This window comes from Beta vulgaris, chromosome 3 (genome assembly GCF_026745355.1).
Source record: "Beta vulgaris subsp. vulgaris cultivar EL10 chromosome 3, EL10.2, whole genome shotgun sequence".
In the NCBI taxonomy this organism is placed as follows: domain Eukaryota; kingdom Viridiplantae; phylum Streptophyta; class Magnoliopsida; order Caryophyllales; family Amaranthaceae; genus Beta; species Beta vulgaris.
This window is the reverse complement of record NC_079204.1, coordinates 37322121-37394209: the sequence shown is the minus strand read 5'-3', so window position 1 is coordinate 37394209 and position 72089 is coordinate 37322121. Positions and strand designations below refer to the sequence as shown.

The following is a 72089-nucleotide window of genomic DNA, read 5'->3' as shown; positions in this document are numbered from 1 at the left end:
TACTTTTTGACAAATATCTTTAATTACATAGTAAGGAGTTACCATCTTCCTCCTCCTTCACTTATATAATGGAGATAATTTTATCAACAATATACCACTTGAAGATGATCGTAGCTAAAATCACTAATTGACAATGTTGCAGATGAATAACTCTCAATCATATAGTATAACTTTTGCTTTTCCATTTAACTGTAAACTTGAGACTCTTCAAGTATATCGACTTATGTGAGCAATTATTTCAGTTGCTTAAAAAACATGGCTCTTATTTTTTCTAATATTATAATTAGTTGTTTCACTATTGAGTAGATCTTACAGTCCTATAACTGATTTGCAAAATCTAAACCTATCCAAATCTCCAATTTTGAGATAAGAGATTGAACTTGACTAAGCTCGATATATTTCTAAATCCGTGCATTAAGCTATACTCGTAACTTGATTCAAACTCGCCAGCTCGTATTAGCCTAATCATAGTTCTATATATGCTAGTTTAGGTGAGTTATATCCATTGTTGTTAAAATTTCGATCTGGACCTTACGATTCTACAATCCGGAAGAATCTCACCAATCTGATCCTACATAAGATCTTAAATTGTAGGATATTTCGATCTTAATACGATTCTATGATCTTGCGACTCTACGTTTCGATCTTGTTGTAAAAATCACAAATTAATTTCACATATTGTGTACATGACCGTTCGATACTTGACAACTTACTATTGGTTCAAGAAATTCTTAACAACTTTCAAAAATCGAAAAGCAAAACAGGATGGTGTGCCTTAAAGCTTGACATGGAAAAAGTTTAGGATTGAATAGAATGGGATTCTTTATGGCAATGTTTATCCGCCATGGGTTTCCCACCGCAATGGATTAATTGGATAAAGGAATGTGTATCAAATGTCTCATACTCAATTAAAATAAACGGTCACACCATATAATGGTTCAAACCTTATCGGGACCTCAGACAAGGGGATCCACTTTCCCCCTATCATTTCATCATCTGTATGGAAGCTTTCATTATGAAACTATCATTGGCCGCCTCCACTTCCCAATCTGGAATTGGTTTCAAAATCCAACCCCAGACACCGAATATTCCTTGGCTCCTCTTTGCAGATGATAGTCTTCTTTTCTATAAAGCCACTTCAACAACATGCAATAATCTCAAAAAAACAATTGACGATTTTTGTACCCTCTTTGGACAATTAGTGAATTTTCATAAATCTGCCATCTTTTTTTTCAAAACAGATAAACTCAACAAGAAAATTCTCTCTAGCCAGTCACTTTAACATGCTTCCAAAATCGTCCCTGGGACGTTATTTAGGTGTCTACCTTAGTTCTTTTACCCCAACTAAAGCTGATTAAAATAATCTTTTGCAAAAAACTAAATAATGCATCCAACACTAGGAAGCAGGTTTCCTTTCAAAAGCAGGCAAATGCACTCTTATTCAAAGCAATCTCAAAGCTCTCCCTTCATACGTATGTTCTTCTTCGCTCTTACCTAGTTCTACTACTCACACTATTGACAACCTTCATAGAAAATTCTTATTGCATCACTAGAAGGATAAGAATACTACACCCCTTATTGCTTGAGATACCATTTGTCAACCTAAAAGTCAAGGTGGCCTTGGCATTAGGAAAATCCTTCCACTTAATAAAGCCTTTATTGCTAAACTTGGATGGAAAATTTTAACAGATACTCAAAGTTTTTGGGCTAACCTTGTTAGGAAACGATACCTCACTACTACAATAAAGCCTAAAGAGACCCCCTAAAATCTTATTTAGAGACCACATGAGAGGTGGTCTTCAGCTCACAGGTCTCTCAGGATAAATAACCACTTATTGCAGGTGGTTTCTCAATTTGATAAAAGAGATCACTTCTTTAAAATAAGTGGTTATTTAGGAATTTAAATAGGAAGAAAAAAAAAAGGATAAGACGCCACATTTTACAGATAGGTGGTCTTTTTTATCTTACAAAGAAATCATTTTTAATATGTAGGTGGTCTTTTTAATCATTCATTAAAACACCACCTGAAAGAAAAAAGTGGTCTCTTTAACCTGTTTTTTTTTTATTAAAAAAATAACAATATATTTTATTATTATTATACGCGCGCTTCTCCAATCTGTTTCACTTGCTCCTAATATATATATATATATATATATATATATATATAGAACATTTAGGCACTTGTATTGAAATAATTCAAATGACTTTAAAATTGGAATACTTTTTCATTCATTTAATATCTTTCACTACAAAATCACATATAATGTTTAAAAGATTCCAAAAATTCAACTAAGTTATGAAAAATAATAGAACACCTAGGCTTGTTTCTTCCAATTCATGTACACAAAAATAGAAGCACATCCCTAATCCCGCTCAAAAAGAAAATACACACATCCTAAATTATCTTCCAATTCTTCTTCATCCACTTGTTTATATTCATCCACATATTTGATCCACAAGTCTCTAGCTCATCAAGCTTATTTTGAGAAAATTCAGTTGTAACTCCGCCAAAGTACTGCAAAATATAAAACATTAAAAAGATAAACATACAATCTGAATATGCTATAACAAAACAATTAATCGACACATAACAAATACATTCATAAATATAATATCAGTGTTCTTAAGAATGATACCTTATCAGGAATTGCTTGTCGCCTTTTCTCTACAGTCTCGAGCATATATCCGCACACATAATATCCACAGTCATGAGATTCTTGGTGTCGACGAGGACACTTGTTCATAGATATAATGATACAATTAGTCATATATATATGGCTTAATGAGGTTCAATATGATGGATCATACTAATATAAAAAAGGGAAATTTTACATGGTGACCTCCTACTTTCAATTTTTCTATTTGGTGGCAAGCAAATAAAAGATTTATACCAAGTAACATCCTACTTTAATCAATTATACTTAGTAATCCTAATCCACTTAAAACCTAATTAATCATCCAATTAAAGGTGAATTACTAACTTGTTCCTAAGTTAATTGTCCTAACATAAAAACCCTCCCACACATGATTAAAAATCACACTTTTCTAGTTTATTTCCTTCTCAAAAACACTCTTTCTTTCCCTCTTCTCCTAGCCCCACGCAAGATTTCTAGGGCTTCTTAAAGTCTAAACCAAAGCACCCCAATATCAGCCACAAATACTTGCAATAGCCTACAGTTCTGTCACACACTTCATGCTCTAACAATTCAACTTACTTCTGTGAAGTTGAGAACAGAGTTCTTGCCTCTTAAACACTTGAAACTTGATCAATAAGCATGTTCTTATTCAACGTTTTTACATTCAATTGGAGCAAAAGAAAACTATATGAATCAATCGCACTTTAAAAAATAGCAAAATTAACCAATTTCAATCACTATATGAATCAATGTTTTTCGATGAAGTTGGAATATCTGAGTTAATTGGAACTCATCTCTTTTTTAAAAAAAAATAATACTTGAAAACAGAAACCCTTTATTATAGAAAGATCATTCATTGTATTTGTATTTTGTGCTGCTAGTTGTATAAAAAGTTTAGGCACAGCAAGGAAATTTTTATTGATAATCTCTAAAAAAAAGAAGCATCAATCTCCCAAAACTTTTTATACAACTAGCAGCACAAAATACAAATACAGTTTCCAGTATCTCAAAGTTGAATGGAGTACTTCAAAGCAAACTAAGTGAGTTTATACTAGAATAATGGAGTAGATACATGACACAAAGAAGAAACCTGGCATTAGTGAAGATGTTATAATACTATTAGCATAGTTAAGAGTATAATAATGACTACTCAATAGAAAATTGAAATCAAAATGGCAACGAAGCAGCTTATTATTCAGCAGTGCACAAACTTACTGCTTATGAGAAAAACAAACTGAGTATCATCTAATCCTTGAAAGTTCTGGTCAGACTATTATTCAGGAAACTTAACTCCTTAACAGAGCATACACATGACGTAATAGTCTAATTACACGACGAGAAGAATGCATCAGATTAAGGCTTCACGGAAATCCCTTTTGCGCATGAGTTCATGACTAGGAGCTTACACAAATGCGTAACCATTATATAAACAAGTGCCAGTGAAATTAAGGCTACATCTCACTATTAGTGTTGACAGGTAAAACTGGAAGGAGGAAGATTAAGTGTCACAGATCATTTTCGTTTGCCTAATAGTTTCTAAGGGTCTATTCAACTTATTTTTCCGAACTTAACTTCTCTTAATTTCTGTCAACAACTCTAAAAAAAGTTAAAAAAAAATAAGTTGACACAACAGACCCTAGGTGAACTTTAAGGCTAAAATATGTAATATATTAGCAGCAAGATAAGACTTCTAAATAAATTCAACATTGAGTTAAACTCAACATATACAGGATACTCCTGTTTGGAAATAATGTAATTGTATTAACCCTTCATAATGATATATTCAATATGATAAACTATAAATTTGACAAATAAAAAAATTCATATCACCTCCTCAAATCTTCCTCGGCAAAAGGCTTGATTTTCGCTCTGCACAAACTCGAAAACTTGTTGAAATCTCTCGTACGAAATCGACGATTCTCCCTCATTCGCCTACAAATTAAAACCAAAATCACTTAAAATTACTGCAAGAGAAGAGCAAAAAAACACTCGAAATTGAAGAAATTAAAAACAGTATTATCATCAATTGAAAACTAACACAGACGAAATCTTCAACATCGTCAATGCCGTCGGAAAAGTTCGCAATCGCCGATGAGATTTGATTGTTCGTCATCCCGTCGGAAAAGTTCGCAATCGCCGATGAGATTTGATTGTTCGTCATCGCGTCGGAATTATTCTCTCTTTAGACTCTTCATTCACTCGCTCTCTCTCTCTTAAGTATTTTTCTCCGCTTCATCAATTGAAAACTACTTTCGGTTTTGGTTTTTTTAAAAAAATTAAGTAAAGAGTAGTATATTTAGGGTTTTAATGGGTCATAAACGTGTGAGTTATTTTTTTTAAGTTAATAATTAGTAATACAGTTATTATTGATTACCTGAAAACACGTACATAATATATAAATTTTTTTTTAAAAAAAAAAGATATAAAATTAAAATCACCACTTAATAGGAATAAGTGGTTTCTTAAATATTAGAAAATTTTAATAAGGTTTAAAAAAACCACCTTTTTAAAGAAGAGGTCTCCTTTATCATGTCATAATAGACCACCTTTCTACCAAATTAGGTTTTTTTTGCTGAATAATCACTTATTTCATTAAGGAGGTCTCTCATAGGTGATACTTTTGCACATATTTGTAGTAGTGCCTAAAAACCTAGAGCTTCTTCACTTACAAACCTAAACCAAACAACTCTCATATTTGGCGCAAAATCATGGCACAACGAGAAATCATTCGAAAAGGGATAAGATGGAAAATAGGTAATGGACAGTATATTTACTTGTGGTTGGATAACTGGCTTTCTCATGAAAACCTTATAGAACTCACCAAACAATCACCCAACCAACTTGATTTTAACGTCAAACTCAGCGAATTCATCTTACCTCATGGCAGTTGGGATTGGCCCAAACTAGATACCCTGCTACCGGCTAATATTATGGCAACAATTAAAGAAATCCCGCTACTATCCACTGAAACCTCCGACACCCTCGTTTGGGATCCAACTTCTAATATGGAATTCATTGTCAAATCGGCCACATGGTTATCTCATAACATCAACACCAAAGAACATAAATGGCCTTTTAAATGGATTTGAAAACTCGACCTCCCTCCTAAATTGTTAATTTTTCTCTAGCAAATATGTCATTCTAGTATTGGAGTTCAAAGTGTGCTCCACAATCGCAACATTCTACCAATTAACACATGTGCCCTTTGCACCAATCATGAAGAAACCATCGATCACCTTTTCGGATCGTGTCCTAACCTCAATCGGCTATGGAATCTTCATGAACTTCACACATAGCTTGGTTATTCATAATCAACAAATCATTGCTACCATCTCTTCAAACCCTTAAAAGGGATAAAAACAAAATTCCAAAGCTAGTATATCTTTTATGGACCATCTGGAAGGAAAGAAATGATATTATTTTTAACAATCAAACTCTAAATCATTCCAAAATCTTCCACAAAGCAAAATTTATACAGAATGGTCTGTCATGACCACCATTGACCATAATGATTCCACAGGTACTTCGTTTTCCTCAACTCACTCAAGCTTCACTCAATCAACTCCAACTACTCCATGTGTCATCCAAGTACGGTGGTCCCCTCCACCACCTACGGCACACAAACTTAATTTCGACGGCTCAGTTCGTGATGGCTCTGCTTCCGCTGGGGTCATCATCCGCGACTCACAAGGCAACCTCCTCAAAGCATGCGCATACAACCTCGGCACAGCTCAAGTCTTCATTGCTGAAGCAACGACACTTCAAAAGGGTATATTCCTCGCTATTTAAACCGGAATAACAAATCTTTACATAGAAGGAGACAATCTACTTGTTATCTAGAAGGAGACACCACCATGGCAAATTGCCAACATCATAAAAGACATCCAAGAGCCTCTAACATTATTCTCCCACTGGAGCATTCAGCACATCTATAGAGAGGCAAACAAAGCGGCGGACTAGATTGCAAATGTTGGTCATTTGATTGATGCACCTTTTATATATTATTGAAGATTGTACAAATTCGGCTTTACACTCAATCATTGTAAACGATATATTAGGACCACCCCTCGTGCGGAGGGTCTCCTAATATTCTTTTTCCTTACCTTATAAAAAGAAAAAATTCACATATTGTATTTTTCAGATTAAATTTTGGTTGCAATTTTATTTCAATCTTATAATATTGAAAAATTATCACCGTTTGGTAATGAAATAAGTCATTACTAATATGTGCAAATTTAAACATGAAATTCTCACCATATTCTAGCATAATTATCTTTATTTTTCCAAATTGCAGGATCTTATGATCCTACGACCCCATCCCTGCGATTCGATCCTATCATTCCCTATGATACAAAGTAGGATTTTGATCCTGGTAATATTGGTTCTATCATCTTATCACTTACTAACTTGATTAGTAATATAAAAATCAACTTAAAATTTTTTAAATTAAGATAGTTTTCTTATTAATAATAATATTAAAAGTTTGAGAATCATGTTGGAGCCCAATGGTTGGAGCTCCCACCTCCCAACCTCATGGTCGGGAGTTCGACTCTCATCAACCTCATATTTGGGGTGTTTGTATGGATTTATGCTTATGGGTATAAATCTCTAGTTTTCTCTGGAAGTTTCCTTATAGATTGAGATCTCCTTCTTATCCCTTAACTTATAAGGATTGAGCCTGTTTGGACCAGTTAATTACCAAAAAAAAATATATATATATAAAATTTATCGAGTTGTTCCTGACTTTATCAAGTCAAGTGGGGATATACTCAACTTGACTCACTATTTCGCGAGTCATTGGCGAGTAGCTGAACTCAATTACTCTAATCCACAGCTAAGTTTGTTATTAGGCAGCTCATAAGTCATAAGTTGGACAACCGAAATTATACCTCAAAGCAGATCTGAATTAGCTAACTGTTTATAGCATATTTAGTGAGACGTATAGAGTGTTAGCATGCAATATAATCCACCGACAAAGACACACGTATCGAGCAGCAAGGGGTTAATCCACTGAGAGCACCTCCAATGGTATTTTTTACCCTCCCCATATACACTCTCTCTCCTCAAATGGGGCTCCCCATGAGTGGGGTTGGTTCCCCATTTAATGAGGATGCTCAAGTTTTAGGGGAGGTGCCCAAGTGAAGAACAAATGGGGAGCTTACACATGGCGGGTGAGAGAGAAAAAATATTGATGGGGTATGGAAAAGTAGGAGAGAGAAAAGGTGGTGGGGTATAGGAAATAAGAGAGAGAAGATAAATGGGAGGTAGATGATGGAGGTATGTGTTTCAAATTTGAGTAAGGTAAAATGGGGAGGTAGTGGAAAATGAGGTGGACAAATAAGGTGAGGAGAGAGAAAAAATGGGGTGCCCCATGAATGGAGGTGCTCTGACGTATAGCAATATGAGGACGACGTAATGACGTAGGTAGTAATGTACGTGTCTGAGAGTGGTGGACGTGTCGTGAATCGCGGAGCAATATACTAGTACTACTGTACAAGTATTATTACTACTCAATTACTGTACTATAAAAAGACTGAGTACGAGGTTAGATGTACTGTTCTGATACTCTTCCTTTTAGCTTTCAGAGTTCTAACGGTGGAAACAAAATCTAAGAAGATTATGCGATGACATGAACATGATGCTCGAGATCAGATTCATTGGATTTATTTTTACTTTTTTATGGTGAAATTTGCTTAAAATCTTAAAATTCGTTTTACCAAATTATACTACTCCATTTTTTTTTTACTTCTCCCGACTTGATATTTTTATAGTACACTAAGTCAGTAACCTTACCTATATTCTTCTAATAATTTACTCACATCGTTGTTTTTCATTCTTCCTGTTTTTTACTTTAATGATCAAGGTAAAAAAAGTACCAAATATTGTGGAACTATTATTGAGCAAGTTGTTAGTAAAAATTAGTAAATTACTAATGTTTGGGCCCATTAAACCTCTCCAACAGTCCTATGCCATTTGGCACCGCCACATCAGCTCCGTGGGTCCCACCTATTACAGCATGGCTAGCAAACATTGGGGGATTCAAGGGTCCCACAGAGATCATTCTTGGAAAGGTGTCACCACCAATCCCTAGGTGAGCTGTCCCATCCAGCAGGTCTTTTCCTAGGGGTTCTCACCACTATAAATACCTCTTGTCCCATCAATGCAAAGGTATTGAATTCTCACCTAATTAACTAATCTGAGTTTCTCACTCTAGACTCTCTCTCTACCTCAATCATCAACTGACTTGAGCGTCGGAGAGGCGATCCCGGAACAACCCTCGGGGTAGTTTAGCAACTAAGGAACCCGCGCGGTCCCAAAGGGAACCATCAAGACAGGATGACCGGCAACCTAGAGAGAGGTCGTCCCTTCGTAAATCTGCCCTCAGGCAGGAGGAAACTCACGTTTCCAAGTCACCGAGAGGCAACCCTCGTCGCAAGTCAGAGGATGCCCGACACTTCCTCAATGAAAAGCGCCGCAGCCAGGGGTATGACGCCCGCCAGCTCCTAGATCGAAAAGCAGCTCATCGAGAATGACAAGGCGACTCGGCGCAATCCAAGCCTCCGATCCAAAACTGGGCAATGTAAGCTTGAAGTTCATGACCCCGTTCCGTCGAGAGATCATTGACACCCCTACCCAAGGAAAAGTTAAAACACCCCTTATCGAGCAATTCGCGGGTCTGACCGACCCGGAAGATCATATGGCCACTTACAAGGCCCAAATGAGCGTGCAGACTAGCTGCGATGCTACATGGTGTCGATTCTTCCCCACCACGCTGAAGGGGCTCGCGCTGAACTGGTTTCAAGAGTTACCGGCCGGAATCATCACTGACTTCGCGGTACTCGAAGACATGTTTACCGATCAGTTCGTGGCTGGAAAGTGGCAAAAGAAGACAAGCCTTCATCTTATAGGGGTCAAACAAGAAAAGAACGAGAATCACTACAAAAAAAATTACATATAGAGGTAATCTAAAATTGCATCTAAATATACATTTGTAGCCTCTAATGGTGATTAGAAGCAATTTTCTCGCTGCCTCTAATTAGTCCGTCGCTAATTATAGGTTGCCCCTAATGCCACCTTTTAGAGGCAGACAAGTTATGGTGCCGCTAAAGACACTTCTGTTTAGAGGCAACCATATGCCTGTCGCTAATTGTTGGTTGCCCCTAATGCCACCTTTTTTGGCCACAGAACTTATAGTGCTGCTAAAGCCACTTACATTTAGAGGCGACCATAAGCCAGTCGGTAATTATAGGTTGCCCCTAATGCCACCTTTTTGGGGCACACATGTTACATTGGTGGTAAGGCCATTTATATTTAGAGGCAACCATAAGTTCGTCTCTAATTTTAAGTTGCATCTAATAGTCTGTCGCTAAAGGATGTTTTTAGATGCAACAACAACTAGAATTTCTACATTTTCGACATTTTTTTTGGGATTTTTTGACGTTTATAAGCATCGAAATAAAAAATTATTGACTCCCTAAAGGAGCAGCGAACATTTAGCCACCGATAATTAACGACACTCATAGGCTTCGAAAATGTTGAGGCTTTTTAGCATCATTGCAATTGAAGATGTCGCAATTTGAAGCTACTATATAGACACTTGTAAGCGTCAACATTGTGTTATTAGTACAGTAACAGTTACAAGCACATTCTTACATCAACAAGAAAAAATAACATTATAAATTAATAAAGGAAGTTAGAAGTATAATCTTATTACTAACTTTTTTGACGAATTGATACAAACATTCAGAAGAGGAAATAAAAAAAATAAAAAATATGTAGAAATTCCATCTTCAACCGACATTCAACCTTCAGTGAATCTTCAACATAAAACTTCAACTTGAACGCAATTCAATCTGCAAATTCAACCCAAAAAAAAGATCAATATGAACGCAATCCTAGGTATTATGGTATAGAAAGAAGGTTACTTCCCTATATGAAAGCAAACACCACGCTAAAAAAACAGATAACTTAGACTCGCTAAAAGAAAAAAAGAAATAATGAACAGCAAAGTATAGTTACCTACTATCGGGACCTTCCTAACAAAAGTAACTCAATTCACTGCATTGAGTAGTAAAACAGAGAACCCCTCAACAATAATGAAAAGACAGGGTGTTCGAGCTCGACTACATAACTAAGCTATAGCAACGCTTCAATAGCGTTGTATAAGGTATAAAAACGTTGCAAAAGATCAAATACTTAAAAGTTACCTTGTACAAAACCATAGAGTTGAAATGCATCATTGAGCAACATATATTCACCTTCTAAAAGGGTACCATCAAAGCCCTAATCACTTGTAGAAACACCTGCAAAACAACAACAAAGACCAAGAGACAATAGACTCACATACAATCAGCTAAGCCAGAGTACAATTGAACCAGTCCTTATCTCTCAACTGGATTTTTAGGCATTACAGAGCTAATTCTAGTATATACATCGTGTTTAACATTCTAAACTAATATATCAGGGCTGCAGACAGCAGTCTGGTTCCACTTCGCTTAATTTCTTTAGCTCTAAATATGATATAGCATGGTTGTACTACAACATCGAATAACACTCTTCTTGAAACTATCTTTAGTAGGTTTACACAACTATCTAGAACAAGAATTAAGTGATTGGAAAACATAGTCAATCCACAACATATTAGCAGATAATACTCCCTCAGTTCCATAATTTTCAGGGCATTTACTGTTGGGGAAAAACTAGGAATGATGTATTATATTGATAAAAGCATAAAGCAGAAAAATTAAGCAGGAAAGAGAAAATATATTAACAAAATTAAGTAAGGTAATTAGCACAACTACTAACACCCATCCCATTGACCAACCACCAGCAGCACCACCTCACTGCCACGACCACCACCACCGTCTAAACACCACTGACGCCGCCGCCACCAACGTCTGAACACCATCGCCACCATTGAATAGTTAGAAACAGTTAAATAATCAGAAAAACAGAAAATCAAACAATCACAACCAAAACTCTCATACAAATCCCAAGAAATCAAAAATCAAACAATCACCACCAAAACTTACAAAGATAAAATCGAAAACAAAGAAAAACGAAATTTGTTAAAAACGAAAATGATTCCAGATCTTAAAAAATTAAAAATGAAAATTTAGAAACAGAAACTCAGAAACTGAAAATGTTAGTTCTTAAAAACTGAAAATTAAGAAAATGTTGTTAAAAATTTGAAAATGTTGTTAAAAACGAAAATGATCCCAGATCTTAAAAAATGTTAGTTCTTAAAAACTGAAAATTAAGAAAGAGAAACTCAGAAAAAAATCGAAAAACAAAAAAAAACATGAATCAGATATGGAAATGAAATTAGAAACAAAAAAGCGAGAAAAATTCAACAAAAAAATTAGAAACAAACGAACAGATAAGAAGAAAAACTCGAACAATCAAAGCAAAATATCGAAAAAAATCGCAGCAAAAATTTTGAAGAAAAAGATAAGAACAAAAATTTGAACAACAAATCAGAATAAAAGATTGAGAAAAAATTCTGAACAAAATCAGCCCGAAAATTCAAAACAACGAAAATCATAATAACATACCTTACATCGAAATTTATTCAAGATCCACAGACATAATCCAACGGTTCATCATAGATAGATAGTGAAGAAGAAATGAGAAGGAAGTGAGGGGGAGAGAGAAAACCTAGGAGAGAGAGATGAAGAAATGAGAGTTAAATGAAAACCAGAATGAAAAATCAGAATGATATGAGGGGGGGCTTTAAACTTTTGATGATAATTTTCAAAATATTGAAGGGCGGGGCTTTAAACATTTTTGTGAAAATTTTAAACTTCAAAAAAATCAAATAGATCTCATTAAATCCTTTAAAAATAATAAGTTTTAAAATTATTATACTTTGACCAAAGAAGTCAACTTAAATATGTAATAGGGCACAAAGGAAGTACTACTATAATTTGTTTGACTCAAAAATTGTTTTAATTTAATTTTTAGCTTTGATGTCTTTGTTTTCCTTGTTGATAGTACAAGAGTTTCCAATGAACTAGGGGCTGGATGACCACATTTAGCTCGATTAGCGGTATGCGTATCGACAATCATGGTGGGAATCAGAGCTATAATTAATTATTTTATTCAAAAATCAAATTATCTATATTTTATTATGAAATTACTCGATAATTTAGATGTTATTAGATTATGGGAAAAAACAACACAAATTTATCTTTTTTTTTAACGCCCAACATACAACTATCATCAGGGAGTCAGGGGCAAGAGATTCTGCCAAAATATATAATTCTTCTGTATCTAAATCACTACAACAGATTGACTTTCATGTTTGCCAATACACAATTTTGACCATTAATATATCTAATTAGGTAATTTGTAAAAGTTATACAAAATTGATATTATGAATATATTTATTAAAATAAACTGAGCAACTTTATATCATATTTTTGTTCCTAGCTAGTAAACATGCACACCCTCGTATATAAGAGCCTAAGAGGAAATGCAATAGCCAACAAGTACTTGCTTTAATGGTTGAAAAGGCATATCTATCTCTGTACCAAGTACTCCATTAATCAACGTGTAACGTAAAGATCTCTTTTATATTGATGTAGATATGGCCATATGGGTACAAGTCTAACTCTAATAAGAAAAAGAAAAATTGAAAGAGGAAAACAATTGTTGTATTGCTTAAGCTTTTTTTAATCATCGACCACCTTTAAATTAAATCTAAGTTGAGGTCATTAAGCTTTATGCATTTGAAAACTGAAAATATATAATCGACGTAAAATAAGTTAATAGTGGATTAGTTCAAGGTATATATCTATGTGAATCGATAAGTTAAATCAAGACAACAATACTCCATTTAAGTTAATCGTTAACAAGTTATATTCAATTTGAAACTCATGAGAGGTTTTTTATGTTCTTTTAGTTTTCTCAGTTCCAGATTTTTAAAAAAAATTGAAACTCTATATGTTATTTTTCATTCTGGCTGAAGTGAAGCTATCCTTTTGTTTTGTATCTGGGTTAAGGATGAAGAGAACCTTTGATAAAAATTCAGTCTTCTAATAAGATTCTGAAACTTTGTATGTTCAGTAGTATATTTTTAGGATACATTCACTTGATCTCCTGTATTCAGTAGTTTTTTCCCCTTCCTTTTCAAGGACTTAAATTTTTGAACTTTGGTAGTGTGACGAGAGTTTTATATTGACAACAGTAATTTCAACTATGGTTGGTATCATTAAGGTATCCTCTACCTTTGTGCTAGTTAGTAATCTCTCCTGTATGTTCCTTTTGTTTTTTTAGGAGTTCTTTCATAATTTTTTGTTTTGGTTTTCAGATTCTTTTGTTTTTGGTTTTCAGATTTGTGAGGAGTTGTTTCATATTGCTATTTGTCATTTCTTTTAAGTTTGTTGTATTTTTTGGTAATTATTGTAAGACTATGATGTTTATTGAATATATGAATTTAATGCATAGTTTATTGGAGTTATTTTTGTGTTGTAATTTTTTTTGAGAATTACTATAATATTTAAATTTCAAAAAAAAAAAAACTTAAGTAGTTCATCAAATGTCTGAAAATTATATTCGAACTCAAATTAAAGTATGTGTAAGATACAAAATTGAAATTTATAAACTTATAGTAGTGAAATTAGTCATTACCGAACCTTGAATTTTTATGGAATATTCAACTTTCTTCAATTTCTTTTCTCTGACTTTTGTAGTAGTGAAATTGTGAAAATTGTCTTTTGAAAATTCAGTTTATCAGTTCTCAATTTTCTGTTCTCATAAATATTTATTTTCAACTCAATTTAGTTCAGTTCAATTTAATTGATCAGTTCAGATATTTTAATCTGAAACCAATCTGATTCAACTTGATATAATTCGAATAGTACCTACACCCGACATCTGATATAATCCGAATCCGCCACAATCCGATATTGAAAGATCCGAAATCCGAGTTGCCAGAAAAAAGACTATCCGAAATCAAAATAATATCAACCCGTAACAATCTCTATACAATAAGACCCGTCAATGTAAATGGGTGAATTTAACATATTTTTTTTAACCTTACATTATTAAATTTTTAATAAAAAAACAGTAGATTATTATTGGAATTTTAATATCTAGAATAAACTATTGTTTATTTGTGGAACTTGTGAGTGTGTCGCTATGAAATATTATATGACACTAAATACATGGCTTTAGAGACAACTAACTAAATTTGATGCTAAAAAAATTGGCTTTAGAGACAACTAAATTCATGTGACGTTAAATACATCGCTTTAGAGACAACTAACTACAGTTGATGCTGAAAAAATAGCTTTAGAGACAACTAAATTCATGTGACCTAAATACATGGCTTTAAACAACTAACTACAGTTGATGCTGAAAAAAATGGCTTTAGAGACAACTAAAGTCATGTGACGCTAAATACATAGCCTTTAGAGAAACTAACTACAGTTGATGCAAAAAAAATGGCTTTAGAGACAACTAAATTCATGTGATGCTAAAAATATGGATTTAGAGACAACCAATATTCATGTGATGCTAAAAACATGATTTTAGAGGCAACCAACATTCATCTGATGCTGAAATGTATCTTTAGAGGCACCAGAATATACTTGACACTAAAAACCATATACTTTAGAGGCAACCATGTTTATGTGATGGTAAAAGGGGGTTTTAGAGGCAAGTCGGCCAAATGATGTGCCTCTATAGCCAATTTTTTTTGTAGTGAATCTAGCCGACTACATAAAAAGATTCAATGAAGAATCTCTGAAGGTGTCCGACCTGCAGGACGCAGTAGCGTTCGCCGCTCTCATGTCCGGATTGCAGCCTGGCCGGCTCAGATGGACATTAGCTGAAAGTGAAGTCAAGACCTCTTCTGAGGCCATGGCGAAGGCCCAAAGATTTATCCAAGCAGCGGACATCTGTCGTCATTCAGAAGAGGGGGGTAAGAAGAGAAAAGAAGAGGGCAACCATAGGGATCAGCCCAAGCAGCAGAAAACGGGCGGTAGGTCGGACCGATTTACAGACCATGGAAACGACCCTCGCTTCAACAAGAATCAGAGAGAAATCTACTTGGACATCAAGAACAAGTCTATGCTACCTCATCCTCTACCTATCCGGACCTCCGCCTATCGGCGAGATAAGAGCCAGTGGTGCGAATACCACCGAGAGTGTGGTCATACCACGAAAGATTGCAGAGAGCTGAAGAAAGGACTGGATAACCTGGCCGACCAGGGAAAGCTGAACCGCTACCTCAAGCACACCAACGAAGAGAAGGGGAAGCCAAAAGTCGGTCAGTCTAACAGTGGAAATACAGAGGGATTCATCGGAGTCATAGCAGGTGGCTTCACCTCGGGAGCGGCCGAGCCAGAAAAGCCCACCTCCTAAATCTTAATCATCAGGTATTGGAAGTCAAGCCAAGCCGGTCGGACAGCCCCGTTATGACTTTTGGGGAGTCCATCCGGACGGTGGTCATACCCCACGATGACCCTCTGGTTATCGAACTCAAGGTGGCCAACTCCAGGGTGAAACGTGTGTTGGTCGATAGCGGCTCATCGGCTGACATTATCACACTGGAGTGCCTGTAAAAGCTGAAGTACAGTGAGAAGGATGTCACACCCCTCGATCAGCCACTCATAGGCTTCGGGGGAAACTCTGTGCATCCGGTCGGATCGATAAAGCTCGCTACTCGGATGGGCGAGAAAGGCAAAGGAAAAAGCCTACCAATCGACTTCCTAGTGGTCGACATCCCCTTACCATACAACATAATAATGGGGCGACCTACTCTGAACAAAACAAAGGCTGCTATCTCCACCTACCAACTCCTCATGCAGTTCGAAACAGACGAAGGGAAGGTTGGAAAAATACAAGGTGATCAGCAGGCCGGAAGAGAATGCTATCTTAACAGTTTGAAGAACAGAGCTGAAATCGACGTCCAAAAGGACTCAAAGAAGAGGAAAAGAGAAGAAGGTTCACCAAAAAACCTCGGGGTATACATCACGAAAAACCCCAAACAGTACGAACGACCTCAGCCAGCTGAGGAAGATGAAGAAGTAGAGATCGGAGGAGAACCCGGTCGGACTGTTAGGGTGGGCAAGGCCCTAAATCCTGAAACAAGAGCACAAGTGATAGAGGTGCTCAGAGAGTACCAAGACGTGTTCGCCTATGAAGCTTCAGAAATGCCCGGCCTTGATTCTAGTATTATGTGCCATGAGCTCAACATTAAGGAAGGATACAAGCCGGTCAAGCAAAAGCTAAGGCATCAGGGCCCGAAAAGATGCAAGGCCGCGGCGGTCGAGGTTAAAAAGCTACTTGAGGCAGGTTTCATAGAAGAATGCCAGTACTCAGAATGGCTGGCCAACGTAGTACTAGTCAAGAAGCCGAGCGGCGCTTGGCGCATGTGTGTGGATTTCACAGATCTGAACAAGGCCTTTCCAAAAGATGACCACCCTCTGCCCAAAATTGACAGGCTGGTCGATTCTATGGCTGGCCATGCCCTCTTAAGTTTCATGGATGCCAATGCAGGCTATCATCAGATTCCGATGGCAGAGCACGACCGAGTACATACCGTCTTCACCACCCCTCAAGGGGTTTATTGTTACAAGATGATGCCATTCGGCGTGAAAAATGTTGGGGCCACCTATCATCGGACAGTTAACAAAATTTTCAGGGATCAGTTGGGTCGGAACATAGAGGTGTATGTTGACGACATGATAGTCAAAAGCAAAGCCCACTTTGATCATCCATCCGACCTAAGATAGACGCTGAGCACATTGAGGAAGTATCGCATGATGCTCAACCCTAAGAAATGCGTCTTCGGTGTAAAAGGGGGTAAGTGCTTCGGATTTTTAGTTGATGAGAGGGGCATTGAAGCTAACCCTCAAGGCAGTGCTTGAGATGAAATCCCCTCGGAATGTCAAGAAGTGCAGTGTCTCACTGGCTGTCTAGCTACACTCAGACGATTCTTATCCCGGTCGGCTGACAAGAGCTTGTTCTTTTTTAAGGCTCTCAAAAGAAAAGAATTCACATGGGACAAAGAGGCCGAACAGGCCTTCACCTCCCTCAAGCAACATCTCTCAATGCTTCCGAAGCTCATGTCCCCCTTGCCGGGGGAAACATTGTTCATTTACTTGGCAGTATCATAATACGCTCTCAGCGCTGTGGTGGTGGTCGAAAGGGGAGGGGCACAACACCCGGTCTACTTCATTAGCCACGCCTTTCGAGGGGCAAAAAGCAAAATACAGCAAGGTGGACAAGATGGTCTTCGCCCTCGTCATGGCTAGTCGAAAGCTGAAGCCTCACGTATAGGCCCACCAGATCAAAGTCCTCACCGGACAACCCCTTCGCAAGGTAATTGAAAGCAGAAACCATTCCAGTCGGATGACCGATTGGGCCGACCAACTGGCTGACTTCGGTTTAGAATACGAGCCCAGAAGGGCCATAAAAGCCCAAGCCTTGGCTGATTTCATAACATAATGCACAACTCGGCCCCCGGTCGGCCAAAAAGAGGAGTGGGAATTGTTCGTAGATTGTTCTTCCACCAAGTTGGGGTGCGGAGCATGGCTAGTTCTCAAACCCCCGGTCGGAGAAAAGATGGAGTATGCTATCAAGTTCGAGTTCCTGGGATCTAACAATGAAGCAGAGTATGACGCTATCATCCTGGGGCTTCAGCTCTGCATTTTGGCAGGAGCTACAGCAGTTGAGGCCCGATCGGATTCCCAACTCATAGTGGGTCAGGTCTCAGGAGAGTACGAGGCAAAGGAAGACAACATGAGGATGTACTTGGCCAAAACCCAGGAATTCGTTAAGAAGCTCTCTCATTTCCACATCAGCCATATACCGATGTCGGAAAATCAGCAAGCCGACACCCTAGCTCGTATGGCCAGCTCGGCGGAGGGGTCGGCCCCTCGGACTATCATGTGGGAGGTTGTAATAGCCCTGTTTTTAAGAACCTTTATTTAAAAGCTAAAAGTGGATAGGACCATCATTCTTAATGGTTAAGAAAGCCTGTGGATAAGCATTACCATTCTTAATGGTTAAGAAAGCTTGTGGATAAGCATTATCATTCTTAATGGTTAAGAAAGCTTGTGGATAAGCATTACCATTCTTAATGGTTAAGAAAGCTTGTGGATAAGCATTACATTCTTAATGGTTAAGAAAGCTTGTGGATAAGCATTACATTCTTAATGGTTAAGAAAGCTTGTGGATAAGCATTATCATTCTTAATGGTTAAGAAAGCTTGTGGATAAGTACTATCATTCTTAGTGGTTAAGAAAGGTTCTGATAAGTACTATCATTCTTAGTGGTTAAGAAAGGTTGTGGATAAGTATATCATTCTTAGTGGTTAAGAAAGGTTGTGGATAAATACATCTTTCTTAGTGGTTAAGAAAGGTAAAAAGGATAAGAACCATCATTCTTATTGGCTAAGAAGGCTTTGGAAACCAATAGATAAGTTAGAAAGTCCTTGAGAGCCTTAAACATTAAGATTATGAAAATCGTTTGGAGATTGTTTTATCGGGTACGATGAACTTCCAGTTAAAGAGCCTTTGGGTTGAATCCGAGCTCAGAACCTAACCAAACTTGATATATGACATGCTTGGGATGTCTTAAGGTTAAAATGGTCATTTATCCCCAAGAATTACGTGGCTCAATAAGGTAAATTGCTTACATAGTAAAACCTGGCCAGCTGAAATTACAGCTCAGACCTATCCTCAAAGAAAGCTGCTTACAAGCTACTTAAGTGTCGATCTCTCAAAGAACTTTTTATGCATGAAAGCCAACACCTTAGGCTAACACCTCAAGCAAAATCACCCAAAAACTCCAAGAAACCGACCTTGCCCAGAAGAGGTTTCCCTCCTCCTGGGTACCGCCAGAACAGCTATAAAAACTGTTCTGGTTTTCGTCTCTTTCTATTATTGCTTCCTCTTGGACACCCATTTTCTTTACATAGAACTCTTCTAGACATCCATACAAAGTAGTTCAAGCTTTGGTTCCAATCTTTAGACCTTAAACTCATATAGAAAACCTTGCTGAAAGATCACATAAGTTGCTGTAAGTTCAACAGTTTACACCCCTGATTTAAGCTTAGTTTTTCATATCTATAAGCTTGTTGAAACTAATCTTTAGCATTTTATACATTCAGGGGAAGCTGTAGGAGTAGTTAACCAAGTGGATTAAGGAATTTCGTGGCTTTAAGCATCCTTAGTTAAGGTACACACTTAGTTTGGTTTTACCCTAGAGATTTCCACTTCTATAGTTAGGTGATTGTTTCTTTCTAGTGTAAAGCATGTTTATGAAATGAATTTACTTATGATGTGTATTTTATTATGTGTATATTGAGTATATTACATGAGTATAACATGCTAAGGTTCATTAGAGATGTTTCATTTGACCTAAACAACACTTATACACTAAGTCATTACGATTATGTTCTTAATGGAATGTGTTTAGTACATGGACTTGTGGAGTAATTATGATGATTAAGGTGGAGTTGTTATGTTATTGTTGTTGTGGAGTTGTTGTGGTGGTGTGGTGAAGTTGTTGTGGAGTTGTATTGTTGTTGTTGCTCTGTTGTAGTAGTGTTGTTGGGTTATTGTTGTTCTGTCATTGTGGTTGTGGTGGAGTTGCTGTGAAGCTGTTGCCTATTGTTGTTGTTGTATCGTTCTTATTGGATAGTCGTTGTTGATGATGCGAGGGAAGTCCTAATCTTAGAATTGGGAAACTGTTATAATTATTGTAGTTGGAGTTGATATGTATGAAGTCGAGTTATGAGTTATGGGAATGACTTCATTAATTTTATTTGCGGGATTCAGTTTTATTAGCATAATGGTTGCGTTAGAAGAAGATAATTAGAATAGTTAAGATTGGTTGTTTTTATTGTTATTGTTATGAGGTGATTATTGGAGGATGATTTTGGAATGGAGTATCATTCGGAATTATGAAGGAGATTATAATGTTGGAATTGATATATTGGTTAAGGATTTGAGTGCAACATAGAAATCAGTTTATTGAGGTTTATTTACGAGTCGAGCTAGCTTTATATTCTCAATATAATTGTTGGTAGCACAATTAGGTGCTTGATTTAGGTACAGTTGTGATTAGTTTGTTTAGTTATATAATTTAAAATCATGATTATGAATTGGGATGCAAGTCGATGTAGCTAATATCATCAAGTTATAGATATTAATTAAGGATTAAGGAAATTAGAATGCTAAAGGTTGATAATTTGTGAATTGGGAATTAGTTTAAGTTTGGTTATTGATTATTGGTGTTATCGTGAGATGGTTGTTGGGGAATGGCTATGTAGACGTATATAATTCAAGATGATATGGGAAATCAAGTTATGATGCTTGGAGGTTTCGTATAATTGTTATAGAGTTGAGGTAACCTTTGGGTTAGCAAAATATATTTAAATGCTCCGTGGGCGTTATATTGAATTTTGGATATCATATATCGTTTGTGGTAATGGCCATGATTATAGATACATCTCTGTGAGTTAGTTGTGAATTGCTATTGGATTGTTATAAAAGTATCATTTTGTTCAATTATCGAAATCGTTCGAAAATACTATATTTCTCAAAATATGATTTGGTATGATAATGAGGAAATGATTCAAATATGAGTTAAGACCAGATAAGGTCGAATATGGTGTTATGTTATGAGTATTGAGGATTCAAGTATGAATCATTAAATATCTTATTTTATAAATATGAAAGTGAGGCATGAATAGGCACCCCGAGTTAGGGCGGGTAGAGTCCCTAGCTGTTGCCTTCCAGGAGGGCAATTCCTGGCGTTATAGGACATGTCCGGGTAAGTCTTGCAAGCATAACAATAAAAGGCTGGGTGACGACCCTCAATAGTTTGGAGACAGCTGGTACTGCGTGGTACCCCTCTCCACTCGCGTTCATGCCAAACGATCTGATTTTGTGAAAATATATCAACTAAGTTGAGTGTGATTATCTGTTACTATAACTATGTGTTAGTTTTCAAAATACACCTAAACTTGTATTTTCTATTACACAGTGTGTACTCAGCTTTGCTGATGGTGTTGTCATTTCTGTGGCCGTCACTTGGTGGGTGGCAGAGTCAAACATTGTTGCAGGTTTGGTGTTGTGAGCTCAGGATTCTGAAGTGAAGCAAGATAAAGATGCCGTCGTAGCTTATGGATTGAGTTTGTATTTTAGATAGTCAATTAAGGAATAGTTTCTGATATATTTCGTTGTATACAATATTTGGGAATATTAGTCGAAATGTCAGTGTAATTGAAGTCTTATAGAAAGGATTTTGTTTTGTGGGCCAATAACCCACAGGTCCAGGATCGTTTTCCAGGTTATGTTTCCGTTGCGAGTAAATGTTTAATTCGAGGCTTATTAAGCATTGATTGTGATTAGTGAATCTTAAGTGTATTTACCTAGCAGCTCGGGAAAACGGGCTGGTACAGAGGTGCTTCACCAGCCCAGCATAAATGCTAAGGAGCAGCTGGCCCTGGATCGGACATCCACCTGGATAGACGAAGTGGTCAGATATTTGAGAGATGGAACCCTCCCAGCAGAGGTTAAGGAAGCCGAGAGGATCAAACACCGAGCAGGTTGGTTCTTATGGCATGATGAACCGCTCTACAAAAAATCATACACGCACCCGCTGCTGAAATGCGTAACTCTCGAAGAAGGAAACTACATCCTAAGGGAGATACACCAAGGGGCGTACGGTAGCCATCAGGGTGGAAGGACAATAGCTGGAAAAGCTTTAAGGGCAGGGTACTACTGGCCTACTCTCAAGGCAGATGCACAAGAACTGGTGAAAAGGTGCCTTTATTGCCAAATCCACTCGGATATTCCTAGAGCTCCAGCCACCCCCCTCACCTCCATTAAAGTAATTCTACCATTTGACAAGTGGGGCATGTACCTTCTCGGTCCCTTCCCTCCGGCCTCGGGTCAGCGCAAGTTCTTGATAGTGGCGATAGACTATTTCACCAAGTGGACAGAAGCCGAGCCACTCGCCTCCATCACTGACAAACAAGTGCAAGCCTTCATCTGGAAAAACATAATCACAAGATTTGGGGTACCTAGAGCCCTGGTATCAGACAATGGTCGGCAATTCAACAGCGAACCAACTCGAGAATATTGTGCCCGTTTCAGCATACAGACCAGATTCTCAGCAGTGTCCCGACCGCAAACCAACGGTCAAGCTGAAGCTGCCAACAAGATAGTGCTCAAAGGGATAAAAAAGTCCTTGGATGCAGCAAAAGGGGCTTGGGTAGATGACCTGCCTGGAGTTCTCTGGTCTGCTCGGACAACTACTAAAGAAGCAATTGGGTGCTCCCCGTTCGGTCTGGTATATGGTAGTGAAGCAGTTCTGCCAGTAGAAGTTGGTATCCCATCACCTCGGATAACCTTCTATGACTTCGGGAAAAATGAAGAAGAAAAGCCTGTCAATCTCGACCTGCTACCAGAAACAAGGGGCAATGTCTTACTAAGGTCGATCCACTACAAACAGAGAGTGATTCGGCAATTTAACCGTCGAGTTAAAACGAGGCCCATCCAGCTCGGAGATTGGGTGGTAAGGCAGGTCGAAGCAACAAGGCTATCGCACCTCAAAGGCAAGTTGGGGGCTAACTGGGATTGTCCTTACAAAGTTACCAAGGTAATCAAGCCTGGCACATTCCAATTGGAGAACCCCGAAGGCGTCCCACTTGCTCGACCATGGAATTTGGACAACCTCAAGAAGTTCTATGTCTAATTTTCGTCAATTACAATTGGGGCATATATATAAGATGTAAACTGGCCAAGTGTGGCATATAATTTCTCGGACCATTTCAGGTCAGATATATGTAAAGACTTAACCAGTCAGTTTCAATTTATGTAAAGACTTAACCAGTTAGTTCCAATTTTGAATGTCGATTTTAACTAGTCAATTCTGATAAACTCTATCAAAAAATGACTTAACCAGTCCGGAAAATAACTGTACTTGAGCAGAAATGTTAGAAAAATAATTGCAATTGACAACCTTAGAGGTGCTCGGATAAAATGGAAGATCATCATATTCATACATATTAATGTTGAATTACAAGCTAAGGCCTGGTACTACTAGGGCCAACTAATACAACATAAGAAACTAAGCCTAAGCAGTTGGGGGGTCGTTCTGCTCGTTGGTGCTCCCGGTAAGCTCGTCAGACCTCGCCACCCCGGGCTGCTGATCCTCTCCAGTAACCTCCTCGACAACCTCCTCATCATCATCATCATCATCGGAGAGGGAAATGTTTAGCTCAGCGAGGATGGCCCGATCTTATGCCTTCAGCAGAGCTTTGTAGCTCGCCATCGCCTCGGCCCAGGAGAAGGATGGATGAGATTTGGCCAAGGCCGCCTTCATTCTCTTAAGGGCGTCGTCCACCTCCATCTTCTGGGCAGTCGAGCCGACCTGATTGACAGATGTCTCGCAGGCCTTGGACTCTTTCTAGGCCGCAAACCATTCGTCCTCCGAAGATGGACGTGCCTCTAGCTCCGCTAACTTGGCATTAAGCTCGGCAATTTTGTTTAGGGCATCAGTCGTTTGCTCATCAGCGGCCAATTTGGCCAGCTCAGCATCCTCCCTGGCCTTGGTCAGCTCGGCCTTGACCAGAGCCCATCCATCTCTCTCTTTCTGAAAGTCCTCTTGGTCCCGTTTAATACATCGTTCGGCATTGGCCAGCTTGGCCTCGGCGATTCTTTGACCTTCCATGGCAGCATGGACTTCATCGAAGTGTTTCTTACCCTTCGCTTCCAAGTTTGCCACCTCCTCGGCCAAATGGACCCGGTTCTTGGCCACGTTAGCCAACCGAGCAGAAAACTGAAACAAAAATACGCTTAGAGAAGGGTGTAAAAACTAAAATACAAGCACAACAAGTGGATGCATACCTCAACCCAACATCGAACCAGGTCATCGGTTTCCCGACCGCCGCTGGTGGCATTAATATGCTCTTGGTCGGCGGGACTGCACAAGCAGTCAATGGCATTGGTCCAACGAGTGTCCACCCCATGGATGTCTAGCTCGGCAAAAGATTTCGCCAAGGCCAAGCTCAGCTCCTCTGTGTCGTCGGTCGGCCATCGACGAGGAGTGGAGGGGGTGTTTTGGGGGATCTGGATAGGACAGAAGTCCTCAGAGTGGAGGGAGAGTCGGGTATCTTCAAGCTACTCAGCCTGCCCCTCAGGCCGAGGACAGTTAACCTCTATGGATTTCGACTTCTTCGCCCTTTCAGCTTGGGCCTTGGCCACCGCCTTTTCAGTTTGGGCAACCTTCTCGGGGGCCCTTTCCTTTTTCTTCTTCGAGGCCTTTGGCTTCAAAGGATCCTGCAAAAAGACAAAATCAGGTCGGAACAAAAAAGGACGGGAAATACTTGATGGAAGAAAAAATACCTACCTTGGGGGTCGGGGGAACACTAAGCTTCTTTGCCTTCAGCTCGGCTTTGAGCTGAGCCGCCCTCATTGCAGCATAGTTCAGTTTGTCAGCCATCTCGGGGTCGGATTCCAAAAGATAGGCTAAGGAAGAAGCTGCAGGGAAAACTAAGTTAAAACATAGAAAAGAAACATAATAGCAAGCAAAACAACCCCTCGGCCGATTACCCTTAGGGAATGTCCAGCTCAGCCCGACCGCCGACAGAAGATGCTCATTTTTGAAAAGACGGCAGCTCGGTAGCCAGTTGCTGGCCATATAAACCTCTCCCCCTTGGACTATCTGGGCCTCGGTTTGCATATAAATAGCGGCGACTGCCTCTTCCTCAGACATCTCCGGGACCCTAAAGTTCAGCTCATGATTCGGCTAAACATCCGGTCGGACAGTAGGGATCCCCCAGTCTCCTCCAAAGAACACAAATGCAAACTCCCTCCTGAACCCTTTCTGAGAGGTAGGCAGGTCTAGCACTGCCTTGTATCCCTGCCGGGATTGGAAGTACCACCAGCCCCGACCATTCTCCCCTGCCATCATCTCGACTAACTTAAACATATTGCGCCATAGAGTGATGGTAGGTCGGACGCTCAGCATGGCACAAATTGTCTGCACCGCTATGATCCCTCCCCATGAGTTCGGGGAAATCTGACATATAGTCAGGTTGTAGGCATTAAGAAGATCCTTCACGAACGGGGTCAGAGGGAATCGGAGCCCCATCTCCATGGACTTGTAATATACAGCAGTGCAACCAGGAGGGGGGGTCAGAACAGTATGGAAGGCCTCCGGTCGGACCAGCATATAAGGGTCCCTTATTTGAAATCTCGCTGCTTACCCCCTCGGATCATCGGGAAAGGCCTTCATCAACGAGGGCACAAGAAACTTAGACCCGGGACCCCCTCTCGGATCCAAATCTGGAAACTCCATATGTCTCTCCTTCGCCATCCGACATGGTCACCCTCACTACACCATCATCAAGGTATTTGTCTAAGTAACTAGCTTTGGAAGAAAAGGCCAGGGACACTTCCCAGGGGAAGGGAACAGCGCCCTCGGTCTCTTGCTCTACTGACGATGAGGGGCTCGGGAGCAGAACCGCGTCGGGAACGGCCGAGGGGTCGGAGCAACTTATTAAGGTTGACACCAGCATTATTCCCATCCCCCTCACCTCCTCGGACAGATTGTAGGGAGGTGAGGTCGGAGGTGTCACCGACTCGGACGATTATCCCATTATTGTATAGACAAGGGAGTCGGCCGAGGTTATTAAAAGAAAAAGCGAAAAAGCTAAAGAAACAAAAGCGTACCTGGTCGGACGATTGGAACCGGAGAAATCGCTGGAAAACTAGAGAGAAGTGAGAGCTTTTAGAGAGAGAAAGAAAATGCCAAAGTTTGAGAAATCACGCAAATGATTTCTCTCTCCTCTCCGTACATATATATAAGCGCGCTTCGGGACGCGTCTCTTCATGGGCCTATTAAATGCTCCCACATGGCATCACTTCCGCCTCGAAAAGGCGACCCTTGGAAGATGAAACGTCAAAATTTTTGGGAAGCTCCGTCCAGCTCAACTACCCAGCTGACAAATGCCATGTGGGAAACCCCACTGATATTCAGTTCAATGTCACCCGCTCGGTCGCAACGGCAGTCCCCTCAAGGATGCCGGTCGGACAAGAAGACACTCTCCAAGCCTCCTTCACTTAGTCAAATATGCTGAGTGCTAGGAGGTACCCGGTTAGTCGCTCAAGGGCTCGTTAGCTCCTGTCCGAGCTTCACCTCTCAATGTAGAACCTGATCGGTCAACATGGGGCTCCCTTATCCCATGTCCGACCAGGTCTCCTTCAACCTCCTTCACTAAGTTAAATGAGCTAAGTGCCAGGAGATGCCTGGTCGGCCTCTCCAGGGCTCGTTAGCCCCTGTCCGAGCTACGCCCGACAACTTAGAACCCGGTCGGTCAACATGGGGCTCCCTTATCCCATGTCCGACCAGGTCTCCTTCAAACTCCTTCACCTAAGTCAATGCAGGCTATCATCAGATTCCGATGGCAGAGCACGACCGAGTACATACCACCTTCACCACCCCTCAAGGGGTTTATTGTTACAAGATGATGCCATGCGGCCTGAAAAATGCTGGGGCCATCTATCAGCGGACAGTTAACAAAATTTTCAGTGATCAGTTGGGTCGGAACATAGAGGTGTATGTTGACGACATGCTAGTCAAAAGCAAAGCTGTAATAGCCCTGTTTTTAAGAACCTTTATTTAAAAGCTAAAAGTGGATAAGACCATCATTCTTAATGGTTAAGCAAGCTTGTGGATAAGCATCATCATTCTTAATGGTTAAGAAAGCTTGTGGATAAGCATCATCATTCTTAATGGTTAAGAAAGCTTGTGGATAAGCATCATCATTCTTAATGGTTAAGAAAGCTTGTGGATAAGCATCATCATTCTTAATGGTTAAGAAAACTTGTGGATAAGTATTATCATTCTTAGTGGTTAAGAAAGGTCAAAGAGGATAAGAACCATCATTCTTATTAGCTAAGAAGGCTTTGAAACTAATAGATAAGTTAGAAAGTCCTTGAGAGCCTTAAACATTAAGATTGTGAAAATCGTTTGGAGATTGTTTTATCGGGTAACGATGAACTTCCAGTTAAAGAGCCATTTGGGATTGAATCCGAGCTCGGAACCCAACCAAACTTGATATATGACATGCTTGGGATGTCTTAAGGTTAAAATGGTCATTTATCCCCAAGAATTACGTGGCTTAATAAGGTAAATTGCTTACATAGTAAAACCTGGTCAGCTGAAATTACAGCTCAGACCTATCCTCAAAGAAAGCTGCTTATCAGCTACTTAAGTGTCGATCTCTCAAAGAACTTTTTATGCATGAAAGCCAACACCTTAGGCTAACACCTCAAGCAAGAATCACCAAAAACTCCAAGAAACCGACCTTGCCCAGAAGAGGTTTCCCTCCTCTGGGGGTACCGCCAGAACAGCCTATAAAAGACTGTTCTGGATTTTCGTCTCTTTTCTCTTATTTCTTCCTCTTGGACACCCACTTTTCTTTACATAGAACTCTCCTAAACATCCATACAAAGTAGTTCAAGCTTTGGTTCCAATCTTTAGACCTTAAACTCATATAGAAAACCTTGCTGAAAGATCACATAAGTTGCTGTAAGTTCAACAGTTTACACCTCTTGTATTTGAGCTTAGTTTTTCATATCTATAAGCTTGTTGAAACTAATCTTTAGCATTTTATACATTCAGGGGGAGCTATAGGAGTAGTTAACCAAGTGGATTAAGGAATTTCGTGGCTTTAAGCATCCTTAGTTAAGGTACACACTTAGTTTGGTTTTACCCTAGAGATTTCCATACCTATAGTTTGGTGATTGTTTCTTTCTAGTGTAAAGCATGTCTATGAAATGAATTTACTTATGATGTGTATTTTATTATGTGTATATTGAGTATATTACATGAGTATAACATGCTAAGGTTCATTAGAGATGTTTCATTTGACCTAAACAACACTTATACACTAAGTATTACGATTATGCTTCTTAATGGAATGTGTTTAGTACATGGACTTGTGGAGTAATTATGATGATTAAGGTGGAGTTGTTATGTTATTGTTGTTGTGGTGGTTGTGGTGAAGTTGTTGTGGAGTTGCTATTGTTGTTGTTGCTCTGTTGTAGTAGTGTTGTTGGGTTATTGTTGTTCTGTCATTGTGGTTGTGGTGGAGTTACTGTGAAGCTGTTGCCTATTGTTGTTGTTGTATCGTTCTTATTGGATAGTCGTTGTTGATGATGCGAGGGAAGTCATAATCTTAGAATTGGGAGACTGTTATAATTATTGTAGTTGGAGTTGATATGTATGAAGTCGAGTTATGAGTTATGGGAATGACTTCATTAATTTCTATTTGCGGGATTCAGTTTTATTAGCATAATGGCTGCGTTAGAAGAAGATAATTAGAATAGTTAAGATTGGTTGTTGATTATTGTTATTGTTATGAGGTGATTATTGGAGGATGATCTTGGAATGGAGTATCATTCAGAATTATGAAGGAGATTATAATGTTGGAATTGATATATTGGTTAAGGATTTGAGTGCAGCATAGAAATCAGTTTATTGAGGTTTATTTACGAGTCCAGCTAGCTTTATATTCTCAATATAATTGTTGGTAGCACAATTAGGTGCTTGATTTAGGTACGGTTGTGAGTTATGTTTAGTTTGTTTAGTTATATAATTTGGAATTATGATTATGAATTGGGATGCAAGTCGATGTAGCTAAAATCGTCGAAGTTATAGATATTAATTAAGGATTAAGGAAATTAGAATGTTAAAGGTTGATAATTTGTGAATTGGGGATTAGTTGAAGTTTGGTTATTGATTATTGATGTTATCGTGAGATGGTTGTTGGAGAATGGCTATGTAGACGTATATAATTCAAGATGATATGGGAAATCAAGTTATGATGCTTGGAGGTTTCGTATAATTGTTATAGAGTTGAGGTAACCTTTGGGTTCAGCAAAATATATTAAATGCTTCCGTGGGCGTTATATTGAATTTTGGATATCATATATCGTTTGTGGTAATGGCCATGATTATAGATACATCTCTGTGAGTTAGTTGTGAATTGCTATTGGATTGTTATAAAAGTATCATTTTGTTCAATTATCGAAATCGTTCGAAAATACTATATTTCTCAAAATATGATTTGGTATGATAAAGGAAATGATTCAGATATGAGTTAAGACCAGATAAGGTCGAATATGGTGTTATGGTATGAGTATTGAGGATTCAAGTATGAATCATTAAATATCTTATTTTATAAATATGAAAGTGAGGCATGAATAGGCACCCCGAGTTAGGGCGGGTAGAGTCCCTAGCTGTTGCCTTCCAGGAGGGGCGAATTCCTGGCGTTATAGGACATGTCCGGGTAAGTCTTGCAAGCATAACAATAAAAGGCTGGGTGACGACCCTCACTAGTTTGGAGACAGCTGGTACTGGCGTGGTACCCCTCTCCACTCGCGTTCATGCCAAACGATCTGATTTTGTGAAAATATATCAACTAAGTTGAGTGTGATTATCTGTTACTATAACTATGTGTTAGTTTTCAAAATACACCTAAACTTGTATTTTCTATTACACAGTGTGTACTCAGCTTTGCTGATGGTGTTGTCATTTTGTGGCCTGTCACTTGGTGGGTGGCAGAGTCAAACATTGTTGCAGGTTTGGTGTTGTGAGCTCAGGATTCAGAAGTGAAGCAAGATAAAGATGTCGTCGTAGCTTATGAATTGAGTTTGTATTTTAGATAGTCAATTAAGGAATAGTTTCTGATATATTTTCGATGTATAATATTTGGGAATCTAGTTGAGATAATTGTGTTATTTTAAGGATTTTATTTTGTGGGCCAATAACCCACAGGTCCAGGATCGATTTCTAGGTTATATTCCCGCTACGAGTTAAGTGTTTAAGTTGAGGCTTATTAAGCATTGATTGTGATTAATGAATCTTAAGTGTGCTTACCTAGCAGCTCGGGAAAACGGGCTGTTACAAAAGCCCACTCTGATCATCCAGCCGACCTAAGGGAGACGCTGAGCACATTGAGGAAGTATCGCATGATGCTCAACCCTAAGAAATGCGTCTTCGGTGTAAAGGGGGGTAAGTGCCTCGGATTTTTAGTTTATGAGAGGGGCATTGAAGCCAACCCCGATAAAATCAAGGCAGTGCTCGAGATGAAATCCCCTCGGAATGTCAGAGAAGCGCAGTGCCTCACTGGCTGTCTAGCTGCACTCGGACGATTCTTATCCCGGTCGGCTGACAAGAGCTTGTTCTTTTTCAAGGCTCTCAAAAGAAAAGAATTCACATGGGACGAAGAGGCCGAACAGGCCTTCACCTCCCTCAAGCAACATCTCTCAACGCTTCTGAAGCTCATGTCCCCCTTGCCGGGGGAAACATTGTTCATTTACTTGGCAGTATCATAATACGCTCTCAGCGCTGTGGTGGTGGCCAAAAGGGGAGGGGCACAACACCCGGTCTACTTCATTAGCCACGCCTTTCGAGGGGCAGAAGCAAAATATAGCGAGGTGGAGAAGATGGTCTTCGCCCTCGTCATGGCTAGTCGAAAGCTGAAGCCTTACGTTCAGACCCACCATATCAAAGTCTTCACCGGACAACCTCTTCGCAAGGTAATTGAAAGCAGAAACCATTCCAGTCGGATGACCGATTGGGCCGACCAACTGGCTGACTTCGGTTTAGAATACGAGCCCAAAGGGCCATAAAAGCCCAAGCCTTGGCTGATTTCATAACCGAATGCACAACCCGGCCCCCGGTCGGCCAAAGAGAGGAGCGGGAATTGTTCGTAGATTGTTCTTCCACCAAGCTGGGGTGCTGAGCATGGCTAGTGATCAAACCCCCGGTCGGAGAAAAGATGGAGTATGCTATCAAGTTCGAGTTCCTGGGGTCTAACAATGAAGAAGAGTATGAGGCTATCATCCTGGGGCTTCAGCTCTGCATTTTGGCAGGAGCTACAGCAGTTGAGGCCCGATCGGATTCCCAACTCATAGTGGGTCAGGTCTCAGGAGAGTACGAGGCAAAGGAAGACAACATGAGGATGTACTTGGCCAAAATCCAGGAATTCGACAAGAAGCTCTCTCATTTCAACATCAGCCATATACCGAGGTCGGAAAATCAGCAAGCCGACGCCCTAGCTCGTATGGCCAACTCGGCAGAGGGGTCGGCCCCTCGGACTATCATGTGGGACGTGCTTCACCAGCCCAACATAAATGCTAAGGAGCAGCTGGCCCTGGATCGGACATCCACCTGGATGGACGAAGTGGTCAGATATTTGAGAGATGGAACCCTCCCAACAGAGGTTAAGGAAGCCGAGAGGATCAAACACCGAGCAGGTTGGTTCTTATGGCATGATGAACAGCTCTACAAAAAATCATACACGCACCCGCTGGAAATGCGTAACTCTCGAAGAAGGAAACTACATCCTAAGGGAGATACACCAAGGGGCGTGCGGTAGCCATCAGGGTGGAAGGATAGTAGCTGGAAAAGCTTTAAGGGTAGGGTACTACTGGCCTACTCTCAAGGCAGATGCACAAGAACTGGTGAAAAGGTGCCCTTCTTGCCAAATCCACTCGGATATTCCTTGAGCTCCAGCCACCCCCCTCACCTCCATTCGAGCAGTTCTACCATTTGACAAGTGGGGCATGTACCTCCTCGGTCCCTTCCCTCCGGCCTCGGGTCAGCGCAAGTTCTTGATAGTGGCGATAGACTATTTCACCAAGTGGACAGAAGCCGAGCCACTCGCCTCCATCACTGACAAACAATGCAAGCCTTCATCTGGAAAAACATAATCACAAGATTTGGGGTACCTAGAGCCTGGTATCAGACAATGGTCGGCAATTCAACAGCGAACCAACTCGAGAATATTGTGCCCGTTTCAGCATACAGACCAGATTCTCAGCAGTGTCCCGACCGCAAACCAACGGTCAAGCTGAAGCTGCCAACAAGATAGTGCTCAAAGGGATAAAAAAGTCCTTGGATGCAGCAAAAGGGGCTTGGGTAGACGACCTGCCTGGAGTTCTCTGGTCTGCTTGGACAACTACTAAAGAAGCAATTGGGTGCTCCCGTTCGGTCTGGTATATGGTAGTGAAGCAGTTCTGCTAGTAGAAGTTGGTATCCCATCACCTCGGATAACCTTCTATGACTTCGAGAAAAATGAAGAAGAAAAGCCTGTCAATCTCGACCTACTACCAGAAACAAGGGGCAATGCCTTACTAAGGTCGATCCGCTACAAATAGAGAGTGATTCGGCAATTTAACCGTCGAGTTAAAACGAGGCCCATCCAGCTCGGAGATTGGGTGGTAAGGAAGGTCGAAGCAACAGGGATATCGCACCTCAAAGGGAAGTTGGGGGCTAACTGGGATGGTCCTTACAAAGTTACCAAGGTAATCAAGCCTGGCACATTCCAACTGGAGAACCCCGAAGGCGTCCCACTTGCTCGACCATGGAATTTGGACAACCTCAAGAAGTTCTATGTCTAATGTTCGTCAATTACAATGGGGGCATATATATAAGATGTAAACTGACCAAGTGTGGCATGTAATTGCTCGGACCATTACAGGTCAGATATATGTAAAGACTTAACCAGTCAGTTTCAATTTATGTAAAGACTTAACCAGTCAGTTCCAATTTTGAATGTCGATTTTAACTAGTCAATTCTGATTAACACTATCAAAAAATGACTTAACCAGTCCCGAAAAAAACTGTATTTGAGCAGAAATGTTAGAAAAATAATTGCAATTGACAAACTTAGAGGTGCTCGGATAAAATGGAAGATCATCATATTCATACATATTAATGTTGAATTACATTACAAGCTAAGGCCTGGTACTACCAGGGCCAACTAATACAACATAAGAAACTAAGCCTAAACAGCTGGGGGTCGTTCTGCTCGTTGGTACTCCCGCTTAGCTCGTTAGACCTCGCCACCCCGGGCTGCTGATCCTCTCCAGCAACCTCCTCATCATCATCATTATCGGAGAGGGCAATGTTTAGCTCAGCGAGGATGGCCCGATCTTCTGCCTTCAGCAGAACTTTGTAGCTCGCCATCGCCTCGGCCCAGGAGAAGGATGGATGAGATTTGGCCAAGGCCGCCTTCATTCTCTTAAGGGCGTCGTCCACCTCCATCTTCTGGGCAGTCGAGCCGACCTGATTGACGGATGTCTCGCAGGCCTTGGACTCTTTCTAGGCCGCAAACCATTCGTCCTCCGAAGATGGACGTGCCTCTAGCTCCGCTAACTTGGCATTAAGCTCGGCAATTTTGTTTAGGGCATCAGTCGTTTGCTCATCAGCGGCCAATTTGGCCAGCTCAGCATCCTCCCTGGCCTTGGTCAGCTCGGCCTTGACCAGAGCCCATCCATCTCTCTCTTTCTGAAAGTCCTCTTGGTCCCGTTTAATACATCGTTCGGCATTGGCCAGCTTGGCCTCGGCGATTCTTTGTCCTTCCTTGGCAGCATGGACTTCATCGAAGTGTTTCTTACCCTTCGCTTCCAAGTTTGCCACCTCCTCGGCCAAATGGACCCGGTTCTTGGTCACGTTAGCCAACCGAGCAGAAAATTGAAACAAAATACGCTTAGAGAAGGGTGTAAAAACTAAAATACAAGCACAACAAGTGGATGCATACCTCAACCCAACATCGAACCAGGTCATCGGTTTCCCGACCGCCGCTGGTGGCATTAATATGCTCTTGGTCGGCGGGACTGCACAAGCAGTCAATGGCACTGGTCCAACGAGTGTCCACCCCATGGATGTCTAGCTCGGCAAAAAGATTTCGCCAAGGCCAAGCTCAGCTCCTCTGTGTCGTCGGTCGGCCATCGACGAGGAGTGGAGGGGGTGTTTTGGGGGATCTAGATAGGACAGAAGTCCTCAGAGTGGAGGGAGAGTCGGGTATCTTCAAGCTACTCAGCCTGCCCCTCAGGCCGAGGACTGTTAACCTCTATGGATTTCGACTTCTTCGCCCTTTCAGCTTGGGCCTTGGCCACCGCCTTTTCAGTTTGGGCAACCTTCTCGGGGGCCCTTTCCTTTCTCTTCTTCGAGGCCTTTGGCTTCGAGGATCCTGCAAAAAGACAAAATCAGGTCGGAACAAAAAAGACGGGCAATACTTGATGGAAGAAAAAATACCTACCTTGGGGGTCGGGGGAACGCTAAGCTTCTTTGCCTTCAGCTCGGCTTTGAGCTGAGCCGCCCTCATCGCAGAATAGTTCATTTTGTCAGCCATCTCAGGGTCGGATTCCAAAAGATAGGCTAAGAAAGAAGCTGCAGGTAAAACTAAGTTAAAACATAGAAAAGAAACATAATAGCAAGCAAAATAACCCCCTCGGCCGATTACTCTTGGGGAATGTCCAGCTCAGCCCGACCGCCGACAGCAGATGCTCATTTTTTAAAAGACGACAGCTCGGTAGCCAGTTGCTGGCCACATAAACCTCTCCCCCTTGGACTATCTGGGCCTCGGTTTACATATAAATAGCGGCGACCGCCTTTTCCTCAGACATCTCCGGGACCCTAAAGTTCAGCTCATGATTCGGCTAAACATCCGGTCGGACAGTAGGGATTCCCCAGTCTCCTCCAAAGAACACAAATGCAAACTCCCTCCTGAACCCTTTCTGAGAGGTAGGCACGTCTAGGACTGCCTTGTATCCCTGCCGGGATTGGAAGTACCACCAGCCCGGACCATTCTCCCCTGCCATCATCTCGACTAACTTAAACATATTGAGCCATAGAGTGATGGTAGGTCGGACGCTCAGCATGGCACAAATTGTTTGCACCGCTATGATCCCTCCCCAAGAGTTCGGGGAAATCTGACATATAGTCAGGTTGTAGGCATTGAGAAGATCCTTCACGAACGGGGTCAGAGGGAATCGGAGCCCCATCTCCATGGACTTGTAATATACAGCAGTGCAACCAGGAGGGGGGGTCAGAACAGTATGGAAGGCCTCCGGTCGGACCAGCATATAAGGGTCCCTTATTTGAAATCTCGTTGCTTTCTCCCTCGGATCATCGAGAAAGGCCTTCATCAACGAGGGCAGAAGAAACTTAGACCCGGGACCCCCTCTCGGATCCAAATCTGGAAACTCCAGATGTCTCTCCTTCGCCATCCAACATGGTCACCCTCACTACACCATCATCAAGGTATTTGTCTAAGTAACTAGCTTTGGAAGAAAAGGCCAGGGACACTTCCCAGGGGAAGGAACAGCCCCCTCGGTCTCTTCCTCTACTGACGATGAGGGGCTCGGGAGCAGAACCGCGTCAGGAACGGCCAAGGGGTCGGAGCAACTTATTAAGGTTGACACCAGCATTATTCCCATCCCCCTCACCTCCTCGGACAGATTGTAGGGAGTTGAGGTCGGAGGTGTCACCGACTCGGACGATTATCCATTATTGTATAGACAAGGGAGTCGGCCGAGGTTATTAAAAGAAAAAGCGAAAAAGCTAAAGAAACAAAAGCGTACCTGGTCGGACGATTGGAACTGGAGAAATCGCTGGAAAACTAGAGAGAAGTGAGAGCTTTTAGAGAGAGAAAGAAAATGCCAAAGTTTGAGAAATCACGCAAATGATTTCTCTCTCCTCTCCGTACATATATATAAGCGCGCTTCGGGACGCGTCTCTTCATGGGCCTATTAAATGCTCCCACATGGCATCACTTCCGCCTCGAAAAGGCGGCCCTTGGAAGATGAAACGTCGAAATTTTTGGGAAGCTCCGTCCAGCTCAACTACCCAGCTGACAAATGCCATGTGGCAAACCCACTGATATTCAGTTCAATGTCACCCGCTCAGTCGCAACGGCAGTCCCCTCAAGGATGCCGGTCGAACAAGAAGACACTCTCCAAGCCTCCTTCACTTAGTCAAATAAGCCGAGTGCTAGGAGGTACCCGGTCAGTCGCTCAATGGCTCGTTAGCTCCTGTCCGAGCTTCACCTCTCAATGTAGAACCTAGTCGGTCAACATGGGGCTCCCTTATCCCATGTCCGACCAGGTCTCCTTCAACCTCCTTCACTAAGTCAAATGAGCTAAGTGCCAGGAGATGCCTGGTCGGCCTCTCCAGGGCTCGTTAGCCCCTGTCCGAGCTGCGCCCGACAACTTAGAACCCGGTCGGTCAACATGGGGCTCCCTTATCCCATGTCCGACCAGGTCTCCTTCAACCTCCTTCACCTAAGTCAAATGAGCTAAGTGCCAGGAGATGCCTGGTCGGCCTCTCCAGGGATCATTATCCCCTGTCCGAGTTGCGCCCGACAACTTAGAACCCGGTCGATCAACATGGGGCTCCCTTATCCCATGTCCGACCAGGTCCCTTTCAATCTCCTTCACTTAGTCAAATAAGCTAAGTGCTAGGAAATACCTGGTCGGCTTCTCTAGGGCTCGTTGGCCCCTGTCCGAGCAGCGCCCGTCAATCCAGAGTGTGGTCGGTCAGCATGGGGCTCCCTCACCCCTTGTCCGACCAGGTCTCTGCAAGTTTCCTTCACTTAGTCAAATTAGCTAAGTGCTAGGAGATACCTGGTCGGCCTCTTCAAGGCTTGTTAGCCCCTGTCCGAGCTGCGCCCGATAACTTAGAACCCGGTCGGTCAACTTGGGGCTCCCTTATCTCATGTCCGACCAGGTCCCTTTCAATCTCCTTCACTTAGTCAAATAAGCTAAGTGCTATGAGATACCTGGTCGGCCTCTCCAGGGCTCGTTGGCTCCTGTCAGAGCAGTGCCCGTCAATCCAGAGTCTGGTCCGTCAGCATGGGGCTCCCTCACCCCTGGTCTGACCAGGTCTCTACAAGTTTCCTTCACTTAGTCAAATTAGCTAAGTGCTAGGAGATACCTGGTCGGCCTCTCCAGAGTTTGTTAGCCCCTGTCCATGCAGCGCCCGTCAATCCCGAACCTGATCGGTCAATTTAGGGGCTCTTTAGCTCCTTGTCCGAGAAGGTCTCCTTTTCTTCCTTCGCTCGGTCAGACTGAGTATTATGACCTGGTCGCCCGTCCGACCAGGTTCCTAGCCGAGGATCCTCGGTCGGCCCTCAAGGGATTCCCCTTCGTGGCCGACTAGCTATCCCTCCAAGGAGCCCTAGTCAGTTCTCAAGGAACTCCTTCATGCCGACCAGGTATCACGAGGGATCCTGGTCGACCCCTCTACCGCGAGCCAAAGTCCGGTCGGACACCATGGAGCAGGTCGGCGCTTGTCCGACCAGGTCCCCTGTCAGCTCCCTCATAAGGTGGTCGGTCCCGAGATCAAGAGCGGGGGGTATTTACGCCACGAACGGGTTTCACCCGGTCGGACGGCTCTTCTGCCCCTTCCTGGCGTGGGGCTAAATGTTTGGGCCCATTAAACCCCTCCAACTGTCCTATGCCATTTGGCACCACCACATCAGCTCTGTGGGTCCCACCTATTACAGCATGGCTAGCAAACATTGGGGGATTCAAGGGTCCCACAGAGATCATTCTTGGAAAGGTGTCACCACCAATCCCTAGGTGAGCTGTCCCATCCAGCAGGTCTTTTCCTAGGGGTTCTCACCACTATAAATTCCTCTTGTACCATTAATGCAAAGGTATTGAATTCTCACCTAACTAATCTGAGTTTCTCACTCTAGACTCTCTCTCTCTACCTCAATCATCAACTGACTTGAGCATCGGAGGGGCGATCCCGGAACAACCCCCGGGATAGTTTTACGTGTTTTGCAGGATTCCGGTGAACAGATTACCAGCTCTATTCGGACTAGAGGACTTGCTCAGCACAGACCATTAACCTTAATTTCTAGACAGGAACAACTAAAATATTTAATATTTTAAAACTACAATTGACAAGTTGTTAAGAAAATCCTTTAATAGGACTGATATTATGTAATTTATGCTAACAATAAATATGAGAAAGTAATATTAGTAAAAAAAAAAAAAAAAGTTGGCTTATAAACCTTCTTTCGTTCCACTAGCATTGTAATTTGCAAACATCACTCAATGTCACATTTTAAAGGTTGATAAACCCGTGTCATAACCCGGATTATTTGATAAGACTCTGATATAATGGTTTGAATTGACAATTAGCATTTTACCGCAAGTAAAAGTTGTAGCTTGATGGTTAATATAGGGATGTGCACATTAAAGAATCAAGAGTTTAAAACTTCATACAGACATTTTCGGAGACATAGGGGCAACAAGTGGTGGCGTCTTGGGTTCTCTTTTTCTAGTTCTATTAGCACAAAAGGAATAATTCATTTTTTTATATTATATATATGTATATAGGATATTTATAATTTGGTCTAACCTTGTTGTTGAGCTATTCTCTTTCTTTACTTTATTTGTAAGGTAAAACTTGTAATGAATAGTCTCTTTGTTTTTTCTTTTATCATTCTCACTTTGTTGTGTGCGTCTCTCAATGTACTTTTTTAAACTTACATATCTCTTATTATATATTAGTAAAAATTATAATGACTGAATATTAATAAAGTAGCAATTGAGACGAATCAAATAAGACTTCATGTGACTATATTTTTCTCATAAATTGAGAAAAATTTAGAAGATTCTCTCTAAGTATAGTGTCAAGATTCCAAGTGAAAAAGATAAAATAAACAGAGAGAGTGCTTTAATAAGTTTTCTTATGAGTAAATAAGCAGCATTGATATGTTAGTTCATTGGAAGGAGGAGCACCAAATTTTCTACATGAGGATGTGGGCTCAAATCCTATTACGATAAAATTTGTAAGGACTCGTGTGATAAGAGTGAAACAAAGGAAATATATTACCAAATAATATTGCAATTAATGTAAAACTTTCGAAAAATGAAAATATTGGGAATTAACATAGAAAAGAAAAGGTATAACTTAAGATAAATTTGATAACATCACACTTGACTATTCATTTTATATAATGATGAAAATTTGTAGTCAAATTGTATTTACGTTGAACTTGATATAGCAAGTAATGCAATACTCATGGAACGAATAAAATATTATTAAGTAGTTGTTTATAAACCAAGTTATTTATTAGGTAATTTTGCACCAAATATCCTAATTTTGTTTTAGAAAGAACCACATGACTTGATATCAACTTAAATCACACGTATTCCACATTTAACTCCCTGTTTCTAGTCACAGATGGATTGAAAACAAGCTTAGGAGACTTGCATTGCTCTGAGTATCCTTTGCACATATGTTGTTCAAACAGTTATGTGAATATGATTCCATACTTTGATAAAGTTACTTGAGTAAACCTCGAACAAAAGGATAGTACTATTTGATTGATCACTCCTGAACTCTCAAATAGGGTTTAATTCAATTAAGTCATTCCTAGCTTAATTAATCAAGCACTAAACTTAATTCACTCTAGAATTAAATTCAATGATTCTTAAACACACTCCAACCACTCCTGAAATTAAGTTGTTTAAATATTAATTATTAATAAAGACTCCTGAATATCAATTAATGGTTTGTAAGCAATTAACTCACAAAAATAAAATTTTCATAAACTCTCAACAAACTAAACATTAACTCCTAAATTACATAGAATTCTAACAGATTTAGAATACTACATAATTAACACTTCTCATACGCATCATACTCCCCTTCTTCAAGAAAAACTTGTCCTCAAGTTTTGATGTGATCCATGAAATCATCCAAATCAAACGTACAACAATATACACCATGAATATGTGGCGTCGTTCATCACCCTCTTTTGCTGCACAAAATTTTAGGCTTTTCAAATCTTGATTTGTCCCTAGTTGCAATTTACCCCTCCTAAAAAGAACATGTAAAACTTTGGGAAAACCACTATCATCAGCAACCCTAGACGCCAAAGTAAAAGAAATATTAACAAAAGGCTCATATTTCTGCAAATCAACATTAGGTACCACCGCTTCCTCATGAGAAACTTCAAAGATCAAATCTTTATCCTTAGAACAAGAAAAAGTTTCGATCTTTTCTTCATCCTCAACAATAGGAAGTTGTTATTTTTCTTCATGTCGTTTCTCTTTAAGTTGAACCAAATCTTTAAGCTTCGTACAACTCCTTTCAATTCGTGCTAATATTTCTTCCAGGGTTGGTGGACATCTAAAATCTTGTAATTCCTGTTTAGCCCTTTCCAATATTTCACAAGCCTCGTGCAAATTATGCCTCCATTTACTTGAACCCATAGATTTCAAACGGACATCAAACTGCCAGCAATTATCATCGAAAGTGCAGATATCAAACCCCAATCAAAACTACTCAAACAATTCTGAAATTTTTAAATCATGTAGCCATATGTGTCTGAAACACTCGACCAAAATTTCATCGAAAAATACCCAGCCAATAATTTGAGTTTTAATTTTCCCAACACAGTGCCAGATTTACCCGGTTTTAGACCAATTCGAAAGATCAGTCTCGAATATATATCAAATCAACTCCAAATCTTACAAAATTTAAGGAAACAAAAGTGCACAAAAAGTAGTAAAATTAGGATCAATAATCACCAAAAAAAATACGACCAGATGTGGGAGAACGAGTCGTTCAAAGTTACCTAAAAAAACAAGTTGTTACGGACGATTTTCTTCTTCTTTCTTTCGTTTTCTCCAAGAACATCTAAGCACCAAAAGGACTTAGATGCCTTTGCTCGTATACCACTTGATATGAATATGATTCCACACTTTGATAAAGTTACTCGAATAACACTCGAACAAAAAGATAGTACTATTTGATTGATCATTCCTGAACTCTCAAATAGAGTTTTGATTCAATTAAGTCACTCCTAGCTTAATTAATCAAGCACTAAACTTAATTCACTCTTGAATTAAATTCGATAATTCTTAAACACACTCAAACCACTCATGAAATTAAGTTATTTAAACACTAATTACTAAACACTCCTGAATATCAATTAATGGTTTGTAAGCAATTAACTCACGAGAATAAAATTTTCATACTCTTAACAAACTAAAAATTAAAACTCCTAAATTACATAGAATTCATTTAGAATACTTCATAATTAACACTTCTCATACGCATCAAACAGTCGTCATACATAGAAAATGAGAATACAAGAAAAACTACCCACAAAAAGAAAACAATAGAAATGACAGCGAAATCGATACCCATTAACAAAACTCAGCTCCTCGTCTTAGGAGTATTGACTGCAAAACTGATAACATATGCCCTCTGACAGAATGCGAGCATAGTATAGAGAAGTATGTTCCACAAATGCCAATAATCGGTTCATATCAAGCCTTCAGGTGTAGTTGAGTTAAGTTTACAACAGGGTACTAAACTTTGCCCTTTGTTCCAGTTTGGGTACTCAACTTTAAAAAGTTCCAGTTTGGGTACTCAAAATGGATGTTCGTTACTTTTAGGTACTGAAGTTTGCAAAGTACTGTTATTAGCCCCAAAAATAAAAGAAAAATATGACGTGGCATTAATTATAAAATTTTCAAACTTTATTCTCTCTCCTCAAATTCCTCTCCTATATATTTATTCTCTCTCCTCCCCTGTTTCAACTCCTATCATTCACAAGCCAGAGATTAACATTAACACAAAACCAAAAAAAATTAACAAAGATCAGTAAATGCTAGGTATGGTCCTAAAAAAAACGAAATTCACAACCCGAAGGAAATTAACATCAACAAAACAATGAATCCAAAGAAAATTAACATACCCAACGCAAATTTATGAACGAACTTATATTCCTTTTGAAACCATAGAAATTACAATCCAAATTAAAGTAGACCATATTGAAAAGAGAAACATTACATCTCTTAGCTTTTTTCAAATCTTAGGGGTATATCTTTAGTGGTACAGCTTAGAATTTTTCTATTTCATGTTAAGAATATCAATGCAGAGAGGTGTTTTCCCTCCCTTTTTTTATTTGATGTTCGCAAAAACATCTGAAAATTTATCCCTTTTCTGTTTCTATGTTGATAAGGATGGAAATGGGTGATGGATGATCCATCACCCGCTTAACCCGGTATTTTAAATGAATGAAAACCCAAATTTAAATGGATGGAAAGTGGGTGGTGGGTGAGAATTTTTTTCATCCATCACCCGTTTAACGTCCAACTCATTACCCAATTATTAAATTTTACGTGTAAATTACTTATATTGTATGTGTTTGATATAATTATTTTATATTATGTCACTAATTTCTTTTAAAAATATACTAAATATCATCATCCGTTTAGCACCCGTCCCATCCGTTTCACCCGATGGATGATGGATGGATGGATGCGGGTGGTGGATGCGGGTGATGTTCCACCCGCCCCGAATCCGATCCATTTCCATCCCTATATGTTGATACAACTAGTTCAAGGAGGTCTTCTTCTGCACTCTTCTTCTACATTGTTTTTTTGTTTATTATTTATTTATGTATTTTGTGGGAGGAGGCGGTGAAAAGGGTTGGTGAGGCACAAGTAACAAATTTGTCATCAGGATCTAAGAACTAGTTTCAGTAGTTAATACGGTCTTATATCTAGGCCGCAGCGCATCGCGACCGCATTGTAAAGGTTTTGGAGCAGTGGAGCTTACATGACCGGGCCTAACAACGGCCGCAAACCATCTGCACTGCTCGTGAAAGTTGTTCCGCAACCGCAACCATATCATAGAAGTATGAACAAACTTGATAAAGAAAAACAAATTGGTTTAAAGATCTAGTGGCGATTCATAATTTTAGAGGATTTTATAAATATATTTTAGCATTTATATATTTATATTTAGATATAATTTAGTTTTTAATGATTTGATTATTTAAAGAAGGTTAACTATTTTTAAAAGTCAAATGAAATTATTTTAAGGATTTAAGAAAGTTAAAAATATTTTAATTATGCATGCTTTGAAAAAGGTTTGAAATACGAATTTGATTTGGAAAAATAAGTCTAAGTGGACTTGCGGAACCCAAAATCCTAAATAGATGAGGAAAAGGAGTTATATTGATGTTAGGAGTTCTATTTTATTTATCCTATTCATCATCAATTTTAAATGAGCCCAATCTCCTTTTTCCTAAGCCCAAAAGGAAGTCTCATTATAAATATCTTAATACCCAATTATTTTATCCTACACAAAGATTTATTTTCTCTCTCCTCGCACTCAAGAATTTCGGCCAGCCTATTCTTTTTCTCTCCTCGCGTTTTTCTTGTTCTCTCTCTCAAATATTTTCTTCTTCTTCAAGTAATGTTTCTTCTTCAACAAGAAACGTCACAAAGCCTTCAAATCCTTAAGAGGGGCGTCGTTGCTGCTGCTGCGTGACCTGTTTTTCCAGGGCATCTTTCATCCGTCTTCTTGGTTCCTTGCTTTGTTGGTTAATTTCTTTTCTTCTTCCTCAAGATTCCATTAAAGACTATGTTTTTATGCTTTATTTTAATGTTAATCATGATTATTGATTTTAATTTACTATTTTAATAAATAATCTTGATTCATATACATTATATATTATAAGAATAAAAAATCAGATTTGTTTATTATTGTTAGATTGAAGTTTTAATCATTAAAGCATGGATTTTTAGGGTGTTAATTACTAGAAAATCATAGTATCATATTATAAACTATGATATTGTTTTAAATCATGAATTTAAACATGTTTACATATGTTTAAAGAGGGTTTTATGGTTTTATAAGTTGCTGGAATTTCAGAAAAGATTTTAGTTATGGAGTTTTAAGAATTTTAATTACTAGTATGGTAGTACTATGTTAGGAATTAAAAGTAACTGAAGTTTTGCTAGTAAAATGAACTTTTGAATATGTTTAAAGGAAAGTTTAAATATTTTAAAATTGCTGTATTTTTATTTAAAAGTATTGATTTTAGTTTACATTGATTTATAGGCGGAGAATATTCTGTACGAGACTTTTAAAGTTTACACAAGGTAGGTACATACCTGTATGCTATGTGATTAGTATCATGATTTAAGGAGAAAAAGTTGTAGTATCATGTATAGGAACTTTATAAGTTCATATGTGATTTCTGGTATGATTGAATTCTACATGTTTTATGCCTGTGTGCAAGCATGTTATTTATGAGAATTATTATGAGTTAAGATTTGTCATGTTTGTATGGATTATTGATGCAAGCATGTGGATGGGAACTTTATTTATTAATTCATATGCGGAAATTAATATATGTTATTGAGATTGAATCATGTTATTCATGTGTTCCTTACAAGTATTATTTTCACTACTTTATGAGGACTGTGGGCCTTATTTGGTAAGTTGATAAATTATGCTTTTTTAAAAGGTAAGTTGGATTGTTGGATAGGTTCAACAAATAAGAAGGATTGAGATTTAAAAGGGAGTAATCTTGGGTTGTAAGTTGTGATCATTGTTCAGTTGTGAATGCTTGATTCAATGTTTTCGTGTTACTTGTATATGTGTCATAACAAGCCATAACATGTAAATAACGTAAAGTGTAACGAGGATAGTTATAGACTTTAGACTGATGCAGGTTTAGAGTTGGACATTAGGAGTTGGAGTACATGGTGGTAGCCCATGGCTTTTTTTTGGGAGATGGATTGATCACCATCCCTGTTATTATTTTTCAAAGGTTACTCGATATCGTAGGTCATTCTGGAATACATGGTAGCTCCCGTATTTCGTCTTCTTAGTGAAGGCATTGATGGTAGGACAACTCAGGTCCAATAATTATTCCATTTGAGTAATAAAAAGATGTTTAGAGTTTAGTTCAGTAAAAGTAGTTGTCAGCAAAACGTTATATGATTATATTATTTATCTCTGCATGTTATTTATTTAGTATCATGTTAGAAATGCTTATGTTTTAGTATGTAGTACTCAGCTTTGCTGATTACGTAGGTTCGCAGATGTGCATCATTGGGAATATGGGAATAGAGAGAATGTGTAAACTAATATATTTTATTTTCTGCATTAATAGAAACGTACTTTATTAAGTTTATTTGAGTAGACTTATTTAGAATGTTTGATCTTAAAGTACTTATTTATTTATTTATAATAAAAGTTTAAAGTTTAGTTATATGTTTTCCGCTGCAAAATTCTGAATAAGCTGATACGTTATCATACAAGTGATAATACTTGGGTAATTCTCTAAATTTTATATTATAAAGGTATTTATGAAAAAAAAGAATTATCGAAATGTTACATCATGATTGTTCGTGGTCAACGAAATTGGTTGGACTTCATGAGATCGAAAAAAAATATTTGTGGCGGCGACTAATCATAAGGCTCGAAGGAGGAGAGAGATCGAGGGTGATGGATAGTGATTGGGGTTGATGAAAATGAGGGTGGTGGATGGGTCAAGGATAGAGAAAAGGGAGACGAACAAGAGGTGAGTGATGATTGGGCTTACATCAAAGAGAGGAATTAGAGGAGAGAGAAGAGTTTGAAAATTTTATAATTAATACCATGTCACTTTTTTTCTTCTTAATTAATGCCACGACACATTTTTCTTTTATTTTTGGGGCTGATAATGGTACTTTACAAACTTCAGTACCTAAAAGTAACGGACATCCATTTTGAGTACCTAAACTGGAACTTTTTAAAATTGAGTACCCAAACTAGAACAAAGGGCAAAATTCAATACCCTGTTGTAACCTTAACTCGATGTAATTACATTGTATCTTTATTCTATATGTCAAGAGGGGTAAGAAACCAATAAATAGAAAAAAAAAATAACTACTTCAACTAAAAATAAAAAAGTAAAGATAGAAAAAAAAAACTACCTATTAACTAAAAAAGTAAAAAAAAAAAAACGTCAACAATTCAAAAAAAAACGTCAACAATTCAAAAAAAAAACCTAATTTATTATATATAATTAACAGTTACTTTAATTTTTCTACATTCCCTAAAAAATAATTTTCTACGTATTTTCGCACACATCGTGTGCATATAAAACTAGTTTGAGTGACTCTACATACACAGGTCACTAACCAGCCAGCAGAAGTATCATCATGCTTGGATGATCAAGCTCGCACAAGGACACAAGAAGGGCAAGGTCAGATTACCAGCTTGTCTAGTCATCCTCTTCCATTGGCACTTCTGGAATATCAAATCTGTCTTCCTCGATCGTTTTATTAATAACAGATACTGGAGAGCGTGATAAATAAGGTCAAGGTGGACAAGCAAATTGCATGAAGAAGGGACATTTACGCATGCTATAGCTCAATATGTATACACACAACTTTCAAAATAATTAACTGGACGAAACAAGATAACTCCAACATGAACAAATTAAGGACTTGATCAATAGTCTAAACAGCTGTTAACTGATAATTTTAGCGACAACGGAGACCATAGATAAAGGACAACATTATGGGTAATAATGAACTTCACATTATTATAATAAATAACAATACTAACATTGACTTGATTTTATAGCCACTATTATTTTTATGAAAGCTAAATGATAATGAAAATGCTTGAACTCAAATATGCAAAAAAGTGAATCTAGATTTTAAAACATTAACTTCCATATTTTGGTTTTCAGCCTTTTCGTTTATAAGTTCAATCTAATTTAGTTAACCTATATAACAGCCAACCGTATCTATCAACCTATTACCTATCTTTGCTATAAAAGAATCAATTCGTTTAAAAAAAAAATTAAAATAAAGACAAGTCTAGTTACCCCTAAAGTTATGATACTAACTGAGCACCAACAATCTGGAAGGCCAACCTAAAGTCACAATACTAACAAAGGCTTCCGAATCTAGAACTCTCATATTAACCATGACTTTAATTACATCCTGATCTCCATCATGCTTTGTAGTTAATCTCCTCAAATGCCCAACACTATTCCCGATTCCATTTCCAGATATTCCGAAAAGAAAAGTTCAGATAGAACTTTTAGACAGATTAAACAAGCAACACATGATCGAGTTCAGTAGCTAGAGCAACTAGGCTGTGGCAGTTTTTCTTTTAAAAAAATGAAGCCTGGTATATTATGTAAATTGATTGGCTGGATGATATTTGCTTGCCTGTCGATGAAATATGTTTTCCCTATTAACACCAAGAAGGAAACTGGAAAAAGGATTGATGACGGAACAATTCGTGACATTCTCAAATTGCATAGGGTTTTTTGAAATGGCAAGGGCAGACAATTTCGAGAGGCTTGGAGAAAATTTGTGCCTGGACTCTGACTCTACAGCTACAAACCATTAAGCTCAAGACGCTCCAACCATTATTCTAACCCACTAATTACCATATAATCAAATTTACTCAGTCCACTGACATTGGTCAAATCCTCTTACTTGGATCAGTCAGCTATTCAAAGTTGGCTTGGTCAAACTTCAACAAGACTAGACAAAGTGAAGCTTGTCTTCTGACTAAAGAGTCAAGTTAAACTCCTAGGCATGTGCCCAATCCATGATAGATCAGCCAGATAGTAAAATATCAGCAATTAAAACACAATAAAAGGAGGTAGCACGTCTGGATGTATGGGTCATAAAGATGAGAAACATCATGATCACATTGGCAGTAAAGGATATACAACATATTTTCATCCTCTTTTTCACCACGGTTACGGCTATTATTCAGCTCTCTTAAAATCTCGGGTGTTACCTGCATAGCCAAAATAAGAGAATGCACCTCAGCCAAATAAACATGCTATGACATTTACCAGTGGTTGCAGAGTTGTGAAAGCTCTTACCAAATAGTGTCTTTGATGTTGCATTAATGTATTGAGATTTTCTTTGTCTTCCTTCCTTAATTCATGTTTGTATCTGTTGCAGATATAAAACGGACTGGCATTAGAGATATGTCAAATTGATAGAGCAAAAAATGTATAGCATTACTCAAATAAGAATACTATGAAGCTTCACTCTGCAGCCAAAAACACCAAAAAGTTTCAAAATATATTACATGTTTAACCAAGACCTTCTGATATAATAATCAAACCCAAATTACCATAGTAAGTTGATTATCAAAGATGTCACGAAAGTTAAAGAATATCATACGTAGATATGCAATTCAGCTATCACCCACTGCAAGATGTTTAGTCAGCCACATGGAAGTAATATTTTGTGTCTCTTTGTTATTCTGAAAGTAATATACCTATATTTGCCCACTCATCAAACACATACGAACTCCTTCAATACCATCAACCTTATATTTTCCATAAAAAAAACAACACCACCATTGATTAATAAAGTGATCCCTTGACATTGAACTATCTCAGACAAGATAATGAGGAATGACTGGTTTCAATAGAGCTGTCATCCAATTCAATAATCCTATAAAAGATTCTAAATGAAGTTTTGAATCCTCAAACAAAGAAAAGCAGAGATATGAGGTTTTCTGAAGTACTGTATGCTTCATGACTATTCATTTTGACAAGATGGCAAGAAAGACAATAAAAACCAAAAAAGTTCAGAAACCGAGAAATTACGATGCATATGGGAAAACCCCTGAGAAATTCCAAGACTTTCAGAAACTAAATTTAGAAAACACGTGCTCAAGCAGAAAGTCATTGACAAAAAAAAAATTTATTTTGTCATTTTCTTTTTGGGGTGTAAGAGGGGAAGACGTCGGGAGATGGTAATAACTAACCTTTGAATAAAAGCAAGAAGAGTCTGATGCCAGATTACAGGCATTACCCTTGAGTCTTCAAGGAATCTCATGAAATGACCAACCAAAGCATCAAGCACACGATAAGGCAAAGCATACTTCTTGTCAATGAATATCTTGATTATATAGCTGCATGGGGTCCAGATCAGCACTATCATTAGCAAAATTTTATATTTCATAATTTGTATTATTGTAACCAAGGTGTCTGCAGTTAACAAAAGTGGACTTTTCACTAACCAACAGGCTTTCTATCCTCTTCAGTGTCAAGTACACAAGAAACTGGAATGCCACATCTAAATCCGAATTGAACAGAAAAATAGCAAAACTGATACCATTATAACAAAGTAGAAGGCAGGACCAAGGTGCGATTATGCCACTTAATATGACACACCAACTACACACACAGTCATCCTTCCCTGAATAAATGTGTGAAAAGCAAACAGGGAAGAAGCTATGAAAGTTCGGACAATAACATCCCAAAACTTTTGATAGATATATGGATCAAAAATAATAAAGCCCCTTTTTTCATTTTAGACCTCAAACATATGCTTTGAGGTTTATAGCTCAGCAGCAAGTACTGGTTATCTGCCGAAAAAACCTTTGTATAGTTTTTCTTCTAAAAGTTCACCTACAAGAATTTGATACTAGGGGACATAGAATTTTCCTTCACATGCAAGGGAAATTGTACCAAGCAATATACCTCACCTAGAATATAAATTTAAGTACTGGTTTATCTGCAGAAAAAACCTTTCCATAGTCTTTTCTTCTAAAAGAAAGTTCACCTACATTGTGATCTAAGAATCTGATATTAGAAGCTGTAGAATTTCCTTCACATGTGAAGCAAGGAAAATTGTACTAAAGAATAGGCCTCACCTAGAATATAACTTTCAGAAAACGGGTAAGCAACATAATGTATCTCATAGCCTTTAAGTTTTTGCAAGACAAAGTCGTCCGGCATATTTTGCCAATTACCAAATAGTACATATGATCTCACAAGCCTATACAATCTACACAATGAACGAAATGATAGATATACACAATTCGAAATGTTTGACATAGTTAATACCTGGTAGTCCCACAGTAATCCATCTCAGCTAGCCTCAACAATGCAAGACTGCAAATGCAACATATTACATGTTAATAGAGACGATTACAACTCCACATACATAATAGAGAAGGGAGGAAATTAACAATTCTGCAGGAGACACACGCTACCACTAAATAAATCCATATTTCAATGAGACAAAATACAAGGGATGTAGATGTATATAGAGATTGCAACCCAGAATGTATAACACCTCCATAAATGATTCTATCAACGGTCAAGGCAGCAAAAGGAATGTAGTTTAATTTTAGATATGGGGGCATTTACTGCACTCTTCATAAATTTTCCCCCCCCCCCCTTTAGGGGCCTACTAAGGCGTCGGGTGCAGAGCTGCGAATCATCACAAAGGCCACTCTCATTTTTCTCCTATGTTCAATCATAATTATGACTTTTGAAGCTTGTACAGTTGTGCATTAACATTTCTGAAGCTAAGTAAACTATGACCATCCTTCATCTAACTCTCTTCCTTACCCCCCTCCCCCCTCTTCTTTTAACCCTCTAGTCTGCAGGTTAGGCCCAAAAAAAAGCATAAGAAGATAAGAGGTACCAGACTAGTAGACTCCAGAAGTACAGATTAGGTCAATGAATAACAAAACATCTCAAACATTTGCATTTACAGTGTCCAAACACCTCTTTTTACATGTATACAGTATATACCACAGTGCCCGTAACACGTAACATGTAAAGTACAGAAAGTGAACAAATATTTTGTCACAAAATAAACAATGATTACTATTATCGAGTTTAGCACACTTCAGTTCACAACTTCACCCAATTAGCATTTCCATTGTTTCATTCAGTTAACATCCTACGTAAGGGCGGATGAGCGGATCCCAAAAGGTCTACCAATGAAATCAAGAAAAGAAAAGTATTGATATGCTATGTTCCACTCTTTCCAAAATTGGGGAAAATGATCACAAGCTAGGAAGCACGGAAACAACTAGCCCAGCGTCTCACAATCCTCAAATGGGACATGGCTGGGAATACAAACAAGACGAGGGGGGAATTGCTTGTAGATTCTAAGACAGGCATAATGATTGATTAAGGTTCTACAGTGAATCATAATTTGTTTACAAGCAAACTCATACTAAAAACTCAAGTTCTGTGTATTTTGCAAATAAAGACCACCTTGGCACTCTCCAAGATGCAAACATCATCTTATTCTTCAAAACTTAAACCTTAGTAATAACGAAACACCAATTTGCAAGATCAAATTAGACACAAAGAGACAAAAGTTTGAAAAGAAAATGGCAAAAGTGAGATAAATTTCATGCTGAAAAAATATATATTCACCTGAATCCTGATCCACAACACACTGAACAAAAAGACATACAAAACATGGGAATGGTAAATTTACTTATACTATTCATCCGTTTGAGAGAAAAAGAATGGAGTAATTTACGGGGCAAAACAAAATGCAAGGCCCGTTGTAATAGATGTCACTGGAAGAAAGAAGAAAATTTTAAAAGATTGACACAGACTATTTAGCATGCTTAAGAACGTGTCATTGTAAAACCTGACATGGAACCTAAGAAGTTGAACGCTTGATCAACACAAGTAAAAATAAACAAATACCGAAAAAAGGTTGCCACTTTATGGAACCAATTTTTTTGCTATGCTTCATAGTGAAAACAAAAGTTGGAGTCACCCAAATTCTTACCACAACTTCTATTACCACAAGGACAAATTAATGCAAAATTCATTTTGCCTCAAATTTTGGAAATATTAAACAGAGCAATAACTTGGTAACTTAGTAAAGATCTTGACCTTCCAGGTTTACTATATTGGCACTTTACATGTGAAAAGAGCTTTAAGGTTTCATCCAGCCTAACAAATTCTTGTAATATCCTCGAACTTTGGCTATCATTACAGACTGAACCAAGCTAACAGTTTATGTTGACAACACCAAGCTAATATGATGCAAAAATATGAGCATGTAAAACCATTTGTTGTAGCACGTCAATAGTTTAGGTTCTCCAATTCTATTATCTCAACACAAAATACATTACATCTTCTCTTCAGTATTTCAGATATTTACGTTGTACATGTGCATCATTCTATCACTTAGAATGAAAAAGTTTTCACAGCATTAATCCTGTTCAACTTATAAAGCCTATTAAAAATGTCTATTAGCAAAAGAGGTTATCACATTTATTTCCGTTCACCTAAGAAACTATCACTAGTCAGCATAAGAAGAGATTTTGACCACCAATGTCATCAAAGAAATTAGGTTCATAATCAGCCCAATGTATGTAGGTATGTACAGCAATATATGACAATTTCAAGCAAGAAAAGACAAAAGGCTACAAAAACACGTGCAATTTCAATTGTCAAAATATACAAATTATACCTTGAATGAGCTAGAGGAATGGACATTTTTTGGATCACACTACCTAAAATGACTGCTTCCCGAAGATTACAATTTCCAGACTGTGAACACACACAAAAAAAAAAAAATTATGTTGACACCATCAGGAAAAACTAAAATCTCTAGAACTAAGGTAGAGGCGTGGAGATATGCACAGCACAATCAACCTAGCTACATGAACTCAGCAGAAGAAAAGGAAGTAGAAGATATCAATAGCAATGCCACCATATACACAGCTTTCTCTAAGGCTACAATACCTTAAAAAGGGGAAATAAGATCCCTTTATTGAAAGCAGCTGGCTTGTACAGAGCTTTCTTCAAAGTTTGATATAACTCAGAATGCAACCTTTTATGCAACCTTTTATGTTTTCTGATATCTTCCCTCACTCGAGGAAGAAGCACGAACTTGTAAAACTTTTCTGCCTTCTTCCTATTCATGTTAGAAGCAAAAATTCTAGTAGCCTGGTATACCGCGCATGGGGACCATTTTTCAGGTTCAGTCAAATATAGGATCTCTTCCCAACACGCCATAGCAGGGATATGTTTAAATCCTTTTGGTAACATTCCTTTAGTATAGGTACTTAAAAGCTTCCCCATCCTATTCACATTTTGACATATGTAGATATTAATTTGCATGAAGATAAATAAAAGGAAAAAGATGAAAAAAAAATCACTGAAAAAGGCAGAATACGTACGTCTTGTAATGCTCTATAACATTATTATCCAATTTGGGCATTGGTCTCACTTCTAGAGAAAAGAACACATTAAAACATGTGAGGCATAAATTGTTTCATGAGAGAAAAAAAAAGGCAGCAAAGATCTCTGGTAACCAAAAAATTCAGAAATTCAATAACATCCCCAGTTTTTACCAGAGGACACGGTAGCATCTTGTTCTTTGATACGAGCAGCAACAACATCCCCGATTGTGCGCTGCGGACCTGCATCCTTCGATAAAAAAGCCTCCAGCAAGTTCTCATCATCTTCATTGATCTGATCCTATTAATTACCATCAACAGCTAACATCAAACAAACAAACAAACAGAAAATCCTGAACTTAAATAGATTGAATATTGCTCAATCAAACGCAAACAGTTACAATGATCCTATCAATGTCCAGTTGATTCATCAGTACTACTTAAACAAAGGCAATTTAAACTGTTACTGTTGGCAGTTCTTCATCCAGGCTTTAATAAAAGTTGATAATATTGAGAAGCAAAGCTGATATTCGCAGAAATTTTCTACTCATGGTTTTTTGGCTCATGTAATCACAATCCTCAAATGTAATAACCGATTGTCATCATAGTATTGTTTCTAAAACCAAGTTCTCTAAACATCCTACATGAATTACAAGCAAATTTCAAAGCATACACCCAAAAATTTACCATTTTTCCTATAAATTCATTATCAAATTAATCTCTATTCTATAAGGGAACACAAGGGGAATTTACAGTTTATTTGGTAGAAGGAATTTGGAAGGAAAAGAAAGGAAGTGGAAGGAAATTTATTACTTTCCAATGTTTAGTTCATTAAAAAAAAAATTGAAAATAGGAGGAATTGGAAGAGAAGACTCTTTAATAAAATTTCACTTTCCTTTCCTCCCAAAAGCGGGGGAATTCGGAAGGAAAGAAAATTTATACCAAACATGGGAAATTAAGGTTTTCTTCCTTTCTCTTCCCTTCTTTTCTTTTCTTTTCTCTTCCCTTCCTTTCTCTAAAGTACCCTTATGTAATTATTATTCAAATTCATAAACATATGTCATTATTTTTTTAACCAAGTACATGAACGCATATACCCAATTATCTAAACAAAAATTAAACGAAGAAGTATAATCTGGAAAAAAGAAATTGAGACCTCGTAATCATTGAACTGGGTTTGTGTCTCAGAGAAACCAGCAAAATCATCAATGTCTTCTTCCTCATCATGCAGTGGAAATTGAACAGCAGATAAATTAAGAATAGCAGGGTTTTGCTCTTCGTTTTCTTCATCAACAATTTCCTTATGCTGTTTAAACGCTTCCTTAAGGATTTTATCGCTCAAACTGTTGGAAATCATCTGCAAAAAGTTCCCCAAATTTTCAAATCAAACCCAATTAAACTTAGAACTCATCCAAATACAATAAAAATATCAATCACTACAACAACAACGATAAAAGCATTAAGTCCCAATATGTCAAAAATAAAAATTGAAGATGTAGAGAGAGAGGCAAAATACATGTTCTTGCTGTTGGTGGCGTTTGGGAGGTTTAGTACGGTTTTTGGAAACAGCGGTGGGTTGTTCGGCGAGAAAAGGGTGTGGATTGAGAGTGCGTTCTCTTGATCTCTTTTTCCCCATATTCTCTCTCATCTTCGTGTGTTGTACTTACACGGCGGCGTTAATGGAGATTTTCAGTTGATTGATGTGAGAACTGAAAAGTGGGAGACTAGTTGTGGGGAGATGAGTTGCAAGGGTTTAAGAAGATTTTGGTTTCCATGTCATCAATTTTATTTTTCCTTTTTACAAAAATAGAGTTGTACATAGATTTAAATACATATAACCAGCTTTGGATAAGCGAAATTAGAGTTTCGTGTTGAATGAACAATTTAAATTATTATATTATGTAATAGAAAAATTATAATTTTTGTACCAGGATAGTGCTCGAAATATGATTCGAAATAAGATCCATATATAATATAGTTCTACAACTTATGAATAGAGCGTGACACGTAGGATTGTCATGTCATCAATTTTTATTTTTATTTTTCTTTACAAAAATAGAGTTCTGCATAGATTTAAATACACGTAAGGAGTTCTAGATAAGCTAAAATTATAGATTGGTTTTGCATGGACAACCTAAATTATTTACTACGTAATTCGAAATATTATAATTTTTGTTCCATTGGAGAGTGCTCGAAATATGCTCTGAAATAAGATCCACTAAATATAATTCTACAACTTATGAAATAGAGAGTACCACATAGGATTGTCATATCATTAACTTTTATTTTAAATATTTTTAAAAATAGAGTTATATATAGATTCAAATGCACATAAGAAGTTCTAGATAAACTAAAATTAGAGATTGATTTTGCATGAATAACCTAAATTACTATATTATGTAAATTGTGGCTATCTAATTCGGAATATTATAATTTTTGTTCTATTAGATAGTGCTCAAATTAAAATATGCTATGAAATAAGATCCATTTATAATATAATTCTACAACTTATAAAATAGAGTGTGCCACATAGGATTGTGATCATATCATTAATTTTTATTTTAAATATTTTTAAAAATAGAGTTTTACATAGATTAAATACACATAAGAAATTCATATAAGAAAAAATTAGAGTTTGATTTTGCATGAACAACCTAAATTATTGTATTATATAAATTGTGTATAACTTTTGCTACGTGAAATATAATAATTTTTGTTCCATTGGATAGTGCTCGAAATATGCTCCGAAATAAAATCCATTTGCAATATAAATCTATAACTTCTGAAATAGCTAGAGAGCACCACATATGATTGTCATGTCATAAATTTTATTTTAAATATTTTAACAAAGAGATTCTTACATTTATTTAAATACATAAAAGAAGTTTTGGATAACGAGAACTCCTTTAAAAAAAAATAGAGTTGTACATAGATTTAAATATATATGGAATATAAGCTAAAATTGGAGTTTTGTTGCAATAGAAAAAGAACGGAAAAATTATATAGCAATTGTGTTGAATAATCTCATTTTACATCAACAAAAAATAACAATGTTAACAAAAAAATTTGCAAAACTAAAATAAACAATAATCCGTGCAACGCACAGGCTTCAAAACTAAAGTTTAAGTACCATAGATGTATTATTTCACCCTGACCCGAATTAACGGATATATCATAATCCCTATGTCCCATAATATAGAGTTTACTTCTTTATTTTTACTGGAATTAAGAAGATTGAAAGAAGTACTCCTTCCGTCCTAAATTAGTTGCTACATTTGCTTTTTAATAGTTTACGAGATGCAACTTCAAAAACCAATATCTTGAGTTACATATATGAAAAAATTATAAAAATTATATATTTGAAAAATACAAATTGGGACAAATCAAACAAGATCCAACATGACTATGTTTTTTCTTATGTATATGGCGTAAAAGATGGTCAAATTTATGACGTGAATAGTGCCTACGATCAAAATGTAGCAATTAATTTGGGACGGAGGGAGTAGTATGATTCTCAAAAATAAAAAATTTAATAAAATACTTTTGTCTTGGAACCAATGTTATCGGGATACTATTTTGGATCGTAGGGGTTGGTAGGATCAAATCGGTGGAATCGAATCGTAGGATCGTAAGATCCTACAATTCTGTAAAATAGAGATAATTATGCTAGAATATGATCAAAAACTCATGTTAAAAATTTACACAAATTAATAATGACTTATTTTATTAGCAAATGGTGATAGTTTTTCAATACTATAAGATTGAAGAAACATGCACCCAAAATCTAATAGAAGAAACATAATATGTGAAAGTACTTTATGATTTTTTACGATAGAATTGAATCGTAGAATTGTAGGATCATAGAATCGTATTAAGATCCTATAATGTCATTTTTTGAGGTTGGGTAGGATGGAAAGATCCTACAAGATTAAGATCCTATGTAGGATCGGGATCGGCGAGGTCCTTTCGCATCGTAAAATCGTAGGATCGTAAGATCCGAATCGAGATTTTAACAACAATGCTTGGAACTACTCCCTTCATTTTCTTTTTTTTTTTAAAAAATAAAAAGCAATAAAACTTCTTTGGAATGGTGCAAATCAATAATAGGAACACACATTTTTAAAGAAATATATGAATACTTTGGGAAGTTTGTGTGAAAATTGAGGATAATTTAGTTAAAACAAATTAATAAAAAATAAAGTAGGAACAATATTTTGGAACACCAAAAATGAAATGTAAGCATTATATTATAGGACAAAGGGAGTATTTGTCTACGCCCACATCAACATCGTCAATGGAATAGCAGCCACAAAATAAAACTCCATATCACGTATCTTTTAAAGGGGAAAAAAGTCGTGAATAATTCTAACTTTCACTAGTAGAATAAATGCTTATTGATGCGGTTTTACGTATACGCAGCAATATATCACATAAAAAGAAAAGAAAAAAATAGAAAATAACAATATTGTTGTGGTTTTGGGCGAAAATCGGAGCAATATTGTTGCAACGGATATATATTTTGAAAACTTTCTGAACCTAGAGACAACATATATTGTTGCGGTTTTGGGAGGAAACCTGCTCTCGCTTCCCAAAAAACGCACGTGGGTTTTCATTTTTTCGATATTCTCTAAGTCTCTCTCTCTCTCCTCTCACACTCTCTCACACTCTGACGAGGTTTGTTTCCGGCGACTGGGTGTGGGCGAGTTTCTGGCGACTGCTGCCGACGTTTTTCCGGCGACTACTGCCGACGTTTTTCCGGCGAGGGTTTTTTGATTCGATCTCCTCCGCTTCTCCTCCTTCGTTTTGGGTCCATTTCTCCTCGCTTATACTAGTCCTATATTCACGCCATGATTGCGTCAACAAACTTATATAGTTATATTTATATGGATGAACATATTTTTTTGATCTAAAATTATTTTGATAATGATATCAATTATTGAGGTTATTTATTGTCTTTTTAAACTGAAGGTGATTGATTTTTAACTGTTCAACACCGTCACTGAAAAATTTGCTAATGATTTAATAATTACTTGTCGGCTTCTTTAACCTTGTAAATGTTAATATAACAATATTGTTTGAAATTTGTAAATACAAAGTATTATGTTGTCAAAGTTGTTAAAAAAGAAGGAAATAAACGCCTCCTCTCTTTTTTTTTTCTCTCTTCTCTCCTACAAAACCTTAATTTTCAAACTTTTTTTTTTTAGGAGAACCCTAATTTTTAACCTAGGGGTAAACGCCACCCTTTTGGGCGGTGATAATCCCCTTTTCACCTTTTGTTACTAGTTTTTTATGTTTATATTTCTAATAAACTTCAGTCTCTCTCTAATGGAGAGTTTTTCTACCCATATATTGGGGTTCATCTCTCTCCATGTGAGAGTTTTATTTTTAGGTTTTTGTGTAATTTAAGAGGTTGATTTGTTCATCGAAGTTTGTGGAGTTGCAACAGATGTCAATACTTCGTTTACAATCACTTGAATTGAATTCAGTTCTACTTCAAAACTATAAAAGATCAATAGACCCCCTTGCAGAAGGTTGTGTCGGACAGCGATGTGAAAGACGAAGGTTTTTAGAATTGTTAGATCTACTCAATGATCGTGGTTTTGTCATATTAGAATTGTGTTTATTTCATTTTGAAATGTATTTTTTTAGTTTTGAATTGGTTTTGTCATATTAGAATTGTGATTATTTCATTTTGACATGTATTTTTTTAGTTTTGACTTGGTTTTGTCATATTAGAATTGTGTTTATTTCATTTTAATATGTAATTTTTTAGTTTTGACCTGGTTTTGTCATATTCGAATTGTGTTTATTTCATTTTGATATGTATTTTTTTAGTGTTGACTTCTATTGTAGATGTCGTATGACTTTGAATCAATGAATTAATGTTGATTTTAAAAAAAAGTATAATGTTGTCAGGATATATTGCTAATATTTTTTTTGATTGAAGATTCTAACTATTTTCGTGAACTTATTGTGTCAACCTATTTTGTGCAAGTTATTAATGGTGATTGCACATTTTATTATTGAATTATTCTATACAATAGGTTGTATAATTCTCTTTTATATATACTAGCTTTCCACCCGTGCAAAAATGCATGGGAGGTTTATGTAGAAATGATTTGGAGCCGTGTATAATGTGCAACAATTGTTTTGTATATTATGTAGTTGTTTTTATTCGAAATATATTAAATCCGTAATTATTAGAATCTATTTATTTAAGATTAAAAGAATATAAGATGTGAAATTATATTTAATATATATATAAATCCTTCGTTACAATATTTTTAAACTTTAAAAATCTTGTAATCGTGATATATACAATTATAAATATGTAAATGAAACAAAAAACACATTAAAATGCGGGGGAATACTTTGTTATAAATTTAAGATTTTAGGATGTTTCTTCTAAATCATGATTTGAATAGTAGCTGATTGATTTCAAGTTTTCATAATCATATCGTGTATTAAAAATAAATTTCAAAATCGACTTATGACCCGTATGTTCAGTGGTTGATGTAGCTAATGTCTTGATAAAACATGTGACCAACCAACTCTATTTTTGTTCGCTTCCTCTTAGTTGGTTTTAAGTTGTAATTGTTTGCTCTAATTAATATAATTACTTGCTTAGCAAAAAAGTATTTTTTAAAAACAAAAATAGTTGAATGAAGAAGCTTTTGTTTTGCCCATTGTTTTATTCAGAGGCTCATATAAAAACACAATGTGCGCTACTTGTGGCACTCAATCATGCAACAACTTTCACTCCTTACTTTTTGCAGTCCCGCTCAACCCCTCTCTCTTATTACTATCTTATTACAGATTTTTATTTTTTGTATGATATGATTATCCAAGTTGTATTAAAGAACAATATCAAAGTTTTATATAACATGATTTTCATCACAATGAATGAGGTTATATCTAAATCTCTAAGTGAAAAAATTATTTTAAATATGGCATGTTTTTGTCTTGATTTGCCTTCTATTTCTTAATCACCATATGACCTGTTTTTTTCATATTGTAGACAAATTTCAAACTTCTATATTTACATTCTAACATACTCGTGAATGAGGTGTATCTCGGAATTTTAGGTTGAAATATTTATTATGGCCTTGTGATTAAAAAATTTAGAATATTGTAATGAGAATAGTTTGAAACTGGCTTATGACCCTTGTGCTGCAAGATTATGACTTGTGAATTATCTATAATTAGTAGTAGGATTTTTCTTTTTTTCTTATAACGACCCTAAAAAATTGGACCTGCTTAAGGTCATTATTTAACTTTAACTAATTTTTCTTGTTTATTATAGCTTTACTCATTATTATTACTATTATCTACAATTAGTAGTAGGATTTTTCTTGTTTATTATAGCTTTAATTTACTCATTATTATTACTATTATTGTTAAGAGGAATATGGTTTAGGTCAAAAGTACAAATAAACTCACGTTTTTTAGCCCATAACCCAATCAAATTGCTTCAAAACGGGTTAAATGCAATTTTGCGCGGTTCGACCCAGTCATTATTTTTATTACTAAATATTATTATATTATTAAATCTAATTATTAAAATAGTAATATCAATTTACTTCTTATGTATTATTGTTATTATATAATCATCATCATTTATTAATATATTAATACAAATAATATAAAATAATTATCATTAATTATCATTAACTATTATTATTATTATTATTTTATGATTATTAATACGAGTTATTCATAACTATCATTTAAAAATATCCAAAATACTATTATTATTACTTATCATTATAATTATTATTTAATATTCATATTATTATTGTTTAAGTATTATTTATATATTTATTACATTCAATTTAATTCAATTCAGTTTAACTCAATTCAGTTTAATTCAATTCAGCTCAGTTCAGTTCAATTCAGTTCAGTTCAGCTGTTTTATGCCGAAGATAACATGCCCTAACTTGTCTTATTTATGGCGAAAATTCACAATGCTTATTAAGGTGGTTGATTGATTCAATATATGCTTGATTGATATAGTGTGAATGATTAAGTCAATAACTTATCCTCTAAAAATAAAAGTTCTGAACTTATTAAGTTACAGGTCTACCATTTTTCATTTCACTTACCTCACTTTATCTGCAAAGATGAGTATCATTCCCAATATATCAATTAAGTATTTTATCTTCATAGTTATTGGTGTACCTCAATAACATAAAATTTCTTTAATTATCCTAGTTTTGTATTATACTACTCTAAAAAATGTTTTTTTTATTATAGTACTCAGTATTATTATTACAAATATATAGTAAAACAATTTCTCCTTTTCTCTCTCTATTCTTTAGAATGTCGTCCCGTTTTCTTTTCTCCATATAATCTTTAGAAATCCATTTCCTATTTCTTCAATGAAGTTCACCAAATGATACGAACCTGATTTCAATCAATCCACCATCCTAGATCTTCCAGATTATTCACCAAAAAAATCTTTTTCTTAATATTTAAACCAATTTTCTCAATTGGGACTCTCTTAAGTCCAACTCATTTTCATTTGCGCAACTATATTTTCCTCTGCTTTTTTTGTCGAACTTGAAGCCACCGATACTTCCACCGAAGTTCTACCACCAGCGATCGGACAACGGTTAATTGTTGAGTGTTGCATGTTCTTTTTCGCTTTACTCTCCAGTTTTCTATCCTATTTTGTATCTATTACTGGAATACTCTTATTTTTGTATGTGCAATGGTGCCTCGAAAATTTCTGCATAACAATATCGTATATATATAACTGCAGAAAGTTTTAAAATCTCTTGCATTTCTCTAGAGGAACACAATCTTGCCTTTTTTTTTTGGTGTTGAACAATCTTGTCCTTAATCACGATATTTTATACAATCCATTGATTTGGCAAATGAAAAGGGAAGTTGATATGATTCCGCGACGGGAATCTGCTTAGCTTTGAATAACCTTCACTCAGTTAATCTCCCCTAAGGATTCTAATTCACTTTTATGGCTTCACTCACCGTAAACTTGAATTAGGAAAGGATTTGAGATTGGTTTATTAGCTTCACTCACTAACTCACGCAAATCTCGCTTAGTTTTAGGTTTCACTCGCCTAAATCTAAGGTTCTTGTATTTAGATTCGCTCTCTAAAAACAATAAAATCTTGGAATTAAGTACGTCCAAAATCAATCATAAACTTACGTTTAATCTTTAAACAAAACAACTCTTACTTATTATTATGGCCGAAATAGCCTATTTATACTACAAGATTTCCTAAACCTACTAGGACTAGTAAAACTTAAAGATAACAACTAATAAACTTATCTATCTCCATCTTAAGGATAAAGATAAATAATAACCTATAATTATCTATATCACACGCCTATCATAGATAATTAGCAACATAATAAAACTCCTACTTAGACTCTGATAAGGAATTAGACTCCTAAGTATCATAGGATTCCTTTATCACTTAAACACTTAATTAAATAAAACCCTAATTTACATAGAATTCTAACAGAACTAGAACTCTACATAATTACTACCTCTATTTCATATCATTTTCGAACATGATGCTCCTCATACGCATCAGAAGTTAAATATAATAATTTTTTTCAACCAAATCAATCTTTGCTTGATTTAAGGAACCAAATTATTACCTTTTATAATCAATTTACTGTAACTGATCCAATTACTTTTAATTTCCAAAACTTAGATGACCATGGCACATGCATGGATTGATGTTGGAGTCTACCCAACAACAAGTTTAGAGATAGAGACTACACGTGGCATTGAAAATGTGAGGATAATAGTGGAGACGACATTTGGCGGAATTGATATTAGCTTGACAAATAAGCATTATGTACTTAGCTATATATATATATATATATATATATTATATATATATATATATATATATATATATATATATATATATATATATATATATATATATATATATATATATATATATATAGATAGATAGATAGATAAAAAGAAAATGTTATTTTAATTTATTAGTGGTTATTATAGTCATTTGAAAGGGGGACAACACATCTCCTCCCTTGGCTTATATAAAAGAGATAATCTGAATAATCTCAATGTTAATCTTAATTAAATACATAAAAGAGTAACTTTTCAAGAGCACGGGGAACTACTCAGGATTTCAAGGTCGTAGAGTGCCACATATGATTGTCATTAATTTTTATTTTTATCTTTTAAACAATAGAATACTACATGTATTTAAATATGTATCAGTAGCTTTGGATAAATATTAGTGTTTGGTTTTGAATAAACAATCTTAAGTACTATATTATATATGTAAATTGTGTATAATAATAACTTTGCTACATAATTAAGAATATTATAATTTTTGAACCATTGGCGAGCGCCCAAAATATGCTTCAAAATAAGATCCCTTTACAGTATAATTTTACAGTTTCTGAAAATATATTATCGTTCAAAATCTTAGTCTTTCTAAACTCAAACCAAAATTAGTACCTAAAACAAATTCATTAAGAAACTTTGTTATTACAAGAAATATAAAGTTCTATAGCGGTAAAATTATATATTTATTGGAGTTTTGGTGATCAAACAAATAAGAGTTTGAATTTTAAAAAACAATCTTAGAATATTATAGAGAGCGCACCTAAGCATGCCATATTGTTTTTTTCAAAAAAAAAAAATAGAGTTCTTAATAGATATAAATACATCAAGGTGTTTTAGATAAGTGAAGATTAGAGTTCGGTTTTATTATATTATGTAAATTGAATATAACTTTTGATATATAATTCGAAATATTATAATCTTACCATTGTAAAGTGCTCAATATATGCTTCGAAAATAAGATTCATTCACAATATAGTTTTACAACTTATGAAAATTTATTTATTTAGATTAATAACGTATTATTTATTCTTCGGTTTTTTCACCAGGTACCCTTGTGGTTTTTCAAAATTCATGGGGTACCCTTAATTTTTTTTAATGCACCAGGTACCCTTATTATTTCAGTAAAATGCACGAAATACTCTTAATGACCAACCGTGTCAAGTTTCCGTTAGTCATTAGGGTTAATTAACCCCTCTAACCCTAATTAAACCCTAATTAACTAACTAAACCCTAACCTCTAACCCTACCCTAACCCCATAACTTGAAACCTAACCCCACAACCACCACCCAACCACCACCCAACCACCACCACCTCCCTTCCCCCTCCCTCCCTCACTCCCTGCAGCAGGCCTCCTCCCCCTTGATTTTCCCAACCCACCGCCACCCCCACCCCCACCCCCGGCAGCATCCCCCCTCCCCTAGCAGCAACCACCACCAGATTCTTGATTTCAAAAACTGATTTCAAAAATCAATTTCGAAAATCAATTTCGAAAACATTTTCGAAATCATTTTCGAAAATCAATTTCGAAAACATTTTCAAAATCAAGAACCATTTTCGAAAAGGTTTTCGAAAACCATTTTCGAAAACCTTTTGCGAAATCAATTTGCGAAAACCTTTTGAAATTATTTTCGAAATTAGTTTTGAAATCAGTTTTTGAAATCAAGAAAATCAATGAAGAAGAAGGAGAGATAAATTAAGAACAGCATCCGCGGGGGTGGGGGTGGGGGGAAATCGATGGGAGTGGGGGAGGGGAGGGGGTTGCGATGGAAGGGGGAGGGTGGCTGCCGCGGGGTGTGGGGGAGGGGTGCTGCGAGGGGTGGGGGAAATCGACGGGAGTGGGGGAGCGGAGGGGCTGCGAGGGATGGGGGAGGGTGGCTACCGCAGTGGTGGGGGAGGGGAGGGGTGCTGCGGGGGGTGGGGGGAAGGGCGGCTGCTGCGAGGGGTGGGTAGAGGAGGGGAGGGGTGTTACAGGTGGTGGTGGGTGGGTGGGGTAGAGGAGGGGTGGTGGGTTATAAGTTAGTTTAGTTAGTTAATTAGGGTTAATTAGAGTTTAATTAGGGTTAGATGGGTGAGTTAGGGTTAATGACTAATGAAAACTTAACACCGTTAGTCATTAAAGGCATTTCGTACATTTGTTTGAAACAGTAAGGGTACCTGGTGCATCAAAAAAAAAAAAATTAGGGGTACCCTATGAATTTTGAAAAACCACAGGGGTACCTGGTGAAAAAACCCTTTATTCTTTATTTTAGATACATATAGAAATAACTACAAGAATAGTGTACTTGCATGTAACTATAACTAAAGAGTATTACAGGATCAAACAAAATATATCTTTCCGAATCATAGTTTAAAATTTGAGTTATATAAAGATAAAAAAATAGAGCAATAAATATATTTAAGTACATATCTTCCCCCGTCTTTAATTACTTGCAAAATTGGTGTTGGGACACAGATGTAGGAGATGAGAAAAAGGATAGTAGGGATCATAACTTTGTGGGAAAGATGACGGATGGCATATGGGTGAATACTGATTTTGGCATATAACAGATGGCATTCTATAGAGTTTGTCCCTAACTCATTGCGTTTACAAATTAAATAAAAGCACATGTCATATAAATATGAAACAAATTGTTAAAGTATGAAGGATTAGTAATATTGCATACAACAGTATGTTGCTAAGGTATGTTGATACGGCATGTTGCTATGCCCTTCAAGCCTCAATAGACCAACATGATTAACAATATCAACCCTCTTTCTAATATGTTGGTCATGCCTCATCTTATCCAACATTCATGTTTCGAGGAGATGAAGGATGCATAATTTGTTTCTTATCAAAGGAAAAGAATATAGGAGGGATATATTTATTAGAAACCGTACCCTGGGAAAGAACTCAATGTGCAAAGTCCGCTAAAAATCTATAATATGTATTTTCAAGTAATTAGCTTAATGGCCTGTTTGGATCAATGGATTTCATTTGAAATCCTGTAATTGGGTCAAATATATTGTTTGGATAATGTAAGAATTTGGATTTGTATTTGGCCCAAATCCAAACCACTACAAAAACTAGTACAACTTTATGAATTCCAAATTACACCTAATTTTACGTCATTTCAATTCCTTCATATACCACTTCTTCTCACTTCTACTGTGTTCTTCATCCATAAATCTGTTTCTCTCTCCACCACTGCCCCAACCACCACAACTCTCTCTCTCTTCTCCATTACCATCATTGCCCTGCCACCATGATTCTCGCTTTTCACCATTGTCACCAGCTTCTCAATTCTTAAGGTTGTGATTCTTCAATTGCACCACTGCAAAACACCGCAATTTTGAGCAGTTTGGAAACAAATTTGGGTGTGTGCAATAATTTTTGCTTGATTTGAAGCAAGTTTCAGGATTTAAATCTTCAATTTCATCTGAATTTAACAATTTTGACAATTTGGTGAGGTAAAATCAGAATTTTTCATTCTAAATAATCAATTGGGGTAAAAATAGGGGTTTATAATTACAAGTAAAAACTTTGATTTTGATTTTGATTTGTAAAAAAAAAAATGCAATTCGAGTGAAAAGGAAGCACTATTTTGTTCACAAGTTGTTGAATAGTTTGAATGACTTAATAATAGAAGGTATGGCACTACACATTCAATTTCAAGCAACAGGACTTGAAATTCCAAATTTCAAATTCTCAATTTTCCCAAACACAGAACTTGAAATTGAATTATAGTAATTCAAATTCTGGAATTGAATTTCACTATTTTAAATAAAATGATGGTATCCAAACACAACCTAAATGGATATAAAATATAGGGGAGAAAACTCAAAGTGCAAAGTTGACCGCTGACAGTCTATTCTAATTCTAACATGAATAATAAGTTTTGTAGAACAACCTTAATTCTAATTGAATCTCTTAACAACCTTAGTTCGTTCTAATTGAATTCCTAATTTCAATTGCAGTAGGTTCCTTTATATTTTAACCTAATTCTAGTTGAATCGCTAATTTCAATTGCAATAGGTTACTTTAATACGTTAGTATAGTCAATATTTCCTTTTATATGTTACTTTAATATAAAATTTTAAACATAATATAAATGAATTCTATTTTAAAATGCTTTTAAAACACTTTTCAATGGTACAAAAATTATAATTTTACGAACTATAAATTAAAAGCTATAATTAATTTACTATATTTTATATTCCAATCAATTTAGACTCTATTTATATTCAAAAAAAATATGACATGACACTTAATGAACGCGACAAATGACGTCCAATGCGGACACAATGTCGCGACCTCATGAGCTGACTTTTGTACTCTTCTTTATATATTAGTTATATGATTATATGATATGATATATGGCACTTATATGATATTGTAAACAGATGCTAAAATATTGTGCTAATTTGGGGGAAATTATATGATATTGTAAACAGATGCACTTATATGATATTGTAAACAGATGCACTTATATGATATTGTACTCTGCTTTATATATTGTATGATATGATTTGGGGGAAATTAGCATCTATATATTAGTAGTTAGAAAACCGCAAAATACTGTTGTAACTCAGAGTTGATACAAGCAATTACCAGTTACTGATAATTCCAAGAATTTTACCCAAAACTCAAAAGATCTACACTTTGCCCACATTCACAATATGGGACACAAGTTACAGTATCATCTTGTCAGACAAGAGGGATTGCCAACAGGAAGACGACACAGCAAATCGACAACAGAATTAATGTGATCAAACACTAGCTAGTGAATCAGATGAAGAACAAAAGACGGTTTCCTTAACTAGGCCAAAGAAGACAGATACTGATGCTAGAAACTCAATCCTGTCCTTGAACATCAATCATTGAAAAGAAGAAAATTGCAGAAAGAAGAGTACTCACTTCAGATTTCCAGCTCACTCTCAATGAAATAGATACAAAGAGATCAGCATACAAATAAGAATCCCGAAGTAGTTCAGAGTTTTGTACAAGCATATTTATTGGCCGAATGGACATCGATTCAGCAGCAAAGGGACTAGTGAAAATTGAGCTTTGCCTGATTCATGATGCATTTTGTTACACATGAGGGTGTTGAATGAATCCCAGGGGCCAGGGATAGACAAGGGGTGGTAAGCAGATACTGGGGAAAATAGAGGGCCATTTTCGGAATATTTAGGACTGATGAAAAAAGTAGATATAATCATCGAGTCACAGTGAAGATACCATAGAACAGAAGTTGGTATGCTTCAGTGCTACTTCTTAAACTAATTGTGTCCGTTGCAAACAAACTAATCTAGAAATGCAAACAGAGAAATGGAATTCCACTGTTCTCTGTCCCTTAATAGCCCTATGCATCTCAGTATCCATATCTCGGCATTAACAAGCATCATTCTCACAAACGAAAACAGATAAGAACTCCAGTTGAAGGATTAAGTCTTTCTGGCAGCCAACATATATCACATCACCATAAGACCTTGCCAAGTACTTCCATTCAGTCTAAACGTAGACCAGTATAAAACTGAATTCCTGGTTCCCGCCATTCTCTCTCAATTAATGAGAAAACTGAATTCCCGGTTCCCGCCATTCTCTCTCAGTTAATGAGCCCTCTATATCCCACTATCCAAATCATCACAATAAGCACCATCCTCATGATAAAGCAATGATATATTTTGAAAGATTAAGCCTTTTCGATAACTTATACATCCCATCACCAACAGCAAACTCACCAAGCAATTCAATTTCATCATAAACATACACCAGTAGAAGTGTAGAACAAATCAACAAACAGGTAAACTTTCATTGTCATTCTATAGTAAGGCCAGCAAGATAAACAACTCACGAAAATAACAAAAGTGGGTTTTAGAATCTCACTAAGATCATCCAGTCCAAATCAGATATCAACATCAAATAAAACCCTAAAATCCAACTGAAATCAAATCAATTCGAGGAAGAAAAAAAGAGCCAAAAACAGCACTTTGCTAGTTTGCTTCACCATGTCCCCTCAAAAAAAAAAAAAGTTTGCTTCACCATGGATTCAAACTTAATATCAATTAACAAAGTAAATAGATGCAATTTGAAAATTCATTCATAGCACAGCATAAAAAAAATTCATAGGCCAAAATTGCACGGAAATAACCCTAAAATCGAAATGGAAAACCCTTTTCAATCATAACATAACATAGAATCCATAAAAGCTCATTCGTTTTATTAAAATCAAACCCATAAATAAGAGCAATAAAACCCAGGGGAAAAAAAGGAAGCCAAAAGCTGCACTTCGCTTCATCATAGATTAAAAATTAACATCAACTAAAAAAGTAAATCGACGGAATTCAAAACTTCATACATATCACAATCTAAAAACTCATATAGGCTAAAATCGCATGAAAATAAGCGTAAAATTGAGAAGCTCCTTCATTATATTAAACTCAAACTCATAAGAAAGAACTTTCAAAGCCACAATAATAAAAGCAAAAACTAGATGCAATTCCAAAGATTGATTTATAACACAATATAGAAATATATATACGCTCAAAACACAAAGATATAACCCTAAAATCAAAAAGAAAAACCCTTCTCAACAATTAATTCATAAGAGAACAAATAATCGACAAAAGCTCATTCCTTATATTAAACTCAAACTCATAAGAAAGAACCCTAAAACACACAAAAAGAATCAAAGCCAAAAACTAGATGCAATTCGAAACTTCATTCATATCACAATCCAGAAACCCATAAACTGAAATCGCAAAATAGTAATAATAAAAAACCCTGAAATCGAAAAGAACAACCCTTTTTAATAAATCATAAAACAGAACATATAATCCAGAAAATCTCATTCATTATATGAAAGTCAAACTTAAAAGAAGGAACCCTGAATGTTAATCAATGAGCAGAGGCGGGGGGAGGGGTGCCAAGAAGGCTAGCCTGCTGAAGCTCCAAAGCATCCAATTGACCATCGCGCTCGAGCTCGATGATGAGGGGAAGTGCGAGGACGAGAAAAGTGGTGCCGACGATCCAAGCAGCTTTGCCGGTGCTTTTGAGCAGCTTCTTGGTGATGTCGGCCGCACCACTAGCAGATTGTACACCCTTTTGGAAGATTGGTGAGTCTGAAACTGTGCTTGTTACTCTTGCTATTACTCCGCCTCCTCCATTGTCGCTGCTTGATCCTATTCTCTTTCTTCCGCTGCTTGATGCCATTCAGAATTTTTCTTGGTTGTTGGAGAGAGAAGATACAAGACAATGCAATGCAAGGGTTTTTGTTGGAGTTGGATTGCCGATTGGGGTTTATCAACAAATAAACCTAAATAAACCTCCGCACGAATAATTGTAGTTTGGTTGCCTTCGTGTGTGATGTTTTCTTTTTCCCACACTACGGATCCCACGGTAAGCTGAAGGGCCCTACTAAACCGAAACATCTTGTAGGTGATGATGTTACGGGTAGACGTTTTGAGAGTGGGGGATGGTAAAGAGAATCCTATCCCAAAGTATTGCTAGTGGGGATCGAATCCCAAACTTTAAGGTTGGAAGGTTCTTTCCTTACCACTAGGTCAAGTTTAGCTTGAGGTAATGTTTATCATATACGTGGGGCTATAATGTTTATCATGTACATGGGTGTATAACAAATATTTACGGTTTATTATGAGAATTAGGTTGAACACACTAAAGTTTGGCTTTGGCTTGTTGACATTCGTAATTGCATTATAACTCTGAGTGAAGAAATGTCAATTCATCTTGGAGATCAAGTGATATTTTCGTAAATAAAATGTTATTGATATTAAGTCGTAGTGGTAAAAAATATTAAGTCAGCAAATTTTTATTACTTAACATATATTAAGAGAAAGACAATTCCTATGTAATATTAAAATTGTACGACTTGATATTAGTAATATTTATTAACAAAAATCCACTTGATATACAAAATTTGTACATATTTAAGATGAAGTGGCGCTCCCTCCCGAGTCCTTACATTCCAAAACAATACTTTGTACCTGCGCCATCTCACAATACCTGCACCTCTATTTCTCTTTACACTATTCATATATAGTATTTGACAATCTTTTATGAATATTGTCGTGTTTTTATTGCTACGCAGGATGATTGTGTATTTGATATTTTATTGAAAAGATTTTTGTTTTGAAATAGAGAAGTCGACAATAAATCTTTAAAGGAAGACTCATAAAGCTGATTGGATATTGAAAAATGTTAGGAACAACTTAAGGACTTATCCAGTGTAGATTTCTCCATCATGACTTCATAATTGATCAATGAAGACTCATATGATCATGATTCAAATTGGCTCATTGCTGGCCTATACTTAATAACGATTCATTTTCGAGGTTCATGCAATTAAATACCAAGCAATATGTTCATGTAATCTAAAAATTAATCTATGTCGGTTCATTAAATAAGAAAAAGACTAATTTTTGGTAACATAGTATTATGTTATCAAATTACAGCAACCTGATCTAATTGTCCAAGTTATGTGAATTTAGCTTTAAAATATTTATTTAGATTGTGTAATTAGCAAAAATACGCATGTGCGGTAATGAAAGCGTTAAAGCATACAAGCATGCTTATGAATAATAATGTATAGAAATATATAAGAAATATAAAAATGAAGAGAGATTAGAGAAGAATGTACAAGAGAGCATTAATTTCTTTAAATGATCTACATCATGACAAATATATTGTTAATAAATCAAGAATCAATTGGAATTGACCCTCATGAAGTATATCTTTGCCGCCTGGGTCTTATGTAACCATCTGCAGGAGGAGCATCTTGAAGCTTTAATAGGGTTTGAATGTAAATTAAAAAAATTCGAATATGTGTTTGAATGTAAGTTTGAATGTGTGTTTGAGAGAGTTTTGGATGTGAAATATGATGATGTATGAGTGACAGCGTTGTGGAAAGTTTGTATGAAAAGTCTGTGAAACGTTCGTCGAAAGCAAGACTAATTACAAGAAAAATTAAACAAGTTCGAAGATTGCACGGGGAAAGTGAAAAAATGGTGCGTGTGGTGCACCACC

General features: G+C 37.1%; 3 protein-coding genes and 2 long non-coding RNA genes across 5 annotated transcripts; 2 read left to right on the top strand and 3 right to left on the bottom strand.

Moving 5' to 3' along the window:
• Nucleotides 1-2205: 2205 nt before the first annotated feature.
• LOC125495884 (uncharacterized) lies at nucleotides 2206-4842 on the bottom strand. The gene is made up of 3 exons (XM_048640675.2): nucleotides 4675-4842; nucleotides 4467-4568; nucleotides 2206-2515 (listed from the first exon to the last, which is right to left on the bottom strand). Exons 1-3 carry the CDS (start codon nucleotides 4795-4797, stop codon nucleotides 2396-2398), a joined length of 345 nt encoding a protein of 114 aa, XP_048496632.1. The 5' UTR covers nucleotides 4798-4842; the 3' UTR covers nucleotides 2206-2395.
• A 14710-nt stretch (nucleotides 4843-19552) lies between these two features.
• Nucleotides 19553-22122, top strand: LOC130590726 (uncharacterized). Its single transcript, XR_008968575.1, has 3 exons — nucleotides 19553-19667; nucleotides 19759-19826; nucleotides 21700-22122. It is a non-coding gene; the product is annotated as an uncharacterized LOC130590726 (long non-coding RNA).
• A 5953-nt stretch (nucleotides 22123-28075) lies between these two features.
• LOC130590725 (uncharacterized) lies at nucleotides 28076-30451 on the top strand. The gene is made up of 3 exons (XR_008968574.1): nucleotides 28076-28196; nucleotides 28290-28357; nucleotides 30234-30451. It is a non-coding gene; the product is annotated as an uncharacterized LOC130590725 (long non-coding RNA).
• Nucleotides 30452-46271: 15820 nt separating this feature from the next.
• LOC104883541 (bystin) lies at nucleotides 46272-54975 on the bottom strand. Its single transcript, XM_010668083.4, has 11 exons — nucleotides 54730-54975; nucleotides 54370-54570; nucleotides 53388-53514; nucleotides 53214-53265; nucleotides 52777-53116; nucleotides 52502-52581; nucleotides 50113-50160; nucleotides 49029-49175; nucleotides 48130-48202; nucleotides 47969-48041; nucleotides 46272-46580 (listed from the first exon to the last, which is right to left on the bottom strand). Exons 1-11 carry the CDS (start codon nucleotides 54859-54861, stop codon nucleotides 46498-46500), a joined length of 1356 nt encoding a protein of 451 aa, XP_010666385.2. The 5' UTR covers nucleotides 54862-54975; the 3' UTR covers nucleotides 46272-46497.
• Nucleotides 54976-69836: 14861 nt separating this feature from the next.
• On the bottom strand, nucleotides 69837-70386 carry LOC104883542 (mitochondrial import receptor subunit TOM9-2). Its single transcript, XM_010668084.4, has one exon. It carries the CDS (start codon nucleotides 70257-70259, stop codon nucleotides 69945-69947), a length of 315 nt encoding a protein of 104 aa, XP_010666386.1. The 5' UTR covers nucleotides 70260-70386; the 3' UTR covers nucleotides 69837-69944.
• Nucleotides 70387-72089: the final 1703 nt, after the last annotated feature.

What these genes read in the sequence shown, in the direction of transcription:
- LOC125495884 (XM_048640675.2), bottom strand. Translation starts at nt 4,797, where the DNA reads ATGACGAACAATCAAATCTCATCGGCGATTGCGAACTTTTCCGACGGG. An exon ending in ATGTTGAAGATTTCGTCTGT is followed by an intron (nt 4,569 to 4,674) that starts GTTAGTTTTCAA and finishes TTTAATTTGTAG; the next exon opens with GCGAATGAGGGAGAATCGTC. An exon ending in GCCGAGGAAGATTTGAGGAG is followed by an intron (nt 2,516 to 4,466) that starts GTGATATGAATT and finishes TATATTTTGCAG; the next exon opens with TACTTTGGCGGAGTTACAAC.
- LOC104883541 (XM_010668083.4), bottom strand. Translation starts at nt 54,861, where the DNA reads ATGAGAGAGAATATGGGGAAAAAGAGATCAAGAGAACGCACTCTCAAT. An exon ending in CCCAGTTCAATGATTACGAG is followed by an intron (nt 53,515 to 54,369) that starts GTCTCAATTTCT and finishes GGTAATTAATAG; the next exon opens with GATCAGATCAATGAAGATGA. An exon ending in ATTCCTCTAGCTCATTCAAG is followed by an intron (nt 50,161 to 52,501) that starts GTATAATTTGTA and finishes TTGCATTTGCAG; the next exon opens with TCTTGCATTGTTGAGGCTAG.
- LOC104883542 (XM_010668084.4), bottom strand. Translation starts at nt 70,259, where the DNA reads ATGGCATCAAGCAGCGGAAGAAAGAGAATAGGATCAAGCAGCGACAAT.